We start from the raw sequence: 59,656 nt of genomic DNA, 5'->3' as shown, positions 1-59,656 counted from the left end.
CCAAACATCACCGATGGCTCATCTACATTTTCAGTTGTAGAAGCTTGATTGTCTCTACGACCGCGACGAGAACGCCTGCTACTTGGAATTGCCGTATGATCAAGGTTATCCAAAGCAACGATTGTATCATTGGCAGCCTTTCGAAGCATCTCAACAAATTTGTCAAAGTTGGTATGAATTTCCGACATATAGGATAGAGAACAAAGCTCACCAAGCTTATCGAAAGTATCGATGATGTTATTCAGCCTGTGGTGGGGATCGTTACGAAAAGTCAAGAATGCCCGGTCATCCTTAGCAAGTCTCAGTACAATTGGAATCATCTGGACCATAAGCTTGAAATCTCCTCCAAGGTAGCTTTTGTAACCCTTCAGATGAGTGGACAAGTTAGTGAAAGCCTTTGAACCGTAAGTACGACATAGAGAACTGATAACATCGACTTGGGTTTTGTTAATAAAACAATCGGCAGCCTTGTTGAAGGTGTACTTGATCAAGCCCAGACATAATCCATGCAATATTTCAACTGGCGTATCTTTACTTGGATCCCAAGAGGACAGACCCAACAAGCCCTTACCATTAGAATCTTTGAAACCAAGAGTCATCAGATCATCAACAAAAATAAAGTTACCCTGTCTATCACGAACCCGGATCGAAAAATCAGGAATAGGTAAGTTGCTTGTAATAAATAAACTTTCCCAATGCCGTTTTTCCCTTGGAGCTGACACATATTCTTCAGGAGTGGTCCTTATATTTTGAATCGTAATTATTGGCATGGCGGCACCAGAAGCACTTTCTACAAGGATATGTAGCCGTTGAATGTTTTAAGCAAGTTATCTCGGCATGACGAGGATTGTCAGCCTTGATGAACAAAAGAGGAGCGACAACAAATACGTCTTCTTTAAGGACAGCATCAAACATCGGCATACCAGTTTCCGAGCTGTTTTAGATTACCAACAAGGGAAGGCAACTGCTCCATGGCACTGAGTTTGTTAGACCCACATAAAAGCAATTGGTTCAAGTAATGATTGGCAATACTTAGGGGGACAGCAGCAGGATTCATTGACCAAGTATCGAAGCAATTCCATTTTGAGGTTGAATTACCACTAGTGTCATCAGAAAACAAGTTATAAGGAACAACTCTAACAACCTGAAAGTTCTTGGGAATAGACGGGTTAAGGACGTTGTTGACAAAGTTGGAGTTAACAGGCAATGGGTGCTTGTGGTCGTTGGCAGCTTTAATCATGTTATAATGATCACGAATCAAATTAGTGTTATCAATAGTATAGCTCGGGTTACAGATGATTAAACGTTCAGGAGTCGAATTTTGCATGACACTGGTATAGGCCTGGTAATCTTCCACTTCTAAACGGCAAACATCATCAAGATTGAGCTGTGATACATCACATGAGACAACCTTTTCGGAGAGATAGTACATGGAATCATTCATCTTGGTTATTACCGGGAAAAGGAACGCCTTGACAATGTTGGATTCTTGGAAGAACTTGAATACCTTGAAGTAGGGACGCTGTTGAACAGGAACATTGATATCAGACAGACGAGAGATTCTATCCGACACCCACAATTGCCGAGGGTTGTTATCATTACCAGCAATTATCATGGGAGGCTGAAACAATTTATCCTCAATCCACTTTTTACCTTGACCAAGCTTTATACGTTGGTTACTCGTATAATCAGGAAGATCAGATAAATAGGGGGACATGATTGGATTGGCAATGAGAAGTCGCAGGTGTTCAGAAACATGGTTGATAATCAGATCAGGCTTGTACGGCTTACCAGCAGCGTCACGACTAGAATGATCAATAGGTGTGGTATAAGGAATACCTTCACGACTTTTCACATAATATTCAGCATGGGGAAGAATCGGAACAGTGCTTTTGGTAGATTTGTAAAACCTAGAAATACCTTGGGGAGTAGGGTAGCCTTTGAAATCATAGTCAGTGTCAGTGGGATCCAGAAAGTTGATCTTTGTATTGCCGAATTGCTATTTCAATCAAGTATCTGCCGAATTCAAGGGTCGCTTTAATTTCTTCCTCTGAATACTTCATACTTGAAGACTTGAAAAAGAGAAGAGCATGCATGTAATATTCATTTTTGAAAGGAAAGTAAGGGTTGCCATTAACATCATCAGGTACTTGAGGTTCATCATCATTGGTATTGGGGTTGATAGATTCACTAACACCAGGACCACCATCCAACTGTACTTCATCATTTAAAATGTTTTCAAAGGGGTCAAAGTCACGTCCGATTTCACTGTCATCCTCCTCAAAACCATGGGAGCTTCCGAAAGCTTCCTCAGGAGTTATGTCTGGTTCAGGCTCAGGTTCAACATCAATGTCTGTCATCATTGGACTAATAGTTTTAAAGGTAAGCATATACATTGGTTAAGTTTTCAATAAAAAAATTACCTTCCAGAAGGTGAATCAATATTCATGGAGTTATCTGCCTCATCTTGAACCTCAGGAGATGGATCAGTATTCATTGCTTCATTTTGAACCTCGTTAGGGTTGTTTGCATTTCTAATGTTTGTGAGTAAATTTTCCAATAACCCTCTGATATATTACTTACGAGAGGATTGCATTCGCTACGTTTAACCGGTGTGATTCAGAGTTGAGATGTCTTGTATGATTGCTCCGTCTATCAGTATTGTATTGACAAACATTACAGCTCAAGGCTTGATCTCGAATTTCGGCATTTAGTTCCACAAGGTTATGAAATCTGTTTGTATGGTTTGACATAATTGTATAAAAAAAAGTTGTAGTGGTAGAGAAATATGTTATTGATGCCTTTATATACAAGTTTGGCCATTGAATATGACAGCTGTTTGCATTTGGCGCTAATAAATGATGATAGCTGTTACAGCTTTGGAGCTTAGCCCGAATGACACATGCATGTAATTTGATTGGTGTACAGCCGACTCTGGCGGCAATTTGTCACGCAACTCTCGCATATTTTTTCACGCTATCTTTCTTTTCCTTTTCCCTCTCTTTTTTTTATTTTTTCTTTGACCATGACGCTTTGTTTGATTCTAACGCGTGATTTATTGTAGTTTTCGTTGGAAGGGTTGTTATCTGATAGGAAATAGAAATACAAAATCATATTGATGACCTTGTCTTTTTATTTTAGTTACAATCATTGATGTACTCGCGTGTTTTGACACTAAAAGGTAATCATGATATATTGACAAGAACTCAGTTTACTCACAGATGTTTACTTTAGACTTCCATCAGAGATGTCAAACAGATACAAGGGTACGTTTTCATTCTTGTTTGTAATAATTATTCCATGCTAACACGCGTTTTATTTTATTTTTAGTCCCTTTTTTCATGTTTTGAAAATGTAAGTTCCATCAACCTCTTCTTATTTGCAGATTATTAACATGATTTTCGTATTTTTAATAGATATATTCTCTTTTAACTTTAGTAAAGTAAGAATTGTCGCTGCTTTCTTTAAATTGTTTTACTTACCATCATCATCATTATTTAGTTGTAAAATGTATAAAACTGTTTAAGACCGTTTAAAAAGGTAAGCCCATCATTCAGCTAAAATATTAGGCAAAAAACGGACATGTCTTTAGTATAGTTTGCGCTTGATTATCAAATGCCTTTAAACGCAAATCTGTTTTGTCTTTGCCGGCGTTCGCCGCAATACCTTCATCAAATTTTGCCAGCACAAGCTTTTTATGCCCTCGTCATCATTTTAATAAACTATTTCTTTTTTGGCATTTTTATGCTCTCAACAATATTCTATTTTTACATTTTTAAAATTTTGGAGCAGTGTTTATTTGTTTATTCGTGTGATTGTTGTGGGTCGCACAAAAATTGCTAAAACGAAAAAGGAATATTTCTGCTCGCTCCTTTTTTGGAAGATTTGAGAAAAAAAAAGCTGAGATTTTCAACTGGTTGTGTATATAAACCCATAAAAACATTACACTTAAATAAACAATTCAGCTTTTTATCTACATTTATCTTATAAACTCTTACCATATCTTGCCTGTCAATACTTATATCTAACATATAATTTGGCTTATTATCTGTCTGTCTCCCTAGAAAAACGAAGCCAAGTCTCTTTTCTCTGTATCTTTATTTCAAATCTTTTTGTTGTATCTATCTTTACTGGTTCGTTACCATATATATCTTTCCCTCCGTACAAAAACTATTGTTTTGTACGACACAAAGATATCAAGTTATTATAACAATCCCGTCAACTAAAGCAACAACAGAGACCTCTCAGCCAATCCTGATTCACATTCGACGACCAAAAAGTATCCTTCCGACCTCGAAAGACATCCACCATAACTGCTCATTGAGTACGGATTCTCAGGAATCTTCAGCCTCATCTGAGAACCATAAACGACTTACAGGCCCTCCCGCTAACACTGCTACAGCCATTGAAACATCCTCTCTAATCTGCAAACCAGCAACCAAACGTGCTTTTGCTGCCTCCACCATTGTAAAACTGTTTGACGACAACCTTACACGCCATAAGAAATACATTGGTAAAAACTCCTCTACCATGAGCCATCACTCTCAATCCCATAGCCTCCACAACACGATGAAAACAACACGCTTCCTGCAATCCAGTTAACTTCTGCCACGACCCACGGAGTCAGCTCTCCTGAAGATCTCTCATCTCACTCCCTAGACAAGGATGGTTCATCAATGCGAAACAATTTCCAATTTGGAGATATGTCAAATGATTTTCTATCCCAGAGTAGTCTACCTGAGGTACCTCACAATCCTTCTTTAAGGGATAATGATACACCCAAATGGGCTTTGAAACTACAAGCTCAGATGAATCGACTTGTTGCCCTTTTCGAAGTGTCTACAAAAGAAAATTTAACACTCCGTCAGGAACTAAAACTTTCTAATGCTCGTATAACTGCACTGCAACAAAAACTTTCTGGCACTCGACGTGCTGGAAATTTTGATTATAATGTCCCTGAAACTTTTCTTAATAGTTTTGGCAGCAATGCTTCTAAGTATTCAGACACTAATAACTCGGCAAAACAATCGACCACTGGTCACAATAGCACTAAAGCTAGTAGTGATAATAAAAAGGAACATCCTAAGACCTCCTTCGCAGACATGGCAAAGAAGCCGGTCCCACTGAACAATAATCGTAAGCGGACTACATCTAAACAACGTAAAGCAGCTGCCCGCATTTTTGAAGCTCCAGCTGAGCAAATATCTTCTGATACGTTTCTTTACTTATACTTGCCAAATAAATATCGAATTCGCATCAAGGATTTTCGCCAAAAGCTACCAACAATGGGTTTAGACAATGGATGCATATTTGATATTCATTACCCAGCCCGTGGCGTAGTAGCCCTTTTGATCCACCAAAGCTATAGAGTCGAATTGGATTCTATTTTAACGAAATCCAACATTGCACCGGTCAAAGATTTTAATCCAACTTCAATTGAGCATTTACACGATCCGTCTCTTAATCACCTTACAGTCGATGAACGCTCAACTAAAGCTATTGAATTTCTTCAGAATCGTCTGATAAGAGGATTGAAATTTATTAGAAGTTACCTTCGCCGATCTGTAGCAAGAAATTTCCTCCAGCTTGGATGGATCACTAACGAACAAGCACAACAGGTGATTTCAGAGACTAATAATGAGAATGGACACAGCAACACACCTACCAACACATTCGAAACTACTCGTGCGCCCTCAACTAGCCAATCCCATTCTGGATCCAGTGGATTAGGAGAAGTACAAGAATATGTACAAGCAACCAACATCAACAACGAACAAATGGATATTGAAGATGAAACCTATGATAACTCCTTGCCTGGTGCCGGTCAACCAGCCCCCCGCCAATGAATGAGTACTTTTACTGATATCACTAACCCTATGCCCACCTATGACAACCCTATGCCTCATCCCAACCATATGCCTAGTAACATACATATGCCTCCGAATACTAGTCAAAAAAATCTATCTAACTCTAATCCTAATTTACAGTAAACAATCCCATTCAAGACCACTAAATTTAAAATTGGATCCATTAATTGTCGAAGTCTAGCTTCCACATCAGACCCAATAACTCGACGAAAATTCACCCGGTACCTTCGATCTCTGAAATACGACCTACTCAATTCTCAAGAAGTTCGAACAGAAGACAACAACGTAATAGAATCTTTAAATATGGAATTACAAGCTAAAGATTCAATATGGACTCAACACGTTGGCATCGTTAGTTTTAATCCTAACATTCGCATTTCACCAATATTTATCATGCTTAACAAACATGCAGTTTTTGTAAAAGTACATCACATCAACCACCACTTTGAGCCGATATATCTACTAAACGTCTATGCTCCTAGCTAACCCGGTCCTAAGAAAACATTTTACATCGATATCATTGAATTGCCTTTATTGAAAGATGAAACTGATGTCGCACACTTTACTAAATACTCCAACTTCTTGATAACAGGAGATTTTAATTACCATCACTATACAACATATCGATCCTCAAATTCGCAATGTCCTCACCCGATTAGATCCTGGAAACAGACTCTCAACCAACACCTCTATGACTGCATCAATTCAGATGACATAACAGAGACGTATTCAGTGGCAAATCCACATATCACTTTTAGTCGGGGCAATTCACGTACTACAACTGATTACATTTTTGCATCGCTAGCAATTAAAGCAAGTATGACCAAATCTGGTGTCGATTTTATCAACCCGGACTGGACAGACCACGCCTTAATCTCTATTGATCTAGTATTAGTGAGTAAAAAACATGGGAAAGGAATCTATAGAGCAAATCCGGCATTGGCCAAGAATAAGCGTTTCGTTGAGCAACTGTCCACGTTGCTTCAAGAATTGAAACCAGATACAGCAAATAGCCCCCACAACTCCCCTCAGCTTGAATGGGACTCTATGAAGAGAAAAGTGCGACAGTTCTGTGAGCGCTTTTGTCGTATTTGGGTATGATTTATTTGAGAATAAACAAATAAATCGAATAAATAATAAAAACATGGAATAAAAACATCCTTTAATATTGAGTAACAGCATACACCTGTATACTGCTACACAACGACTCCTACTATGAGTACATATTTCTATATAAAAATATTGCATGATTGGCTTAAAATCGATATACGAATGACAGTTGGATATAGAATTCTATACCACTGAGTTACGATATCACCGATCGGGAAAAGAAGCTTCTCCGATCAAATCAAGAAATATAAGAAAGAGAAACTTAATATTAATAGTTCTCTCAATGGATTAGCTACCCATAGAGAGAATAGAACAGCTATTTATATAAATGGTTCATTTACGTATATATTGATAAACACAACTTATACGACTGTAAGTGTATAAGAGAAGTAGTGCATGGAATATTTGGATGCCTATTTTCTACAACTAAATATACAAACATCGATAAGATGTTCTATATTTAGGATCACATATTTACCCATGTCTTAGATAAAAATAATCAACAGAATGGATAAATGATCAGACATAACTACATGTTCTACCACAGCCAATTAAACACAAAAACCTTATGCATCTTTTAACTAGCCACCGTTACACAATATCTTACTGGAATTCTGTATTTTAAACAGTACAATAAGAGTGTCCCAGATCGGTTGATTCAGGGCGACGTTATTTGAAATCAATTCTAACGAGTAGAATTCATTTAATGTAAGGCGGGAAACTGAGTATAGATTTATTACAAGACCAGAAAGGTTGACTGAACACAACTACCAGGGGAAGTTGTTCAATATAAAAAGGATCAATTATTTCATCGCAGCAGAGTTCTTTTAGTCTATTTTTACCTCCAATAAAGATATACTTTTTTCTCATTACTTTTTCATTGTAATATTTTTGTCAAATACCACAGTCATAATATAAAATTGACTCTTACGGAAAAAGTCATTCAAAAAAAAAGTAACTATGGAGGTTTCGGGGTAGAGGTTGCCCTTCGCTCCAGTGTAGCAGCCAATACAATTAAGCATTATATTATCGAGGTTAGAGAAACAGTCTATGAACACTTTTTCACAAACAATATGTCATTATTCGAGAAGAAATGAAAAATTGTTTGTTTTAGGTCGATGGAGGGGTCACCTTTAAAATTAATATTTTGGACTAGCAAGTCTTTCGCTACGAAGCAAAAACATTGCTCATAGAATATTTAATCAGAAATATAAACAATAATTACTTTTGCGTAGATCACCTTCTAGCCTGGGTCTAGGGATATCGTCTTTTTCCAAATAGTTACACATGTAATGAGAAACATCAAAGTTTTCTCCGGTGTCAAACTGATAATCAGCTGTGTAGCTTAAGCTATTGTGCCAAACCACATAGCTTAGACGTAATAAAAAGTAGATGTAATTGACATAATTGGAAATAGTCTGTATCACAGATCTATCGGTAAATAAAGTAACAAGATCCAGTGGCATTGAAAGGATCTAAGTATATCCATTCCGACATAAGAACAGAAACTTGACTTGTGTATTCGACAGTCAATAAAGAAATTTATTAATGACTAATTACTGTCAAATATGAAATTAGTTTTCAGCTGTCATTTAGTATAAATAGACCCCAAATTATCATCTTAACATCTTGGTCAATAAATGTGTAAAGCAATTCTAAACGTACTTATGTACTTTGTTTTTTTTTTTATTTTTTTTTTTATTTTATTGAATCACACTACCGATTTATTACATTTTTTACGTTTATCCGCCACTATCAAGACGTCTAAGGAAGAAGTTCAGGAAATTATCAACGATGTCCAAGATGCAGATGTCGAAATGAGTGAGGTTGACTCCATGGAGGAAGGTACCCCGGAACCTGAGGCTGTATCAAGAAAGGAGGGTGTGATTCCCGACTTGTAGGAAGAAGAAGAAGTCAAATCTACAGGAACTGTCCATCCCCCTGCCCCAACTGTTACCATGGCTAAAAAAGCAGTCAACATTTTTAGTACTCCCCGTAAGGCTGTAAAAACGCCCGAAACGATGATGTCTTTGACCGATCGCATCCTTAAGTATCGAGTCACTCGTGACGCTTATCGCTCGAGAATGATGGCTTTAATGGATGTTGAGCCGGCTACCAGTATCATTGAAAATGAGATTAATGAGTACCAGCGTAAACTGGATCTCATGATTAAGCGTATTGAATCTCTGGAGGCCAGTATGAGCCCTAAGAGTGAAGATAAGCTTGACTATCGTAATGATCTTGTAAAGGCTCCTGTCATGATCCTGTTACATCTTATGCCCCAAATATGCAATATGAGTAACCAGCTTTCAGACTCAATAATTATCATTGATCTGTCAGCTCTTTAAATCCTTTGTCATGATCCACATAAGCTATGACTAACTTTTGTCATTGCTTATTCTTTCTCTATAAATAAAGCTGATAAATTTCACTTCTCCCAGTTTTCTTTATCAGATATATTTCATAATCATCTTCTCTTTTCTTTTCCTCTATTATTAAATAAATAACCTGCTCTCAAGAAGCTATTCATTCTCTGCCCTGTCCTGCCTGTCTCGTTCCTGACAGCTCCCCTTGTAATTGACTTGCCGAAAGTACCAAAGCTGCATCTTGCTTCTTTCAAAAATTTGCATGCTAAATCCAAAGCATTATTCGAATCCATCTAACATTTCGTTCATGAATTTGAAATGACAATCCATGCATCCAGAAATCAAATCGAAGATGTATGGAGATTGTGAATCCAAGTAGCAATCCCTTTTAAGTTTACCGCTTGGTCTAATGAATATGTTGTATCATGTGCTAACTGGGAGAAGGCTAAAGAGGTATTGACGAAGAAATTTGGTAATTTTCGCTCCAAGGAAGCTAATGTATCAAGCTGTTTGATTTACGTATGACAAACAATCAGACGGTGGTTGAATACACGAATGAGTGCATTAACCTGGTTGATGCTGCTGAGCTGAACAAGGATGACAAGATTCTCGTACTTTTGCACCGTGCACGTTTGTTAGAACCATGCAGACAGCATATTTCTACCGCTGTAGAAGCAAGAAAGCAAGTAGACCCGCAACATCAGTTCTCCATCAACGAATTGTGTGATATGGGTAGAGACATGTTTGGTGATGAACTTGTCTCGAAGAAAGTAAACGGACCTGGTAATCAGGCTACAAGTATCAGTAAACGACGCAGGGAAGGCGCTTCTGTCGAATGGCAGAACTTTACGACCGGTAATACGGCTACTAGTAATATGGGTTGTGCTAAGCACGGTGGTGAGCAGTCGAGCCAGACCGCTGCTAAATGTACGACTGAGGACAATGTATACAAAAGAAGTAAGTTCTTGGGTAATGCCAATTATCCTTACAAGGCAACCCGGAACCCAGTGAAAGGTAAACCATGCAAGTTTTGTAGCCAAGCATGGAAGTATGGCCATGAATGCCAAGGGTATCAAAGGAAAGACCGTCTTGGCGGTACACGCTGAGCAAGAAGAAATGACCCTAGTAAGATTAAGGAGGCTATGGAAGTGGACCCGTATGAATGTAAGTACAAGAGTAAAGAAGAAAGAAGCCCATTGAAATTGACTCTAACTCCTATCATTATTAGAGACATCAAAGTAATTGCTCGTATCGATACAGGATCGGATATATCATGTATCAATAAATATTTTTTAGAAAAACAATTTGACAATAAAGTAAAAATTTCAAAAGTAAATAGCAATCTTAATTTTCTTTCTCTTGATAATAAAAATAAACCAAGTAAAAAAAACGTATTGGTAAAACAGAACCACTTAAAGTAAGATATACAAATGATATAAGTTTTGACTTTGCATTTGAAGTAGTTGAATTTAAGAGTATCATGGAATCTCAATTTGATATATTACTGAGATTGGATATTTTAACCAAATTACGGATTTCGTTATCTGGTGTTGCTTATTGTTATCCTGATGAGGAAACATTATGCGCAATTTCAAAACGTTAATTTTGACACAGAAAATAAATATGATTCCGAGAACTCGGACTATGGTACTGAAATGGAACGAAAGCACTTCTTAAGTAAAATTAGAAATGCCGTAAATGGTAATAAAAATATGAGTAAAAGATCTTTTTGTACTATGCCGGAGGCAATCGTGAGTATCCCATTGAAAGAAAAGACTGATAACATGTACATCAAACAATATTTCTTGGTATATCATCAATTATCAGAAATAGAAAGGCAAATTAAGGAATGGGTTGATGAAGAAATTGTATATGCAAGTGTACCTAACCCTAGATTCAATACCCCCTTGTTAGCTGCAGGTAAAAAAGATGACCAAACAGGTCAAATGACTAAAGTAAAAGTCTGTATGGACTTGCGTAGAGTAAATGCAAACATTGGTGATAGTAAAACTGCCAAACATGTGATACCCGATATGGAACACGTGTTTGCTGAAGTAAGCTCTCCAGGTCGAGTATATACAAAAATAGATCTGAAGAATGCGTATTTTTTTGTTTCCTGTTGATAAGACATCCCAAGAAATCTTCAGTTTTACTTTTAAAAATAAGACTTATAGATGGAAAGGATGCTTCTTCGGATTATCTTTTATTTCACAACAATATTCTCGAGTAATTTCTCACCTATTCAAAGGTATGGATGGCGTGCAAAATTTTATCGATGATCTTTGTTTTTAATTTGCACCGAAAGATCACGCTGAGCTGGTGAATGAAGTTATTGAGAAACTGACATCTGTCAATCTCCGTATTAACTTTGACAAAAGCGCGTTCCTCCAGCACCACGGGAAAATCCTAGTGTTTATAGGTGTGATTCGGGTGATCATTTTAACACTTATTTAAACACCTAAAGAAAGTGTTTTTCGCCAATTTTTAGAGTGATTTTCCCCGCTTATAGAATGGTTAAAATCACTTCAATATCACTTCAATATAACTTAAAGCCACCTATATTACCCACCCTAATATCACTTTAATACAACTCATTGTCACCTATACAGCTCACACCTTAGTATCACCTTAAGTCCACCTTAATATCACTTTAGTTCCACCTTAAAATCACTTTAGATCCACCTTCAAATCACTTTAGATCCACCTTAATATCACTTTATATTTCATTTTAAAACTACCTAAAGATCACTTTAAAATGAACACTTTTATAGTTATAAAAAACTTTATTTGAAGAAAAAAACATTATTTGGAACTTGTGGAAAAGGTACTGTTGTCGATACAGCTATGCAACAGCAAGAATCGTTCACTATCATTGGAGAATATGACATGTTAATAATACTATCAAAATGGTTATATAGTAAGCCTTACATTACATTATTAGTTAGAAGCCGAGTGCCGTCTCTTACGGTTTTTGTTCATTTTTGAGGGAGCCTTGTTTGACCAGCAGCTCTGTAACATGAAGTAAATGGCCCAATTATCTTTACAACAATTGACAATGTCTTTAATTTTCAAAAGATGAGCTTCCCTGGAGGCTCTTGGTATCAACTCCTTCTTGATAACACCAGATAACGTTTTCCAAGGTACAGTCACACTCAAATGATTTTAGCGGAATAGTAAATAAATAAATCAGAAGAATTTGTTGCCAAATCTTCAAATGTTAATTGCACAATGAAATAATTTGGAAAACACTTCTAATTTATTTATATAATACTTAATATATATATTTTCATAAAAATAAAAATAAAAATGAAAAGCAATATTTTGTGGGTCCACCACGGGCTTCAATTACCGCTCGACATCGATCTGGCATACTTGAAACTAATCTATCTGCTAGTTCGAAGCTCATTTTTTCCATTCTTCTGCTATGGCTGCTCTCAAACTACTAACATTGTTAACTGAACCCCTTCGGGTTTTTAGTTTACATTCAAGTGCCCACCAAAGGTGCTCGGTCGGATTCAAATCAGGGCTTTGTGCTGGCCAGTACTCAAAGCCACTGATTTGATGCGTCTCTTTCCACCATCTTGCATACTCACCAGTATGACAGGTAGCCCCATCTTCTTGGAGTATAAAGCTCCTGTCGTTATTCGTACTCAATTCTTGGAACCAAGGATGAAATTTACCTGCTAAAACATTGATATATTCATCCTGGCCAACAGTACCGTCAATGATAGTCAAAGGACCAAAACCTTTAGCCCAGACACAACCCCAAATCATAACACCACCGCCACCCCACTTCACAGTTGGTGTGGTATTTAGCCATATTATACCGTAGTCGAATTAGGTTACACGATCACAATCCACAATAATTTACATTATTGTGACTACTAATAACCTCATATAAAAGCAGAAATTAACTATTCAACTAGACGGATCCTCCTTGTCTTTTTATTATTATAAAAAAACAATAAAGTTATCAAAAGTTTCATTTTATTTCTTGACCCATAATTATCACAGTTGGTACGATATGTTTCTCTTGATACCTTTCCCCAACTTTTCTCAAAACTCTAGCACCTCTATCAGCCCATTTTACCGAAAAACGTGATTCATCGGACCAAACCACACTGTTCCACTGATCTTTGGTCCAATTCACATGAGCGTGTGCCCATTGAAGCCTGTTTTTCTTGTGTCTCTCTGTTATACGTGGCTTATGTGCTGCATAATAAGATCCAAATCCAAGCTCCTTTACTGATGCGATAATAGTTGCTCTACAGACGTTCATTTCAGCCCTTTGTAACTCTAATTTTAAATCATCATATGTGACAAAAGGATCGTCTTTAATGACACGTTCGATATGTCCTTGCGCCCTGTGGTGATCCACCTACTGTTGTTACTAATCACACCATAAAACAATATTAAAATTAAATCTCACTTCATCACCCCATACATTATTACATCACAACACGAACGAATCTCTTATGCATTATATCATATCCAACTACGAGCACTATTTTAGTGCTGTGTAACTTATCCATCAAACTAAATTCATAATCCGATTTCTCTTAACATATATAAATATGCAAACTGATAGTTAGAATAGAACCCTCTCAATCTTGGAATCTAGTTTTACTCTTAATAAAAACTTATAAGCAGTCTCAAAGTACTTTATTGTTTTTCTCTTTTAAAATCTATTCGCAACTATCACACTCCCTCTGGTCAATCTTTTTTGGTGCACCGGGTTGCTTTTTAGGCAAAGGACTACCTGTTTCTTTTATCCTTTTAATAACACTTCGCACAGTGGACGGTAGTACGTCGACTGTACCTGAAATGGCAGTTGGTGTTATGCCGTGCTTATTTAGGTAAAAAATACCCCAAAGTTTATCTTCTTTTGGTGGATTATAGCAACCACGAGTGTGTTAATGGCATACTTGGTTTAATAGTGATATATGAGAGAAAAAACGATTTTATTAAAAGGGGTGGCGTTAAAAAAAAACGCCAAAAATAAGGTTTCGCTAAAATCACTTGTGTGTGACTGTACCCATTCATCCATGCTTGACCTCAGGACAGAATTGCAAATGGAGTTAATATCCTTGCTTAGCAAACGATACATACGTTCTGCTGTTTCGGGCTGGCCAAGAGGATTTAAAAGAAACATTCCGTCATCACTATTCTTTAGTATGTCAATAATATCGGTAACATGAATAGTTTCTGGCTTTTTGATCAAGTCAATCTGTTCATAATCGACTTACATTTGGTCTTGAAAAACGTTTTGGAGACTTGTAGTAGCTATTTTATCTAAAATGGTCTCTAATCGATCCAATCTTTTATTGATATTCTTTATAGCTGAAGTCTGCTTTACGATGATAGTTGCTTTGAACTTCTCCATTCTTTCAAGCAATGCTTTTGCTGATGTAGGTTGTCTAGACATATTGATAGTATCTTTTAACAGGTATTTTTATTCATTTAAAGTAGTCAAAAGAACACATCACCCCCGCTTTCTTTAATAAATTAGATTATTATATTTCTTTTGGAATGCTTATGCTTGGCCTGTTTATGGAGGAATGATACTTTTTAATTAAACCCCATTTTAAACCGCGATAACAGGACATTTGGCTTAACGTTTTAAATCTCATCTTTTTTTATCATTAATCATTTTATATATTCTAAAAAATACGCGTTGCGATACTTGCCGAAACAAACCATACGTTCGTACTCGTGATATAGAATCTCATAAAATAAAGCACAAAAATATGGAATTGGAAATCGAAATGAAGGCTAATATCATTAGACGACGACTAAATATAACAGATGACAGCACTTCTAAGTCATGCGTCAATCGTTTGCCCGTAGAAGAACCTGCCAATATTCCCGATCTTGAATATGGTATGACTGACGATGACAATGTTGATCCCGTTCCCGTTTCTGGTATTGCTTATATGGATATCGACGCTGTAACTGAATTACAAAATCTATATGAAAGTGATAGTGGAAGCGACTCCGACATCATTCTCGAACGTAGTACTGTTTTAGATACATAATACAGTAGACACATGACCGATAGTGAAAGTGATATCGAAAGTGATGCTGATATTCAAGACTCAAATTATGCCAAGAATCAGTAAATAAAGTACTCTGAAATGGCAGTCAAAGGTGATCCTGAGGAGCTATCCGTAATTCGTGTGTGGTGACCTAGCAAGCCTATAGCCATATTAGAACTAACAAAGGTTTATCCATGCTGATACCATTTGTGATATAAGCTTAACAATAAATGTCGTAGTAAGAACTATAAGGATATTACATCACAAGTCTAATTTAGTACGTCTGAGGAATACTTAAAATTTAGTTTAAATCAAAGAGAGTTAAGAAGACTTAACATTTATTAGAACAAGACTAAATTAGTGACTATGTAATAATCGTATACATTTTTGGTTAATCAATGATAAATTCAAGATAGCACTAGAGATATGAACACAGCAGACAGTCTTTTATATAAATACTCGTACATTTCATTTATTTATAAAGGACATTCTTATAAACAGTCTCAAACTACTCCTACGGTCTTTTTATAATTTAAACCTTACCTTGAAACACAACAAAATACACTATGAAACTTACATTGTTGAGCCCAGAGAGCCATTTCTCAAGCATCGGCTGTCATAAGAGCCTTATCACCAGTGTCGTGAGCCTCCATGTCATCAATTGAGCGATCGGCGTTAGAATAACCTTTTACTAAATTAGACAGATCAAAAGATGACCAACACTAAATTAGTATACTTTAGTGTTAACATTAGTCAAAGAACTAATTTAGTACCATATTCAACACATATAAAAACCAACAAAATAATATAATAAAACAGTATCTTTATTCTCATCAAAAAGTCTCGTTAATAAGTTTAGCTACGAAGGAATTTAACTACAAATTCCTATCTCTATAAACTATCAACCAATCATCTAGTATCACTTTAACGACCGACTTCCCTCTTATTTTACCAGAAGGTGACGCATGTTGAATAATTGTTCCAACGGTATTGTTCGCGTTTGCCCAAGCACTTGGGGCCCCAATAGTAGCGGCGTGTTCGGTAGTAGCAGCAGCATCAGCAGCATAGTTGTTACCTTCAACTCTATCTGAACCAAAACTCATGGCACCAAAATTGTACTCTTGCTCCGTGTTAGCTTCTTCCCTACGAGCTGTGTTACAGACATGATTTCTAGTCCAACCAGAAACACCACAAGAATAGCACTTTTTATCTTCAACTGAAGACGACGTTTGCTCGTTACTCTGAGCATTTGCAGCTCGGCAGTCAGCGGTATTATGCGTATTGGCACGATGGAAAGAACAATATTTTTCAACTCTAGCCCTGGGGCGAGGTACATAAAAAGGACGTGGTGGTACAGGAACCGAAGATAAATTTTCACCAGTAGGAGTATTGTTAGAGGCATGTCGGGATAGACGGGACCCGCGATGGACTTCATCATCATTATTGTTAGTAGTTACAGTTCCCTTGGGAGTACGGGCAGCTTCACCAGGATGAATGATATATGAACGGGATAGAGCAGCAACTCTTTCTTGACGGGCTATACGATTAAACAAGCTTCTGGCCAAAGCAGCAATGATATCGACATCATTTTGTTTGTAGAGAGCGAGAGTAGCAGAAGCTGTAGTAACTTGATTGGACAATGCCGCAGGGATAGCAGACAAAAACCGCTCCACCAACAAAGAATCCGGTAACACTTGATCAACAGCACGTCGACGCAAACTATTAAATCTATCAATGAAGGCTTCCATGTTTTCAGTTCTTAACATCATGATAACATTTAACTCGCGAGCACAATTATTTCTTTCTTCTTGAGCGTTTAACCCATATCTCTCTTGGATAGCCACCGAAAATTCTTGCCACGAAGGAACACGCTGGAAGGCAGGTCTAAATTTGTTCAAATAATCTTCAAACCAGATACGAGTAGCACCAAACAGAAGGGGAGGCAGAACGCGGAGATAGTTATCATCGAGTACCAATCCATGGCTGTTCATCACATCCACAAAGTTCATCAGACAAGTTTTGACGTCAACAAATATGTGACCCTCGGGTCCACAAGCAGGTAAACCTTCCCAGCGAAACATAGGTAAATTTCGGGGTACCACCAAAGACTTGGTAATAGGCTTGTCCATAGATATATCCTTAGTATCTTCGAAGCAACCGAAAGCCTTCTTCAATATAATCAAGTCATTTGTTTTTCTCTTTAGACAGATACGCTTGTTTTTCAATCCATGATCATTTTCCGGAGCGGAAGCAACATACAACGATAATTGTTTAATTTCTTCCTTAGCTAAAGAAATAGCCTTCTTCATATCCCCGAGAGAATCATCCTCCAAATTTCCGTTCTTGGGAGCAGGTACTTCCGGGGCCAAGGTAGTAAATTCATTAAAATATACTTCGATATCTTCCATATCCGGAAAAATAGAGACTTCATCATCTTCGACCAAGTTTTCGGTATCACCATGTAATTTAGTTACATTCTCCCCAGCATGAAGTTCATGACCTTCGCCAGATTCAGACGATTCATAGCCAGTACTTAACAGAGTGGACATTTTTAATAAGAACAAAGTACAGCAACAACATGTTGTTAAAAAAAATGAATGTAGCAAAAGTAGGCTTAAAGAGGATAGTTTTGCAGAAAAAAACAATAGGATCAATTAGAATTCTTGTCAGAGTTTATTGATGTTAAAGTTAACTAAAGATTTAAGAAGAGGAAAAATAAAGAGTATTTATAATAAATGGAATGGACGAGGCTGAGGATACTACTCTTAACAATATGAGTATGCTATCAATAACAATATCTATATTGGACAATTAGTGCTACGCATAGTCAATAGAGAAATAATAAGAATAACATGTCTTAAGTTTGGACATTGGTGTTACGATACCGTGACACTTTAAAATAGTGACCGGCTTTAGCAAATTCCTTTTTATGCCTGATCATGATTTAGCTATCATTTATCAGTAATGATGAGATATGAATTTATTATATGTACAATCTATATGTGTGATTTAGCACAATGAAAAATCCAAAGACAAAAAAGAAAATAAGACAGAGTATTAACCAGATTGCAAAAAGGAATGGAACTATATTAAACATAAAAATGTGGATTTCTTTTATACACAACGAACACAACTATTTACAGCAAACGGGAAGATGACTACTTTGGGTAGATTATATTGACATATTGTCTAAACTATCAATATCCCGCAAGGTACATCAAAGATAATAAAATAACAATCCGTAACTAAAATAAATATATTAGTGTTACGTGAATTATGAAATATCATCTGACATATGCCAAAAGGTGAACGATGATAAATTACTTCAATCGTCGGAGTGCAAGTATGTTACCGCAAATGTGGTGCATATACTGCTCGAATACAACAACACCCGGTGCAAAAACTTGCGCACGAGATATAAAATTCGTAATGATAGGACCAAACACCCTCATCGACCTATTTTCTTGATGTAATTTTTTCAGTTCCTTTAAAGCAATCAGAGCAGGATCAACACCTCCACCAAATTTCTTCAGAAATTTTTCTCTAACAACAGATCATGCCAATGGAGTCTTTTGATTGGAAATCGAATGCAGCCAGTTTAATGCCGTACCCGTTAGCGTTACCTCCAACTCATCCACCTTTTCTTCATCAAAACGATCATAGCGACAAAGAAATTCATATCTTTGCATCCAAATTTGAGCTTCTTCTTCATTACCTTGGAAAAACGAATCAAAACGCATACGTTTTCGTCGCTCAGAAATGTTGATCTTCTTAACTACAGGCTTTGTTTCCACCAAAACAGCTGCTCGTGGTATGTCTTCATATGCATCGCCACTTTGTCTTGACTTCGCATTCTCCAAGATAGCAATACAACGGCGCAGTCGGCGTAACTCTTCCAGTTGCGCATCGCCCCCGTCTCAGGCTCAGTTGGTGTTACCGTTGCACGAGTTCGACTATTGTACTCCCCCCTAGCCATCAAAACATAGTCATAACGCAAATTTAAATCATGACAGACAGCTTCAGTAGGCCAGCAAAACCCTTGTACCAAAGGACACAAATCAGCAGCAGGAATAGTATGAAGTGCAAGCATAAGTTCACAAACAATATTATCCTTTGTCTTGTTAATATCATTATCAAAGAAAGCAACACGAGCTTTCATCTCATCAATTTTAGCACAAAAAGTTGATAGAACCATATCCAGAGATGCACGACTAGCAGGTGCAAGGAAATTATATGAATCAGCCACATCATTACCAACTGTTTCATTTTCACTAACTTCATCTATCATCGCAGCACGACCGGTACTGAAGTAAGTCAATAAATTGTTATACGAATCCATAATTGCTACAAATGGGGCACACAATTCCTCCTCAGTTAGTACCAAATGATTACTCATATTATCATCCACGCTGTGAAGATTAGAAGCAAAATTTGTAAGAATTGCAAGCGGCGGTACAGCATCAGAACCTGGACGACGTTGTTCGTATCGTTTGGCACTGCTATAATTTACCACAGAGGGAGTGTCAATAGATTCCAGAGTTATCGTAGGAGCCTCACGCGCCAAAGAACTAGTTAACTCGGGAATGACCTCAGAAGTGACCTTAGGAGGACGTTCAGTAACAGAACTTGAACCAGACGAGGTTAAGTTTTCATCAACGCTGGTAGCAGTAGTTCTCAAGTCTCTCTCAGAGCTTGCACCAGCCTTCAGTAAGTTTTCAGCAGTAATATCAGTACTCATTGCCTTAACAGCTTTACCCCACCAATGTGATAGTGCGACCCGGATAGATGAGGATTATATGTCAGAAGATAAATATGATTGGATAAGAATATGTATCTTATATAATCACAATAGAATATAAAGTAGAAATAGAATAATGTTTTATTGATAGAAATATGAAAGTTTATATAGTAAAGATAATTTAAATTAATAGCTAAGTAATATAAAAATGACAGGGCTAGAATTTTAGCATTATAGTTTATGCATTCAATGACAGGGTTCTTGATTGGATTACTAAAATAAATTTATGAGAAACTAGAACATTCAGTAGCTACTCGACCAATCCAGGAACGATTATGAAATCTGATCTCAGTTTGACATATGAGGAAGCTGGTACTGTGTCGTACCAATAGGAATGTATTCGCAATATAGTACTTATAATACATAGGTTGTATGTATTATTGTGGTATTTGACAAAAATATTACAATGAAAAAGTAATGAGAAAAAAGTATATTTTTATTAGAGGTAAAAATAGACTAAAAGAACTCTGCTGCGATGAAATAATTGATCCTTTTTATATTGAACAACTTCCCCTGGTAGTTGTGTTGAATCAACCTTTCTGGTCTTGTAATAAATCTATACTCAGTTTCCCGCCTTACATTAAATGAATTCTACTCGTTAGAATTGATTGAAATAGTCGATTAATACAAGTATAATTACTAGACAGAAAAAAGATGAACTTTATTAAAAATAGGATAAAACCTGATATATAAACCAGGCTCGGAACTTCAAATAAAGAAGTCCCAAGTATATGTATATTATACTTTAACTACAACATCGATTTCAAATAACGTCGCCCTGAATCAACCGATCTGGGACACTCTTATTGTTCTGTTTAAAATACGGAACTCCAGTAAGATATTGTGTAACTGTGGCTAGTTAAAAGATGCATAAGGTTTTTGTGTTTAATTGGCTGTGGTAGAACATGTAGTTATGTCTGATCATTTATCCATTCTGTTGATTATTTTTATCTAAGACATGGGTAAATATGTGATCCTAAATATAGGACATCTTATCGATGTTTGTATATTTAGTTGTAGAAAATAGGCATCCAAATATTCCATGCACTACTTCTCTTATACATTTACAGTCGTATAAGTTGTGTTTATCAATATATAAGTAAATGAACCATTTATAGAAATAGCTGTTCTATTCTCTCTATGGGTAGCTAATCCATTGATAGAACTATTAATATTAAGTTTCTCTTTCTTATGTTTCTTGATTTGATCGGAGAAGCTTCTCTTCCCGATCGGTGATATCGTAACTCAGTGGTATAGAATTCCATATCCAACTGTCATTCGTATATCGATTTTAAGCCAATCATGCAATCTTTTTATATAGAAATATGTACTCATAGTAGGAGTCGTTGTGTAGCAGTATACAGGTGTATGCTGTTACTCAATAGTAAAGGATGTTTTTATTCCATGTTTTTATTTTATTCGATTTATTTGTTTATTCTCAAATAAATCATACCCAAATACGACAACAAGCTTCAAGGTTCTCGCTTCTTCTCCACTATTGATTTGAAGTCAGGTTACTGGCAAATTCCAGTGCACACCACTGATGCCAAGAAGACTGCGTTTACGGCTAATGGCTCACTTTATCATTTCCTGTGCTTGCCTTTTGGCGTTTCGAACGGTCCAAGCCATTTCATGCGGTATATGCACACATTATTAAAAGGTATTAAAAACGTTATGGTCTACTTAGACGATATTATTTGCTTTAATAAGACGGTTCAGGATCACATGGCCACTCTGCATACTGTTCTTCGACGACTTGACGATTTTAACTTGAAGATATCCTTTAGGGATGCCAATTCTTCAAAGCCGAGGTCCATTTTTTGGTTTTTTATTAAGCAATAATGGTGTTCGCTCTAACCCTGAAAAAGTCGCTGTCATCAAGACTTGGCCTGTTCCTACCACTCCCAAGGCTTTAATGCGCTTTTTAGCTTTTTGTGTCTTTTACCATAAATTTATCAAAAACCTGTCCTCAGTAGCCAAACCATTGTACCAACTCCTCCACAAAGATACAACATTCCACTGGTCCCCTGAAGCCGCCACCGCTTTTACTAATCTGAAAACCATCATGATGAACTTACCTACGCTGGCTTTCCCGGACCCTCGTCGCCCGTTCGACTTACGCTGTGATGCTAGTAACTTTGGATTAGGTGCTGCCTTGGTCCAAGACGGGACTCTTATCGCGTTCGCTAGTCGTACACTATCTCCCGCTCAACTCAACAATAGTACGACGGAGAAGGAATGTCTTGCTATTGTATGGGCCTTAGACCACTTCCACGCTTACATTTATGGCGGTGATTTAACCGTATACACAGATCACGCTGCGTTAAAAGCTATCCTGACCACCAAGACTCCCAAAGGTCGCATTGCGCGCTGGATCATGACTCTACAATCGTACCGCTTCACCATCATCCATAAGAAGGGCAATTTAAACCAAGATGCCGATGCCCTCAGTCGTCTTTCCCAACAGAATAGCCAATATGTTGCAACTATTCCCCCTGCTGCTGCCCTCCATGATCTCCAACTGGTTGATCCCGCTATCAAATTGCTACTAAAAGGGGGAGTGAAATATCCGTTTATTTGGAAAAATAATCTTGTTGGTAAAGTAATTAAAAACTACGATGATACAGAAAATATTTCAGTTGTCATTCCTAGATCCCTCCTCCCGATGATTTTGACCAAATCCCATGACGACTCCTTGGCTGGACACTTCGGTTTCAAGCGTACATTGGAAAAAGCTAAGCAGTTTGGCTGGTGGCCTGGTATGAAAGAAGACGTCGAGAATTGGGTTCGCTATTGTGAAGGCTGCCAAAGGTCGAAGGTCCGAACCGATTCTACCAATGCCCCATTGAAACCTATCTTGCCTTCTCGAATAGGCGAAATCTGGGCTTCCGACATTGCCACCTTGGTACCTAGCAAAAAAGGAAATAAATACCTTTTAGTTTTTATGGAATACCTTTCCAAATGGATCGTTACCGCCGCTATCCCTTCTCTGGACACTGATCATATTGTCCAAGTCTTGCTCTTTGAAATCGTCTTAAAACTCCAGTCACCCGAAAGATTAATCACCGACAACGGCTCCAACTATATCTCCCAAGCCATGTACCAAGTTTGTAACCGATTAGGAATCAAGCGCTCATTAACCTCTGTGGAAGCCCCACAAACTGATGGCCTTGTTGAGCGTATGAACCGCACCATAAAGATTAGTCTTTCCATCTGTGCCGAACAAGATCCTGCTTCGTGGGACGAACACCTCCCATTTGTAACATTTGCCTACAACACATCCCAACAAGAGAGCACCGGTTTTTCCCCATTCGAAGTCCTTTTTGGCATCAAAGCCCGACTACCGTTACTTCCAAGCCTCACTGAGTCCACCGCAATTATTACTGAGGAATGGTTCGCCTACCTAAATAACCATCTCCCCATAATCCATGGAACCGCCATTAACAACATCAAGAAATCTCAAATTAAACAAAAGCGAGCTTACAACAAAGGTGTAGCAAAAGTAGGCTTAAAGAGGATAGTTTTGCAGATAAAAAAGGTAGAAAAAAACAATAGGATCAATTAGAATTCTTGTCAGAGTTTATTGATGTTAAAGCTAACTAAAGATTTAAGAAGAGGAAAAATAAAGAGTATTTATAATAAATGGAATGGACGAGGCTGAGGATACTACTCTTAACAATATGAGTATGCTATCAATAACAATATCTATATTGGACAATTAGTGCTACGCATAGTCAATAGAGAAATAATAAGAATAACATGTCTTAAGTTTGGACCTTGGTGTTACGATACCGTGACACTTTAAAATAGTGACCGGCTTTAGCGAATTCCTTTTTTATGCCTGATTATGATTTAGCTATCATTTCTCAGTGATGATGAGATATGAATTTATTATATGTATAATCTATATGTGTGATTTAGCACAAAAGGAACAGGTGTCAAGTACGACTATCAAGTCGATGATCTAGTCGCCCGAAAAAACCTGGTCAAATCTGGTTTCCCAAAACAACGCTGGCTAGGTCCCTACAAGATACTCGGTCTTAATAACAAAGAAGGCACTTCTTTCAAACTCCTCAAGATAGGTGACCCAACTCATTACGGAACCACTGCTAACGCAAGACATCTACGCCCATGGTTTAAACAAGATAACCGACAAGATATCCTTCAAGTAGAAGGGGGAATGATGTGACGTTGCTAAAAGTCACGTCCTCTGAATATTTCCAAATCCAGCCATCCAATTCTTCTTGTCAACTATGCCCGTTAAATATTAACTGCATGCAACCAAACTCTTTAGTATCTTTCCAACTCCATCACCTTATCCATTGTGATAGTTGAGGATAGAGATAGACAAAGAAAAACAATAAAATACTTTGAGACTGCTTATAAGTTTTATTAAGAGTAAAAGTAGATTCAAAGATTGAGAGGGTTCTATTCTAACTATCAGTTTGCATATTTATATATGTTAAGAGAAATCGGATTATGAATTTAGTTTGATGGATAAGTTACACAGCACTAAAATAGTGCTTGTAGTTGGATATGATATAATGTATAAGAGATTAGTTCGTGTTGTGATGTAATAGTGTATGGGGTGATGAAATGAGATTTAATTTTAATATTGTTTTATGGTGTGATCAGTAACAACATTAGGTAGATCACCACATCTATAATTACCTTTTTATATATGTTATATCCCAAATCATTTAGTATAAATATCCCATACTTTTATATTCAATAAAGATCAGTTCAAGTTTTAAATAAGAAATAAAAGTGTTCTTGTGGAAATCGGTGTAGATTTATAAAATAAAAACAAGAAAATTATCAAACTTGCAAAAATTAACTAAGGCTTTATTAAACAAATAAAAAGAGGTCTTTATATACACATTATTTCAGACATTGATCACAGATGGGCTGATGTCGGTCGTGGGTAGATTCATCCAGATAATACTCGGATGTAATGATCCCATATAGAAAGGCCATAATGAGATGTCAATAACAATAACAATAACATTCATTCTTAAACTGTGTATGTCTTGTAGCACAATATTCAGGGGAAAATGTAGTTCTTAATTCAGATAGCTGTGGCACCTCAATGTGGCTGATGTAACCTTCATATGTGTTCATATCAATGTTATTATTTAAATGTATGTCTTATACTTTTATGAAGGATGATATGAGATCAAGCCTGTATGTTGAGGATGTCATAGATTATAATAAAAGAATCATCACATTTTACATAATAATGGATGATCATGTATAAATATTCATGGCTCACACTTCGCCCCATTTGTTATCATCAGAACTGTTGGTGTATGTGCACAAGGTGATTCGCCTTGTGACGAGTAAAATATTATAATACCATAAAAGTATAGTACAATCCCATAGGCGGAATATTCGGTTACTGAATATTACACGCACTAAACTTTCTCTTTGGCATTTACGTAATGTCACCTGCGGAGATGAATTTAGATCCTCACGTACTTTTGTCTTTACTTTGTAAGGCAGGAATTACTTCATAACATATCTATTTAAACAGACATTACGTATAACATTATATCATATTCCTCTAACGCGTCACATATATTATCCGAAAGCCATCTAATCATTTAGTATAAATACCTGTAGTTTTTGCTAGTAGAATTCCGTAATCTAAATTTTCTCGAAATAAAAGATATACACAGTTCTAACAGTATTTTCTTTTGTTACCTTAATTTACATTTTATCTCCATCCCAAACACTGTACATAAAGTAAATGATCAGTATTTAATATAACAGTATCAATAAGAATTATATTTAGGATTATCAAATGGAAGATTTAAGAAGTGTAGATAGAGTCATATATTAAGTATATAGCCTCGATCACGACAGTTCTTTTATTTTTTGGTTTATTTTTATTATACATTTTTAAGTCCGTTCTATTACAAGTCACAGCCGTTACACCTGTTGCGGGATTAAAATAATTGAGAGTTTTTGTAATTCAATTGACCTGTAATATCACAATAAAAAAATTGAAGAGAAACAGATGTTTATTTAGTAAAAAAAACATATATAAAAAAATGGAATCAGTGGGCAAGATGATGTTTTACCTGTAATATCACAATAAAAAAATTGAAGAGAAACAGATGAGTCTTCCAAATATTATGATATTACAAGTTTATATAGTCGAGCGTGATGATGTCATGTTTTTATGTCAGTCTCTCTCTTTTTTTTTTTTTTTTTTTTTTTTCAATTCCAGTTCACTCTCCCAGCGCTATACATTTTCTTCACTAAGAAAATACTTCTTCAGATGGATTCCATTGACTCGATTCTTCAACAATGCACCAGTTTGAGCATTTACCAACACATAAGTATTATTACTGAAAGAAGTTACGACCCGATAAACTACATCTTCCCAGTTACTACACATCTTGTTAACCTTGTTCATCGCCCTTTTCAACACGAAGGTCCCGGGTAAGAAATCAATAGTAGGAGCAGGAGGATTCACCTGTTTCGAGACTCGGACAGCTTCAGCATGTAAGAAGGGCATCTTGATCAATCTTTCGAAACCCAGAGCTCTTCCAAAATTTAATAACGGATCCTCGTTTGGAGGCAGGGGAGTAACACCGAACATCATTTCATATGGAGATATTTTGATGGTTTCGTGCAGACGGACCCGATAAGCATACAGAACCGTTGGGATATACGTGTCCCAGGTAGTGGGTTTTTGATACGCTAATTTTCTAAGTGAGGTGACCAGAGTCCCATTGAATTTCTCAACCATCCCATTGGTTTGCGGGTAATAAGGGGTAGTGAGCACATGCTTACTATGGACCAACTTGAGCAAATTATTGACCACACTGGCACGGAAATGGGAACCATTATCACTTAAAATTTTAGTGACAGGGCCGAAGGTACAGAAAACGTATTCGTATAAGAAAACGGCTGCAGTTTCAGCGTCAGCACGTTTACAAGCCATGGCCAGTGGGAATCGCGTGAACATCTCCATGCATACCAATATATACTTGTTTCCCGAATCAGAAATGGGGAGAGGGCCCACAAAGTCAATACTCCATTGTTCAAAGATATTCAGAAAATTGGTCGATCTACCCATGTGGCTGCTTGACTTCATAGGAGCTACGGCATGAATTTGACACTCATGACAAGAAGAGATGAAATTTTTGATGTCATTATAAGCTGTAGGCCACCAGTACGAACGATACAGCAAAGCCCGCGTACTATGGATATCAAAATTACCATGTCCTCGATGAACCTCTTGTAGGACTCCTTGTCTTTCAGAAATGAATGGCACCTTTACGAAACGTCCATCATTAGATATTTTACGGTATAAGTGATCACCATGTATTTGGTGTTTTTGAGCCTTAATCATCATGTGGGACTTCACCTCCAAGTGCCGGTCTTGTAAATAGTTATACAATTCGACTAACTCGGGTTCATAATCGATTGGGGAGCTAACAGTCAGGACCATGTTGTATAGTTCCTCGAGCATAACTTCACCTTCAATGTCTTCAGCATTAGCAGGATAACGGTTTAGGAAGTCAGCGACCATATTTTTCTTGCCCTCAACATGCTTGATAGTGAAGTCAAATTCTTGTAGAGCCAGGCACCACCTTTGCAAACGCGTATTTGGCTCCTTTTCGGTAAAGAGGTATTTTACGGCCATATTATCAGTTAAGACCTCGAAATGACGATCCAACAAATATCGACGCAGTTTATACAAAGCATAAGTGACCGATAATAGTTCCTTGTCCACAGTAGACCAATTATATTCAGTGACTGACACCTTTCTTGAGATGAAACAAACCGGGAGTTCTTTACCAGTTTTATCGACTTGAACCAGTGCAGCACCAATACCCGTATCACACGCATCACAGTACACCCGATATGGGAGGTCAGGATTGGGAAAGTTAAGCAGCGGTACCTTCTCCAAGGCTTCCTTTAGCATGACAAATTCTCGTTCATGAGCTTGAGTCCATTGAAAGGGAATATTTTTTTTTCAACAGGTTGGTCATGTGGATGATATATTGACTAAATGCATGGACATGTCTACGATAGAAACCCGCCATGTTCACAAATGCTCGAATATCCGTCTTGTTTTGAGGCCGTCTCATCGAACAGATTTGATCAATCTTCTTCTTCAATGGGAGAATACCAGCAGTTGATACGTCAAAGCCCAGAAATTCGACTCTATCTGTAAACAACGTGCATTTGTCAGGGTTCATCTTCATCTTAACTTCAATCAGGCGATCAAAAATTTTGCCAAGGTGAACTAAGTGTTCCTCGAAAGATTTACTATAGATGGTACAATCATCGATATATACTTGACAAAATTCGGGGATAAACGCGGCCAACGCCAAATGAATCGCACGCGCAAACGTAGCAGGACCATTCTTTATTCCAAAAGGCATGCAGGTATACGAATAATTACCAAAGGGCGTGGTGATTGTGAGCTTAGGTATTGATTCTTCGTCGACTGCGATTTGATGGAATCCCTTAAGAAGATCAGTGGAACTAAGCCAGGTTGCATTGCGGAAGCTTTCAATGAGATGAGTGATGATCGGGAGCGGCCATGGATCATTAGTGGTTATTTTATTGAGGTCTTGAAATAACGTAACTAGTGTTCGGAAGAAAGATCGAAACTCTCGAGCGACTTCGATCGTGTTCCAGTCGAAGCTCGCTCGGATGCGTTTTTTTGCAGCTCGAGCTCGCTCGAAGTTTCTTAAGCTCGGCTCGGTTGCGCATACGATAGCTCGAACTCGCCCGCCCTTTTTATTACAAAAAGTGCACGTCAAAGTGATGTTAATTACAGAAAAGTATGATAATAAAATTGTTATTTATTGAAAAAGAAGTTGGAAAAAGAAAAAGAAAAGTTTTTTTTTTCACCAGCCTTAACACCAAATTCGGATAATTAAATCAAACTATTACTGCATCTATAATTATAATACATTTGGATTTGTGAACATGAAAGTTTAAATTAATTCTTCTACGTCATGTTACTATGGTTGCTGTAAAAAATTGGCTTAGTTGGGTATAGTGTGCAACACTGTTTCATTTTCTATGGTAAATGTGTTTGTTGGTTGTACAATTAAATAAAAGTCCAAAGCATTTTAATTGGAATTATTAGAGCATAAATAAATAAAAATGGTAAAGGGAAGAAAAGATTAAAATCAAGGGGAAATGCCATCTGTAGTCTTTCAAGGACCTTAACTTTAAAGTGACTACTATCGACATTTTAGCCGAGCGAGCATCGATCGAAGCTCGCTCGAACCCAAAAAAAGTGGCGCAAGCTCGAGTACAAAAACTCGGTTCGAGCTTCGTTCGAACTGGCGCAAGATCGGTGCAAGCTCGAAAAGTTCGAACACTAAACGTAACTAATCTCTTTGTACCACCTTTCTTCGGTACATACATGACCTGGAAGGCCCAACCGTTATTATCAGAATCAGCCTTCGAGTGCATAGCGGGTGTCAATATGCCACTTTTAACCATTTCATCAATATCCTTTTTCAATTCATCTAACTCCGAGAAGGACATGGAAGAGAGAGGCTTCTTGAAAATTGGCTTCGCATCCCCAGTGTCGATGTGTAGCTTGACTAAATTGGTTTGAGTGAGGTCTTCATAACTATTTCCAAAGGCTTCTTGCTTCATCTCCAAAAGATCCAGTACTTGTAACTTCTGATCTTCATTCAGCAGCACGTTGGTAGCAATTTGTTCCTTGAGTTTACCCAATTTGTCTGGTAATTCAATTCGTGATTGCTCTACTAACGCAGTGTCCCTTTGAATAGTAACCAAGAAGCATTCTTGAGTAGTTGGGGAATGTGGGTCGTCGTATCGCACATCTAAGTCAAAGAACTGACTTCCATCACGCAAGTACCAATACGAAGAAGCCAAATCGGTTCCGATACCAAGCTGGGCCATACCAACTCTACCAAGAAGGAAATCATAAGATTTTTCTGGAAGATCAAAACATAACGCCGGTGTTTGTAGTACATAGCCTGGGATAATTTCAACGCTTAAGTCTTCAATCACTCCCATGACACCAATCTTTCGACCATCGCCTACCATCATACGTTCAACTGAAATGGGCTTGACTAACTTGGCTTCCAACTCTAATCGACGGACCACATGGATGTTGATTATACATGGAGTACATGCAGTATCCAATATGACATCAGAGTAGGTACCATTCAGCTTTCCCTTGACTCTAGGCGCTTGATTACCTTGGGGGAGTACCACCTTGTTACCACTGGTACCATCAATTAAATTGAGTAGCAAGTCAGTTACACCTCTTTCCTGCGTAATAGTGGGAACAGGTCTCCTAAACTCAGTATGAGCCTTGCTAGACAACGTGATGAGTTCGTCATATGACAAATGAAACACCTTCTCTTTACGTAGGGAGTGCACGATTGCAGCCGTATTTGTTTTCCCTTGCAGCCCACTTTCACCCTCGTTGGTTGGCTTATGGCAATGATCTTGTACCACGTCGAGACCTACGAAGTCTGTTTCATCGGTAGCCTCAAGCACCTCTGCATTAATATTTTGCTTATCAACTGCTTGCATGTTTGCACCGTCGTGTTGAATAGACTCATCTATTCTTACTCTCTTATCACTAGTGTTTTCGTTGGCACCTTCCAATTCTCGCTTCATGACTAAGACCGCACTGACAGGTTTTGCGCATAAGGAGTCGGGTACCTCAATGCAAAGAATGGCTTGAGTATTGGCAGCATTAACACCGGAAGAAGTGTTCTGCGGACCAGCGATTCGAGGTGGTTTGTTGGGGCAAAAATAGCGCTTGTGTTCTAGACTGTTGCAATATTTACACGGCTTGTTACAATCACGATCAAGATGCTGGTCATCACCACAATTATAGCAAAGGCGTTGTCGTCTTGGAGCAAAAGAAGCATTGCCTTGTTGAAACTGGCCTTGTTGAAACTGTTGCTGTTGTTGTTGTAAGAGTAACAACTGCTGATTATTTGATTCAAGCACATTGATCAAAGCAGTTTAAAACGCATCGATCGGTCTAGATTTGAGATTCTTAGACTTTGATTTTCTTGACGTCTTGGGTGCTCTAATATCTTCTTCATCGTCCGAGCTATCATTGCAATCAGACTCGTCGTCCGTGGAGGCAGTAGACTCATCTGAAGAGTCATTATTCTCATATTCCTTGGCTAGTCTGTACGCTTGTGATAGAGTTACAGGGTTCTTGTCCTTCAGGTGTCTTCTCATTCCTGCAGGTGATCTGTGTTTGATAAACAATGACACATAAAACGCCTCATTTCTGGTTTCGCCATCGGTTATGTTTGTGTTTTTGCTATTATTATCTCGGCAGTTCTTCAAATCATCAAACTTGTTAATAAATTTTGAAACAGTTCTGAAGTTTTTGCGCTTGGTGGTGAGTAATTTATTCAGGTAATACAAATCATCTCTGATGGGGATATCCAACTTCTCCTTTATTTGTTGTTTAAATTGTTCCCATTCTTCGAACTTCTTGTTTACCACCCACTCCAAGAGTCTACCTTTGAAACAGTTATGCAATTGTTGAATCTTTTGTTTGTCGGTGCGCCATCCATTTGATTCTGCAGTTGTTTCAAAAATAGTGATGAAAACGTCGATATTATCGCCTCTTTTGAACTTTGGAAGCTTCGATGGATAGGACATTTTGCTGAATTCTTGTCCGTTGTTTAAATTTGTATTGGCTGATTCTTGTGGCCGATCAAGTAATGGTGTAGAGGAGCTTTCAGAGTCTACGGTTGAGATATGTAGTTCTTCGAGTTGCTCTACTAATTCTTTTTTTTTGTCACTTTACTAGTTGATACTGGCAGTCAAGAGGGTGTTCGATCTCTTTTCTGCTTAATAATTGTTGAAGGTTTTCCACTTTTGTCGCAACCAAATGTTGCGGGATTAAAATAATTGAGAGTTTTTGTAATTCAATTGACCTGTAATATCACAATAAAAAAATTGAAGAGAAACAGATGTTTATTTAGTAAAAAAAATATGTATAAAAAAATGGAATCAGTGGGCAAGATGATGTTTTACCTGTAATATCACAATAAAAAAATTGAAGAGAAACAGATGAGTCTTCCAAATATTATGATATTACAAGTTTATATAGTCGAGCGTGATGATGTCATGTTTTTATGTCAGTCTCTCTCTTTTTTTTTTTTTTTTTTTTTTTTTTTCAATTCCAGTTCACACCGTCACCGTCACGGATACAGCCAATTTTCCCATTTTTCACCGTGGCCGTGACGGATACGGCCAATTTTTTTTAATTTTTCACCATATCCGTGACGGATACTGCCATTATTTTATTATTTTCACCATATCCGTGACGGATACTGCCATTATTTCATTATTTTCACCGTATCCTTGACTGAAAGGGTCAATTTATTTCCGTTATTGGCCGTGCATTTGACGGATTTTACGGAATTGTTCAGGGTTATATCCTATATTTTCCGGAATCTTTAAACACTCATTGCTATTGCAAAAATTAATACACCGTTGCACTGTTGGACAGTTATATTTAATAGTCATGTTTATAAAAAAAAGTAATTTATTTATTTGTGTGAAGACAATTTGTATTGATAATAAAAGATATTACGATGTATTTTATTAAAAGAATATATTATGAGAGCTATTAGAAAAAAATAAAGACCAAATTCTAATACGGTGTAGCCCATTGTTTGGTAGTGGAGTATCATAAATAGAACAGTGATAATCCTATAATCAAAATTATTAATAGGCGATTAACATATTTCATATGTATCATTTTATATACCTTATTCTATAGCCAACTTCATTGCCATTTTATCTATAACAATATTATCAGAATATATTGTTTGGGATGGAGATAAAATGTAAATTAAGGTAACAAAAGAAAATACTGTTAGAACTTTGTATTAGTGTTCGGAATAAAGATGGAAACTCTCGAGCGAGCTTCGATCGTGTTCCAGTCGAAGCTCGCTCGGATGCGTTTTTTTGCAGCTCGAGCTCGCTCGAAGTTTCTTAAGCTCGGCTCGGTTGCGCATACGATAGCTCGAACTCGCCCGCCCTTTTTATTACACAAAGTGCACGTCAAAGTGATGTTAATTACAGAAAAGTATGATAATAAAATTGTTATTTATTGAAATAGAAGTTGGAAAAAGAAAAAGAAAACTTTTTTTTCACCAGCCTTAACACCAAATTCGGATAATTAAATCAAACACCTAGGCTAAAAAAACTTACTTAAACAGAGTAAATGCGGACGAATGGACGAATAGTCGTCTGGGGGTAAGCATCCGTTCAAATCTGAGCGGATAGTCGTCCGTGAGCGAGTATCCGTTCATTTTGGGTAAATAAACAATGGTACACAAAAAATAAAATTACTTCATTTACTCAAAAAGGGCAAATATTCGTCCAGGGGTAACTGTTCGTTCATTTTGAGTAAAATATAAACGTTGCACAAAAATTTAAGCTTTTTTATTCGTTCCATTTACCTGCAGCAGACGAGTATTCGTCTATGGGCGAGTACTTACTCACGTTGGGTAAATAAAAATTACTTTATTCGTTCCATTTACCTGCAGCAGACGAGCATTCGTCTATGGGCGAATACTTACTCACATTGAGTAAATAAAAATCACTTCATCCGTTCCACTTTCCTGCAGCAGACGAGCATTCGTCTATGGGCGGATACTTACCCAGATTGGGTGAATAAAAATTGAGATCCAAACCTTAAAATTGCTCATTCATTCCATTTACCTGAAGCAGACGAGTATCTGTCCTAATGTCCTGTTGTCAAGAAGCCGCGTATACAAAAAAAATTATCTGCCTCCAGTCATCTCTCCGTCGTAACACCAACCTCTAAAAAGTACATATAAACGGAGTCTTTTTTTTTTCCTTTTCTTTTTCTTTTTCCTTTTTTCTTTTTTAATATCTATTTTTTATCTTTTTACCTCAATAAATCAGTTTTTTTTTTAAAAAAAATTTACTTTTATTCGTTCTTGTTTCTCGTAACCATGTAACTGAATAAACGTCTGGGCTTACTTCTTTTGCAATTACACTCTGGTAAACTCACCATTCCATCTCTGAAGTCCCTCCCCTTACTTATCTCTCTTTAAAATCAGCATAGACAGGTGTATAAAGGCCGTGCTTGCAGTGTACTACGCCAGTGCTATAAGTAAGTGTTTTTTGTTTATGGCTTTTCTTTCTCTAATTATCTCTTCAGACTTACGCTTCCTGCTTTTACCGTTGTGGCGGCTACTCTGTTTAGAAAAGGAATTAGTACGTATCAATTTTGAGTCTTCTTATCATAAACTAACCTAATATTCATTTAGAAAACTTTGGTTATCTCCCTTGTTTTTAGATTATACGTTGCTTCCTACACAGAATAATCAATGACTTCATGTTATGCCATGTACCGTTTACTTTTTAGCTCATTTAAGTAGTAATCCTTCTACATAGCAATTTGTCCCTCAAGTATCAAAATATAAATAAATCTTACTTTCATTCTTTTAAATAAAATATATAATCAACTTTTAAAACTGCAAACCAATTTTTTCAAACGAATGAATGTATTAAATGATTCAATATGTATAAACGAAAGTTTTTTATTTCGCTGAAGGCTGAAAGGGAGAGCTGATTTTAAAATATACACCCCCTTAATTATGCATTTAATCCGGTTTTTTTTTTTTTTTTTTTTTTTTTTGGGTAAATGGGTTAACGCTTACTATAAATTCGTCTAAACGAGTAAATGGGTAAATTTACCCAATTCACTTTTTTTGGGTAAATGGGTAAACACTTACTAAAAAATTCGTCCAAACGAGTAAATGGGTAAATTTACCCAATTCGTTTTTTTTGAGTAAATGGGTAAACACTTACTAAAAATTCGTCCAAATGGACGAATCGGGCGAAACATTATAGCCTTGGTGAAACTATTACTGCATCTATAATTATAATACATTTGGATTTGTGAACATGAAAGTTTAAATTAATTCTACTACGTCATGTTACTATGGTTGCTGTAAGAATTTGGCTTAGTTGGGTATAGTGTGCATCACTGTATCATTTTCTATGGTAAATGTGTTTGTTAGTTGTTCAATTAAATAAAAGTCCAAAGTATTTTAATTGGAATTATAAGAGCATAAATAAAAAAAAATGGTAAAGGGAAGAAAAGATTAAAATCAAGGGGAAATGCCATCTGTAGTCTTTCAAGGACTGTAATAGTGCGACCCGGATAGATGAGGATTATATGTCAGAAGATAAATATGATTGGATAAGAATATTTATCTTATATAATCACAATGAAATATAAAGTAGAAATAGAATAATGTTTTATTGATAGAATTTATGATAGTTTATATAGTTAAGATAATTTAAGTTAATGGCTAAGTAATATAAGAATGATAGGTTTAGAATTGTTGAGGAGGCACCTTTGAAGAGGCACCTTCAAAGTGGCACCTTTTTGCATCTTGTCTTTCGGTCCTTAAACCTTAAGTATTACAAGGACCTTAACTTTAAAGTGACTACTATCGACATTTTAGCCGAGCGAGTTTCGAGCGAGCATCGATCGAAGCTCGCTCGAACCCAAAAAAAGTGGCGCAAGCTCGAGTACAAAAACTCGGTTCGAGCTTCGTTCGAACTGGCGCAAGATCGGTGCAAGCTCAAAAAGTTCGAACACTAGTCCCTGTTCGATATAAGTGCGTCCCATAACGGATCCTTTCTGGGGTTGTCCTTCATCTTCTACTTCGACTGTATTCAACTCTTCGAACAAAACGTCTTCCATCATAGCATTCAGTAATTCGTCTTCTAAATATTCTGAGCAGTTGTACATTTTAAATAATAAGTTTGTATTAAATAAGATAAATGTAAAAAAAATCAGACAAGTTACAGAAAATAATAAAATACAATCATTTTTCGGTTAATTAAACGTTTATGTCGGATTTACTAAAAATAATCCTTTTTTTTTAATCCACGGTTGGGTGTAAAAAAATTATGCACATCTAAACCTTGAAAATTGAGCCAGATTTAATTAAAAAAATAATCCACGGTTGGGAATGCTCTTACCTGGATACAAATGACGTGCACTAGACTTTCTAATTCAGTGTTAAGATAATACATCTCTTTTCCTCCATTATCGTTTAAATACCAAGATTCGATGTTCTGGATTTCTTTTCCGAATTTTTTTTTTACATTCATAGCTTTCAAGGTCTAATAACGTATATTTAATGAGCACATGAGATATTCTGTGCTATTAAAAAAATGGTTAGTTGCTGTAGTACAAGTTTCCAAAAATTATAAATAAAGACTGATCACCTTTCTTGTGTTATGTATTTCAATACTTCATAAATTCGTATTTACATAATAGTATATATTTTATTGGTTGTATGCTTTATTATTCAATTGTATATGTTTGTTATTGGCTGTAGCCATTATTATATGTAGTTTTTGCAGTTATATTAAAGGTGTTTTACCACGATATTAATTTCTAGTGACTTCTTTTATCAATGTTTCATCAAACCCATTTTTTTTCCTTTTCTTTTTTTGCATATCTTTACTAAAGTTCTTTACCTTTTCCTTTTTTTCCTTTTTTTTCCGATTTGAGATGTATAAATTCATACAGTATGTCTCTAAAAAGATTTTACAGTGCATCTATTATATAATGAAGATTTTTGTTCGCACCTGTAAGTAAATCACATGTCAAATAAAAAGAGAACAGACTTATTATATCATTAAAACGCGATTATAAAATACGTTCAATGCAATGGGCGCTTATATTCTTGTGCACTCGTTTAAAATTCCTATTTGATGCCGATTTGGTAGACTGAGAGACCCTATACAGACGAATTGTATTTACATTAATACTAATCCCTTTTATATTTCTGTCTCACTATCCGAAGATTAAGACAACAAAAGTCTTCCACAAAATAAAAAATTATTCTAACACAAAATTACAATACATATGTTTTATCTGTCGATTATGTACTGTACGTTTTGAAGGCAAACGCATGCGTAACTAAAAAAAAAACAACGGGAAATGTTAACCAAATGATAAGAGTGCTGTAAGTCTTCCGGTTCCAAAATGTTCCTTAAAGAAATTTTGATTCTAATGGAACGCTCCTTTAATTTTTTTGGTCTCTTGCGGAATCGCTCATACTTGGCTTTGGACTCTTAATATTGCCTTGTGCGTATCTAAACAGGCCATGCTGGTTTTATTTTCTTACTTGGAAGGAGTAGCCTATTTTGAAGCAGAACTGAAATTAGCTACATTACAGTTAAACGTGTGCCTACGTACAGCAATTAAAGACTTAAAAAAAGTTGTACTTTTATTATTAAATATAATAATAATCCAGAGTAATTTTGTTTTCTATCGAAATTTTGTCAGATACCTTAATTCCCATTGGATTTGATATTTTTACTGTTTCTTTAAAGATTCTTTTATCAGCGCTCCATTAAAAGTGTTATGTCAAGATATAATGGGAATGAGCGTAGTATTCTCAAAATGTCAAGATAGTTACTAGCAAGAACACAACCTGATAGTGTACATATCATCCACCCCGACTTGGAAACTTTTGTAAGTTTTTTTTTCACCAGAGGAATTAAAATCAATTGCTTACTTTATTAAACAATTTGGGTTATTGGTTCATTTTAGTTTTGTTACAAATTAGTTAATATCTATACAATGAAGAGTGAAATAACGCCGATATAATTGATAGCATCAAATGTATATCATCCTGCCTGATATTTTGGGCTTTGACCCGAAAAGCAGAAAATATTTATGCATATTGTCTGCAATTATATTGATGAACAAATGATTAAAAAGCCAGGTAACTTATTCTGCTCCCTGTTCTACAAGAAAAAAAAGAATGTAAGATGATTTCAAGTTCTATTTTGAAAAATATTAATACATTAGTGGTACAAGCATATCCCGATCATCAAATCTCAAGTTAAATTTAATCTACCGTCAAAATAGTGCGTTTGGAAAAAAAAAAGGAGCCCGGTTGCATCTTATGACATAATTTTAGTGTTAAAAAAGGGAACCCGTGTTGAAGATTATATATATAAAAAAGAATTACAAGATATAATAGTATCATCCGACAGATCATATCGGCAATTAGCTACAACTTTAGATTGATCAGATTAAAAAATAAGATTTTAAAGAAACCAAAGTTTTTCTTAATAAGAGAACGGATATCAGTCTAGAAGATCTCATGATTTAAAATGTTATAAAATGTAAAACCATTGCAACGATGTACAAAAAAAAAAAAAAAAAAAAAAAAAAAAAACTGCATTTGAACACTTGGATTGTGTAACGGATTTATTTATTTTTTAGATTTTCTTTGCAATTAAGACCGAGTTGACAACATCGTTATATGGATGCAAAACCAATACAGTTTCAAAACCACATGTATTAACTTGATAAGGTTCTAAAGAAGGGTATAATAACTTACGCAAAGAATGAGCGCTACGAGCCATTAAAAACGAACCGGACTTCATTTTACTGCCGATGGATTTTAAAAATTTCATTTTTTCGGTTGCATCCTCACCTACAAGAGCGCCCAAGATGACCACATCTGATGTGGCGAAACCAGAGTAATCAACCGCATCCATTACATGTTGACGGAAGCCATGAGAGATATTTAATTTTTCCAGGAGCTTATTAGAGATGGTAATGGAGTCCTGATCTCTATCGATATTATGCACAATGGTGGAAGAGGGTAAACTCTGATACATCAAGATGGGAGAGAGAGGTAAAGGGCCGCTTCCAATAAAGACAATGTTGTTTAAACAAGCACCTACACCATGAAGTGCATGTAATTCCAGTTGGACCAAATCAACGTAGTTTTGATAGTAAACAAATCGTGATAGATCAGGCTTGGCTTCTTGATTGTAGTCTTTTGCTTGATAGACGAGATCATTTGCCCAGGTCAATTCAAGGAAATATTCACCTTGCGATGCCATTGTACGAAGAGTAGGAATGAGAGCACGTATATTGGCATTGTTTAAGACATCAGATACAGTAGTATCATCGTACTGAAATGTACTAATAGTGACCAGTTTTGTAAATAAGGCATTGACATGTTCACTAGGTTTGAGATAATCAATTTGTCCTAGTTGGTAATGAACATGTGTAATTTCATCAATCAGAGTAGAGGCTACAGAAGTATTTACAGATTTTTGAAGAGTGTGGTGATGACATAAGGTGTCAGTTGTAGCAGGAATAGTATTGAGATTATGGACCATTTTTTAATAAGAGAAAGAAAGATAAAAAAAAAATGCTGAGGAGAGAGAGAGAGAGGGGGGTTTATGTCAGTAGAGACAAAAAGTAATGTGATTAAAACAAGATGGATTTAATCCAAAAGGGTTTTTGATGTTTGAAAGAGAAGCACAAGAGAGATGCGGGTTTGGACCCATGGCTTTAACTTGGTTGCAAAAAAAAAAAAAAAAAAAAAAAAAAATCTGAGTACATAATAAATGCGACGGATGTTTAATTAAAGGTACAAGAAAAAACAATAAAAATTTTTGATCAGACGATGGTTCGTGTCACTTTTAATTATACACGGTGTAAATAAACATTGAAAAATTTCAATTGTTTGTGAATCTTGTAACATATTTTGGTAATTGTACCGACAGCCAAATAAAATAATAATAATAATAATGAAAAAAAAGGTTAAAATAAAAAAAAAAAAGCAAAAAAAAAAAAAAAAAAAAAAGTGCAGATGCTGGGATACAAGCCATGTTGTACACCATGTTACATTTTTTTTTCTGTTGTTTTTTTGCCAGGTTGGTTTCTAGGGAAACAGTAAATTGTGTTCATGGATGTTGAATGACTTGAATACTTTTTCTATCTCTTTCCCTTCTCTCACGAAAACTTTTGGTACTCTGCTTTTTACGGATGCCCTGTAATGATAATGCATATTCCTCGCTAAGACTTGTTGAAGATTCATTATGAGCTAAAGCAGTGGGGCTGGAAGTTAAATTACTACTACTTCCATTATTATTATTATTATTATTGAATTTTCGTATTGCGCCCATACTGCTTCTTTTCCAGCTTTGATCTTGATCGTATTTGCCCAGAGCTAAAGCAGGACTTGCAGTAATGTTGCTAGTGGAAGCGGATTTATTAGGTCCTCGCCAGTTACTATCACCTACATTGTCTTCAAAGTCATGATTGCCTGTCATTATTCTTTTGATAGGTAGTATATCTCCTTGCTCCGCGCCCTCAAAAGCAGGTTTAACCCAATCCGGTGGATCCCCAACAGTCATTGTAACATGGTCTTTAAATCCTTCATATTTTTCAAAGATTGTAAAATCAAAGTATTTGAATTTCTCATCAATCATATTTAGATCACGTTCACGTTTACTCGTAATCGCATCATTTAAACTCTTTCGATTGGATTTATGCACTCGTTTGGTAGTATGTGCTGTCAGTGGTGATTCTTCCAAAAAGAGCTCTTCTAGATCGTATGTTAGGTCAAAGTTGTTTTGGGTTGCAGGCACAAATATAGGTGGTATTGATTTAGACTCGAGTTTATTCCAGTTGATCGGTCGAAAAAATGGGTGTCGTACTAATGCTGCCCATCCCGCATCGCCATATCCTAATCTTTTGTTGGGGTTGACTTCCAGAAACTTTATTTTGCATATGTTAGTATCATGGACCCTGACTTTTTTATTATATGTAAATTATCCCCTTACTCCTTGTATCACTGCTAAACATTCGCCTGACACTTGACGGTCCTTGGTAGGATATTTCACATATCCTCTTCGTATCGCTGCCTGTAAATCCTCTGAAGTTTCATATTCAAACGGTCTCTAAAGAAAAAAATAAATTGTTGCTCTTTAGTTATGCCTTGTAAATAATTAAAAGTTGGGGGAAACTCACTTTTTGGTATATACATTCATACAGCGTGACACCTAAACTCCACCAATCCACAGCTTCATTATATCCTCCACCTTTATAAACCTCGGGTGCTGTTATATGCAATTTTTAGTTGTACACTTTCTTTTTGTCATTTCAGTTTTTTTTTTTTTTTTTTTTTTTTTTTCATCCTCCCCTTACCTATATAATATCCTGTCCCTGAATTAGAAGTCAAAGGTCTATGTGCATGAAGATGAGTGGCAATGTTGAAATCGGCCAAGTGAACATGTCCTTTATCGTCCATTAAAATATTATGTGGTTTGATATCTCTATTTCAAAAAAAAAAAAAAATCACATGTAAGTGGGGGAGGTTGATGAGGGCAACCTATAAACTTATACCTGTGTACCACTCGTTTCAGATGAAGATATTTAATAGCCGACGCCAATTCAGCAAACCAAAAACGAATGATATCTTCAGAAAAATAGGTTTGACGTGATATGTGAAAGTGCAGATCCCCACCTAACCTGTAAAATTAAAATGTAGTGTTTGTAAAAACAAACAAGTGTGTATGCGTGTGTATGTGTACTTACATCAAGTCAGTCACCATGTACATGTAATCGTTGTCTTGGAAAGCAAACCTCAACCGGCATAAGAAGGGATGGTCCAGCTGCTCCAGAATCACTCGTTCTCGAATTATATTACGCACAGCGTCCATTCGAATACATTCCTCCTTGTCAATGTATTTCAATGCATATAATCTACGAGATTCTCGATGTTCAACGATGCGGACCTGTAAATTACTTGTTAAACACACATATTCTTTTAACACCATTCTTTTTCTCTTTCACCTTTCCAAAAGCACCACGACCCACAATGCGCATGAGTTTGAACTGAGATAAGGTCACTGCTTTCGATCTGTCATTATTAATACAATTCGTGGTGGGGGTGAATAGCAATAGAGCCTTTTTATACCTCTTTCATCTCCGTCATCAGACCGAATACTACTGCCACCAAGGGCAGTTGCTATTAATTCCGAAAAGAAACGAATGTTGAATTATTTTTTATACAGTACAGCAAAAAAGTTTGCTATACACAATCTATTGGGGGGCGTGGATGATCCAAACAAGATGAGAAAAGAGTCAATTTAAAGAAAAGGAAAAAACAAAATTATGAGAAACTTTCATATACAATTTTTATTTGGTCGGGACCTGGATTCTATTACTGAAAAGCATAACACATCAATGTCTAACCATTGCGAAAAGAAGAGAAAAATAAACGAAAGCACCTTGTGTTCGTATTTAAGATCTTTTTTTCCTCTACACTTTGAATCCTCAGATACATCTTTTATTTGAGTACAGGTACGTCGTTTTGATATAGTAAATGAGATGAAAACACAAAGTAACGACCAAATTGATAACTAGACATTCTGGCGCTGACAAAAAGTTAGACATACATAAGCGTTATATAAGTTAACCTATGGTTAATAGTGAATACTCTTTTAGACAAGACATCCTCGTATCCTCTGTTTAGTCTTTCATAACAAGTGCAGAAGCTGTCTAAAATCGTATTGGCCAATAACGGGCATAAATAAACTTTTTTTTTTTTTTTTTTAACAGAGATTAAACACCAGTCACCCCTCCTCCCCCCACCCTTCTTTTTATAATAAACAAAAATGTTGAGAACAAGTAGAATTTTATCACAACGTTTGGTTCAGCAACAACATGCATGGAAGGCCGTGGGAGTACAACATGTTCGAAACGTGACCAACTCCACTACAGACGAAAAGACAGGACCACCACCACAATATGGTACCTTTCGCTCTCCCGCTGCCGCATTGGGTGTATTGGATCCTCCTGTCGTTGATCATAATAATTGGATCAAGAGAAAGCAACAAAAGCTTCGGGATTTTGTTGACTATGAAAAGGCATTTGCTGCCCATGCTGCTGAACGTCGTCATTTGTAAGTCCTTCATGCCGTCTTATTTCTTTTTTTTGACATTGCCTACTAAAACGTCATAATTAGAGTTGAAGAGGCAACCAAATCCTATTTTGCTGATGTCCATGGTAAGAAGAAGGAAACTAGGGTTTTTTTTTAAAAAAAAGAAAAAGAGTATGACTAAATCATGGATTTGATAGAAATGCGTAAACATGGTGGAAAAATGTATTATGCAAGCTCACAAATGATCAAGCCAGAAAAGGCAGGATATATGCCAAATTTCGAAGCGCAAGATTTATCACGAAAGAAGATCAATACGACGGAAAAGCTTGTTGGCAAAGTGACGTTGATGAGTTTTGTGTATGCAAAGTTTGGAGAACCTCATGTGGAAACGTTTATCCAACCTTTTTTGAACAAATATAAAGGATCGAGCGATATTCAAGTGGTGGAAGTGAATGTACAAGAGAATTTATTAAAGCAATTGTTGTTGAAGGCATTTGTACCACTTATCCGTAAGAACTTGGCAGAGGAACGTAGAGATAATTATTGCTTGATTATGAAGGATATCAGCAAGACCCGAAAATCATTGGATATGACAAATCAATACATTGGGTATGTGTTTTTAGTTGATGAGAATTGTAAAGTGAGATGGACAGCTCATGGACCTGCAACGCCTGAAGAAGTCGGTAATATGTTGGCCATGACGGATTACCTTGTCGAAAAGAAGAATACAAGTGGTGGCAACGAAAAGAAATAAAAAAAAAAAAGTTTATTATTGGTTATTTTTTACTTAATTGATCTATTTTTTGGACAAGATCCAGAATTTGTGTTTTATACATTTCCTTGACATCAATCAGATCAGCTTTCAGTTCTTCCACTTCTTCTGTACGTTCACCTAGTAACTCGAGTAATGTGTGGTACCTTTGATTTAATTGTTCAAGTTGCTTTTCGACCTCATGTGTCCTTTTAGTTTCTTTACGTAAAGTTTCAATTTCTTGGGACATACTTAAGACCTCTTCGGATAACTCATCCCTGGACTGTGCTGAGCTTTGTAGTTGTGTTTGATAGAAATTTAATTGGTTTTCTAATTGTCGAGTATTTGCTTGAAGTCGTTCGACGAGAATAGAAGAAACAACAGGTGTAGTTGAACTACTATCAAAACTGGATCTAGAACTCACACTGGGTGGACTATGATGACTCGTGTTGATAACCATAGTGTCTTGTTGTTGTTGTTCCTGATTGGAGGAGATATGGTTTGCTCTTTCCGCCTTTAGTCGAAGTTCAAACTGTTTCTTTTCTTCGTTCACTCTTTCTCTCATTAAACGTTGATATTGAGTTTTTAATCCTTCTTGGTCCTTGATTTCTTTTTCGTTTAGCTCCTTTATTTCCTGTACTAGCGTTGCTACACGGTCCTCGAGTTGCTTTTTTTTAATCGCATCCGCTTCTACCTGTGCTTCCAATGTCTTTATTTTAGATAAAAGTCGCTCGATTTCAGCCTCTGATTGCTCTAGACGTCCATTTAAAGATTTGATATCAGCCTGCAATTTCTCATCCTTTTCGACGGTCTTTTTATGTTCAGCCTCAGCTGTTTGCATACGAATGATGATGCTAAAAAAAAAATATGAGTATGAGTTGTGAGGAAAATAATACAATTTTTTTTTTTTGTTACCTCTGCTCTGCTTGATCTCTGTTTCTGATTGCCAAAGCATGTTGAGTTTGTAATTCCTCAATCTGTCTCAGTAAAGGAGCGGTTGCTTCATCTACGGTAGCGCTGATATCTTCCATTTTATTATCAGATTGCTGTAATTTGGTTTGTAGGTCCGCCACTTCCTTTCTGAGAGCATCTTCACGTAAACCACCTTGTTCTTCGACGGTTTGTAAAGCGATTTGCAAGTCTCTGATTTCCTTTCTTAATTTTGATTCGAGGGATTGAGCGTCTTGGGAAGTTTTGGTGAGTTCTTTATGTAGCCTATCATTGGCCTTAATTTCTTTTTCAAGGGCAGCAGCATTGACCTGTTCGGCCTCCAATTTTGCCTTTGTGCGTTCATCGTCCATACTTTCGAGTGCCTTTTTCAGGGCCAATTCGGTCTCTGATGATTTTTTGGTGGTGGCTATTTTCTCAGATTCGAGTTTGTTGATGTGTTTTGTTTGTTGTTCGGAGAGATCTGATAATAATTTGACCGAATCCTGTAGTCTTTTCTCTGTCTCGGATTGTTTCGAACCCTTTTCTGAAGCCTGGGAAAGATCTGTCATGGCCTTTTCCAGTTTCTTTGTCTGATCCAGTAAAGTTTTATCGACATCGGCTTTCTCTAGCCGTAACTTTTTGATGAGTGTCGAGTGACGTAATTCGACTTTGGATAGTTTCTCTCCCTCCAGCATCAAACCCTGAATCTTTTCTTCTTTGGACGCCATTTGCTTTTTAAGGTCATCGAGAGAAGCTTCTAAGCGTTTGACGGTTTTGGCAAGGTTGGCGGGTGAGGATGTATTGGATTCGGCGGCTTCTAATTGTTGTAGAGCGGTTCTTACCTTGGTATCCGCCTCTTCTTGGATTTGGTGAATTTGGTCGTGTAAGTTGGCAATGTTTTCCATAGCTTGTAAGAGTTGTGTTTCACGTTGTTCTAGAATTCGGTCCTTATCATCTTTGGTATCTGTATCTTTTTTAGGGTTGCTAGGTGTGGTATCCACAAGTTCTACTTGTGTTTCGACCTCTTTTTCTTCATTCTCTTTTGGTGTGATATCTACTTGTTGTGTAGGTTCCACTATTTCCTCTTTTACAGGTGTATTCTCGACTATATCCTCTGGTACCTTTTGCACAATTTCTTTTACAGGTGCTTCTTCAGTCACTTTCTCCACTGCTACCTCTGTTGTTGAAGGCGTCACTTCTTTTATCTCTTTCGTTGACTCTATTGCCCCTTCTTTTGTGGGAGCTTCTGTTGTAGGTATAATAGGTGTTGTTGATACAGATTCCTTGTTCTTTTTTTTCTTTTCTGCCATGACGGCAGCTAATCGAGTAGACAAATCTAAACTTGAGCGCGATTCCTGTAGTACTTTTGTTTGTTCATCTTTTTTAGCTGCTGGTGGTGGTAATGGTGCAGTGCGAGGTCTTTCGATAGTAGTGACCATACCGCTGATAGGGTCCATATAGGTCTCCGTGTCCGTGTCTATATAATAAGTATGTATATAGAGAGAGAGAGGTCATGTTTAGGAGGAGAAAATTGGGAGGGGAAGGACAAAAAACGACATTTACCTTTGGTTTGCTGAGATTGTTGTTGTTGTTGAGGAGGTTGTTCAAGCAATGAATCAAAAGTGGTTTCGACATTGGAGATGGCTTGCTTCAGGAGACCACCCCACCTTGACGTAGAATCGTTTGAGCCAAAAAAACCGCTCATGGTGTTTTTATTTTTATGAAATAAAGTGTATCCAAAAAGGAGAGAGTGATTAAAAAAAGAAAAAAATAAAGTGTTTAATTATGAGAGGAGAAAAAGGGTTTTTTGAAAGACAGCAATGAAAATCAGTGCATTTTTTTTTTTGTTTTTGTTTATATGCCACGATTAAAAGAGGCTCGTCGTACGACCTTGGCAATGTTAACATAGTGTCTCTGTTATATTTAAAAAAACAACGTCAGTGAAATGAAAAATAAGGAAGAAAAAGATAAGGTGGATTACCTTTAAATTACACAACATTTCAAGAATATGGTCATTGTACAGAAAAGATTGAAATTCGGCCAATGTTTGTGGAATGAAGAGAGTGTTTTCACACACTTGGGATGCGACGTAAACACCCTTGTAGGGTTTCACAGAGTACAGGTAGCCGACATAACCTACGATATTTGCGTGTTATTTTAAAAAAGAGAGGATAAAAATAAAGTATTACTGAATTACCAATTAACTGAATACCGATAGGAAACACATCTTCTGTTGAATCATTGATTCGATAAGAGGAAATAGTGAGCTCTTCTAAAATAGATTTATTAACAAGAACTGAATGACTTTGAAAGATGGCCTCTCTATCATCGTTTTCAAGCTGTGTGGCGTTAAGCATATTCATTGTCATACCGCAAGTCGCTAACTCAATGTTGTTCTGGCGTCCATAATCGGTAGTCGTTTGCTGAGCATGACATTGGAATAAAATGGTATCGTTTGATATATCACTGTCATCTGTTATTGAGAACTTGGATTTATGACTAAAATATAAAATATTTATCAGTGTATTAATAGATAAGGAAAAAGCCCTTTCATAAAATGTCTCTCTACTTTTTCTTTTTTTTTTTTTACTTTGTAAGTTTAATGTTTGTTCCACGAAATAATATGTCAAATATATGAGTCCAGTGAATAAAAGGTTTTGAATGAAGGTTATGATGTCGAACACAAAAATTCGATCTATGTCAAAAAAAAAACCTGTTATGTTATATATTGATTGTTTTTACATTCATAATAAAATAAAAATAAGATCCACGTACATGTATTCAATGATATCTAACAATTGATAGTCAATTGTAGTAAACGGATTTCCCTTGTAAATCTGTATATTCTTCATGTTTTCGATGGTAGTAGCAACTTGATCCATACTACCCACTTGAAAAGCTCGTTTTAGAGGTTCAATCAAGTGATTTACTTCGTTGTGTTTATCTGCATTAAAATGAGGTAGTTTATGGATAGATCTCAAGATACTCAGGTCTGTGGACGTGAAGGCATTGTATTTCTTGTAAGATTCACATTGTTTCTTTCCCATAATGTTAATAATAGATGCACGTACTACTCTAAAAGAAGGCTTTGTTATTAGTACCCAATGTGAGCTTATAGGATATATACTTTACGGAATAAATGATGTTTCCACAGCGCTCAAGTCGCTCTCGTGTTTAGAGAGACTCTGATAGTAATTCATCAACTGATTTTCGAGCACCTTGTATGTGGGTGTAAATAAAAAAAGTAGCTAGATCAATCAAGATAGACTTTACCTTTTCTGTTTCGTATTGATCATATTCTTCCAGAAGCTGTGTGGGTACTTCATCTTTCTGTGATGTATCTGCAGTACTCACTTATGGAAGGGTTTGCGGGCGCTTAATACTAAATCATCAAAAAGTGATAAAACTACTTACTAAAAGCCCCCATTTCTTGTTTTGCACAATAAAAGATAAAGAGAAAGAGAGAGAGAGAAAATAAATAACCAAAAATAAAAATAAAAAAGTTTGATTATCATCGACAAAGAGTACAGATCATTTATTGACAATCGCATAGCGGGTATTTAAAATAGAGTTGTACGCAGCATTCTGATAAAGTGGGGGGTGGGTGCGAAAAAAAAATAAAATTATATTCCCTTTTTATTATAAAGAAAAACTATAATGTTAAGATCCAAGTTTTTGTTGGCAAGATGTTTGACATTTTCAGTGGTAACACCCAATATGAAACGTTTACCGGCGGCCATGAATTTACCAAGGCATGCAGTAAAGAGATTGTATGCAACAACGACAACAAAGTCTAATGTGGGGCCGCCCATGGGGGCGGCTAGACGTGTGGTTTCCCTGCCAACCAAAGTGACTGAAATGAAACTACGATGTAAAGTATGACATTTATTTTGCAAGTCGTGAGCTGTCGAAAAACTAACAAAAAAAATAAAATAAAAAAATATCAATATAGGCACCGAATTTGATCAGAATGGTGCTGTCAAAACAACCGCAGGTGACTTTTTCAAAAGTGACTTTTGTCAACATCATTCGTTATTACCTCGTGATTTAAGAACGATTGATACCTACTCCGTATACCAGAAACCCACGATACTTGTTCGACCGGAAGCTATCCTGGTGAGCATTGCGCATTTAAAGGCGTTGTTGAAGAGTGATATGGTTGTGCTTTTTGATACCTATGGATCGACCGATAGTTATAATCAAAGCATATTTATTTATGATTTGCAAGAACGATTACGGTCGCAAAAAGATGGATTGCCATTTGAATTTAGGTAACATCTACTCATCAAAGGCATAAAAAACTGGGTTACTAACAAAAAAAAAACAGAGCGCTGGAAGCCATTTTAATATCAGTCACATCGTCACTACAGTCAGAATTAGATATATTAGAAGGGCCCGTGAATAAACTCTTGGGAGATTTAGAGGATTTAGCAGATATAGAAGAGTCAATGAATGGTGACAAATTGCGAGATTTATTACAATTTTCCAAGAAGCTTGCAAAATTCGAACAAGATGCGTTATCGATTCGAGATGCATTAGAAGAAGTGCTAGACAACGGTAGGTTTTTCTTGTATCAGAAAGAGAGAGAGAGAGAGAAAGGGAGAGACTAATAATGGTATAGATGAGGATTTGGCGGCCATGTATCTTTCTGATAAAAGAGCGGGCAAGTACCGTGCGCCTCAGGACCATGAAGAAGTGGAATTATTATTGGAAGCGTATTATAAGCAGACAGAAGAAATTGCGGCTAAAGCGTCGACATTGAGACAACACATGCGTTCAACGGAAGAGATTGTGCAACTGATTTTAGATGTGTCACGAAATTCGTTAATGTGGTATGATATTCGACTGACGATTATTACCTTATCAGCTACTGTTGTTAGTGGATATGGAGCTTTATTGGGCATGAATTTAAAGAATTACTTTGAAGATGACCCATATGCCTTTGGTGTGATTTCGGGGCTTGCACTCATGTCAGGTCTAGGTGCGTTTGCCATTGCCTTGAGAAAATTAAGAGGACTCGCAAAGATCAAACCTTAAAAATAAATCATAATAAATAAACCGTGTGAAATTACAAAAAGAAGAAGGGGATTTTTTATTTTATGTATTATATGTATATTGTATATATTATATTTTGATTAGGGAGACTTAGATGGTAGCATTACGTACAACGAGAACGGGACAAGGACAATTTTTAAGACAGGCGTCTGACACGGAGCCCAAAAAGACACTCTTGACAGTACTTAAGCCACGCGAACCAACGATTAATAAATCTACCTTATGAGCCTCTGTATAACGGGGTAAGAGAGTCTTTGCGTCTCCCCACAAGATATGTTCCTCACTAGAGACATTGATTTGACGGAGTTTAGCAGACATGTCTTCCAGACGTTGACGAGCAGTTTGACCTTGAGGATGATGTTCAATGTCCTTGATGGCTTCATCCACCTTGGTAACAGTAGTAGAGAGCATGGGCAATTCAGCTTCCTTGGGCTTTTCATCCTTCTTGTTGAAAAGGGAAGGACTTGACTTTTCGTGTCTTTGGACAGCAGATAGGAGGATGATATGATCACTTTCAGGGCGAACAATGTTCTTGACGGACCAATCGAATAATCTGTCAGCATCTTCACTACCATCATAAGCAAGAGCAACACGACGTTTTTCAGTAATAGAGAGAGGCATTTGTTTTAGTTTTTTTTTTTAAAATAATAAAAGTATAGAAGAAGAAACTTGGGCTTCGGTGAAATTTTTATTTAAATAGTCGAAACAACTTTTATGCAGCTTTTAGGTTTCACTTTGGCACATGATGAAACTTTTGGGAAATGAGGTGATGTAAAATTAAACTCCCGCATAGAACAATAGACCATACACAACAAGAGGCTTTTCCTTTCAGTTTGATTTGAAACTATGACAGCAAATATGTTGTAAGTAAAATATTCCGTATCCTTCACTTTCTCCCTCTCTCTTTCTCTTTCTTTTTCTGATCTGGGAAAAGATGGTACAGTTTAAATTCCAGTTGTTTAAATTTGATGGTATTTGTCAAACTGTAGCGTTAACACTATGCCCTTTAATGGGAAAATTTGATGGTATTGAACCCATGTGTTACTCCAGAAATGTGGAATTTGCCGGATTACTGGTATTTCAACCTGGTAAAATAACGAAAAAAAGATGAACAGAGTGAGATCGGTATTTTAAAAAAGAAACGATTCTGTAGCGACTTTGATGATGGATTTAGGAGCGCTTTGTATGACGAGTGTCATGATTTATCACGTCAAGACGAAATATACCGCGGTTGGTAGAAAAGAAATCGCCATGTTTTTTCAATTATATTTGGTGACTATATTTCTGGAAATGTTATTGGTCACCAACATCATTCCGACCGCCTCCATCTTATATCCCGTAAATTTTTTAATTTTAGATATTGCTATTTGTACAGTGTAACTAAGATGCTTTTCACACTAGTTTTTCACGGCAGCACATCTGGGACTACTTAGCGCATGTTTTTGGTGCTTAATGCTGAATGGGTTTGTCGGATTTCAATTTGCAGAAGATGGCACGCCGATCAGTTTATGGGTTAGTCTCTAAATTTTATTTTGTTCACATTACACAAAAAAAGATTTTTGTGGTGTGAGAATATTGAGGGCAATAGTCACCAGATTATGTACTTACTGTATTCAGTCTATTCGGATCACATCGTTTTTGGTATTCTTCATTGTTGGGTTTATTGCCATGGCGACATTTAGTAATTTAGGGCCATTTAGTTATACATCGCCGGGCGCTTTATGGATTATCTTCTTTTTGGTGAATGGCTCTATGTTTTTGGTCTATACGGTGTCTCAAATCATTTTAGTCGCTTATACGCTGGACGACCGATGGCCATTGGGTGATATTGCATTTGGAACCATCTTTTTCGTGTCAGGCCTTGTCGTCATGTTTATTTTCTCCGTCGCACTTTGCGAGCAAGTCAAGCATTATTTCGACGGCCTATTTTTTGGAAGCATGTTTAATCTATTAGCCGTCATGATGATTTACAAGTATTGGGACTCCATCACCAAGGAGGATCTTGAGTTCTCCATTGATTCCAAACACCAGGCTTGGGAAATACAGGCCTTGTTAAAGGAAGACGAGGAAGTGGTGTGTCATTAGATCGTGCGTGTGTGTGTGTGGGTTCCGTGTAACTTTATCTGTCCAATCACATCATTGCATTATTTGACACACACATATATAAACAGGCAAGAAAAAACCCAAATCATTCCCTTTTTTTTCTTTAGTTTTTTATAAATAAATAAAATGACATTAATCATTCGTCAAATCCGAGCTCTTATTGCAGAGACACCTTTACGAAAGAAACAACATGATAATAAAAACAGCGAACAACACAACCGAAGAAAATCATTGTCTGTGAAAATCAGTAAAGAACCACCAGCTGTAGTGTATTTTACAAGGGATAAGCTTGAAGATTCGTTTGAATGCATATTTGATCCACAGGTGCATCATGATTCCGAAACAGATCATCCTGATTTGCTGTTTGCAAAGGCCAAGAAAACTGACTGCAAGCCATGGCAGAAGGCACCCTATTGTACTGCCAGCAATAAAAGCCCCACCTTCTTGACTCGATTCAAATCTTCATTCAAAACAACGCCTATGGCTGAACCCGTCGCCTGATAAAATATATACATATATATATATTTATTATCTCTTTTCTCTTCTTGATATATTATACCACTTGTAAATAGCTTTCTATGTATACCTTTGTTAATAAAAAAAAAACTTTTTAACCACAAAAAGCTGATCTAGAGTTTAAAGTAGTGGGAATGAGGGAGTACAAAAACTACTTTTGTACTGCTAAACGAATCTGGACCTATAAATAACATGCATTTAAAACACTTTAAGTGTTCACGTTACAACAAAGCAAAAAGATAAATTAGGATAAAATAAAAAGCTCCTGCCAATTATCATTATCTAATGGAAGTATCTCATACGTTTTTTTTTATATAAACCGACAGGTAGAACACGTTGCTTTCACATTCTATTGCTGATAATTAGACAAGAAAATCTACCCCAATGGATACGTTTCATCTATAGACAAGTTTAAAGAAGCTAACCTGCCCAAAAAAAAAAAAAAAAAAAAAGGTATACATCACCTGAAGCAAAATCAGACAAGTATGTCTGCAACAATTTTTTTTTAAAAATATCTACCAATGTCTAGGGTTTCATTCAGCCGTAAGAGGATCATATATACCACACAAGCTATAATCACGCGTTTATACACATGCAGTTAAACGGATGGCCTCTTGGGGGAGAGGGGAGGTACTACCTCTAAATTGCCTGTTTTTGACAACATGAGTGACTCCTATTTTTTGTTTGGTTACGCTTATACCACCGACGGATTCAGTATAATAGTGGGATAGATTCTGTTTCGCCGAGTGATCTATTCATACAGTTTTAGTTCTGCGACTAAAAGATTATTCATAGGGTAAAAAGAAGCATAATTTTTCCTAGGTTACATGCTCGATATTTTTGTATGCGGACCACGCTATGGTGAGAGTATTTTATGAAGAGATCAGAAAAAGACTGCATCCAGGTAAGATCTTCCCAGGGGAAAAAAAGCGCGTGACGAATATCTGCAACACGACGCGTGATTGACGTACAGTGTATTTTACCAGAGTCAATATTATCTAAGCAACGCTTACAAGAATGGGGACTGCTTGTTTTCGAAAAAAAAAAAAAAGATCAATTCAGATGTTCCCCTTCTTTTTTTTTCCCGTTATCTTTTTTTTTTACTTTTTTTTTTGTCAACATAAAAAGAGAGGGACTACCAAGTGTATTGTTTGTTCAGTAGAGAAGAGAAATACCCTTTAACAGTCAAAGACGCAACCTCCATCCTTTTTGTTAAAAGTCTGAGCAAAAAAAGAAGGAAAAGAAAAACTCTCATTGTGAATTCGAAACAGGACTAGAGCCAAAAAGAAGAAATAGATACCCCAATAACAAGAAAGAAAGAAAAGAGATGGAAAGTATTTTACGACTGGATAAGGATACAATTTCGACCGAGACGCTTACACCGGAAAGTGAAGAGATATCGGTTGAAAATGCAAATATACCTAGAACGAAACGTGAGGAAGACGCGTTTATATTGAAAGACACGAGTAACCTTTTACCATCACCTCCTCCTCATGATAACATTTATAATCCACCTACCAAGAGAAAGGCACTTACCTCCATCAAGCTGGAAGTGGAAGAAGACAAATTAGAATTGGTGGCGAAAGGCTGTAAGTGGTGTCAAAGATGTGGTACATTTGAAACGCCTCGATGGAGATATGGACCGGGTGGGCCACTAAGGTAATAACAAACTTTGCATGGGGGTTCTTCTATTTTTTAAATTATTATACGTATAGTTTGTGTAATGCATGTCATCTTCGATGGAAAACCGTAGGTAGACCTGATACTGGATATAGTGCTACTTCATTTCCCCCACCTTTCTATGATGCATCTCCTCGTCAGACCAAAAGAAAATACAGCAAAACAAATATAAAAAGGCAAAAGAAGGAGGCTAACAAGGAAAATAGACTTACAATAATACCAAAATTAAAAGAAAATATGCCTTTATCAACATTACCTATTACATCGGAATCTCCACTATCATCATCATTATCATCATCATCATTAGCACCGCCGCCCCCTCCCCCTCCACCACCTCCACCAACGGCGATTCCTCTAATTATACCTGGTGCATGTACACAATGTCAAACTACGAACACTCCTTTATGGCGTAGAGGTCCATTTGGCTTTAGAACGTAAGCTGGCTTAATATATATATATATGTATGTGTATGTATTATTGACGAATGATTTTAGACTTTGTAATGCATGTGGATTGAAATGGTCCAAAGAAACGGACAATGGACAGAGCAGCGCAAATAAAGCGACTACAAGTGTAGAATATAAAGCGTCTGGCAGTGTACAATATAAACCACCAGTACAATACAAAAAACCAGTGTTACTCCGTCAAAAAAAGGAGTTTATAAAGCATGGACTTTATTCTGAAGAAACGCGAGTTGAAGTAGTTGAAAAGACACGATTTCAGTTTAAATTACCTATCCATCAAGGGGAGTTTATCATGTCCAAAGTTCAGGATTTTGAATTGCCTGTCGATATACTGGAGGAACGTGATTTGGGGTTGATTAAAGGATTGATGGCGGACCGAGAACCGTTTTTCACAAGAATCCGGTCTAATATCTTTGTGGAAAGAAAACCTCAGCATAAAGCAAATGAGCAAGCGGTTTGTCACTGCGTACCACCAACAGAAGAAGGACAGATGGGATGTGGAGAGGATTGTATTAATAGGTAGGAAACAGGCATGATGAGAATAGATCTGGAGAACTAAACATTATTGATTGTAGAATGTTGTTTTATGAGTGTGAACCAAAATATTGCCCTTGTGCTAGTCAATGTTCGAATCAACGATTTCAACGTAAAGAAAGAAAGAAGGGACTTCAAGTATTTCAGACAGAAGGTCGTGGATGGGGGCTTCGAACGACTGGTGATATCAAGAAGGGAGATTTAGTGATTGAATATCGTGGGGAAATCATCTCTCATGAGCTATGTGAAGAAAGAATGTGTACAGTTTATGTGAATGAAAAGAATTTTTATTTCTTAGACTATTGCAACGGAGAAGTGATTGATGCCTGTACAAAGGGAACCGAAGCTAGATTTATCAATCACAGTTGTGACCCTAATTGCCATATAGAAAAATGGTCACTGAAAGGGGAATCTCATTATGGTGTATTCGCTTCCGTTGATATTGGAGCGAACTCTGAACTATTTTATGACTATAACTTTTCGACTTTTAATGGTTCCGTTGAAAGTCAACAAAGATGTTATTGCGGCAGTAAATTATGTCGAGGTACCATTGGCAAGAAGACTTCGGGCATAACTCGCATAAAATAAAATAAAAAAACATTTTTTTTTTTTTGGTTTTGACACGACAATAGAGTCATTTAATTGGACAAAAAAATGATGACGTTTTGGGGAGGTCTATCGGCCAACACCTAATAATAAAAAAAAATAGAGAGCCATTTTTTTTTTTTTTTTTTTTTTTTTTACATTCTTCTAAACCTTTTTTTTTTAAAAAAAACATGTCTTACGAAAACGATAACGAAAGCGCTTCTGATCACGATTTCGGAGATCTCTTTGGCTCAGAAGACGAAGCCTCTGATATCGACGATGGACGATCACAGTCTTCTGCTGAAGGTCATAACTCACCTGTTGCAGCCGTAACAACTCCACCACCAACAAAATCAAATGACCTCGACAATTTATTCGGGAGTGACGATGAATCCGAATCTGAGGATGAATCGAGACAAACCATGAAACACAGAAGGTTCATAAAAATACATGGAAACAGCACACCTTTTTGACACGTATGAAATTAATACACTTTTTAAAATTAGTTCACGTATAGAATCATCAGAGGACGAAGATAGAAGAAGCCCAGCTCGATATGAAGAGGACGAGAATAAAGAAGATTATGATGATTATGATAATCAGTCTAGCAGAAAACAACGCGTGGAGGTCTCACTTGAAATGCCTCAACTTCCTGTACCTTACAGTGATAACGACAAGGTAAAAATAAATAATAATAAGCTATTTTATAGTGGTGTTTAATCACTATTTAATATAGTATTACTTGGCAAAATTACCGCGTTTCTTGGACATCGAAGTCAACCCTTTTGTACCTCGTGAATTCGAAGTACAAATTGAGGAAGGATTGACTGCCAAGCAAGAGCAAGAAGCTATTCGTGAACAAATCGAGAGTACTATTCGTTGGAGAAGAGTGAGACAACATGGGCACGAAGTGAGTTTATAGACAATTATATATATCAGGAAAACTGATTAGTTTTTTTGGGGGGATAAATAGACAATGGAATCAAATGCACATATTGTAGAATGGGAGGATGGCAGAAAGTCGTTAATGTTGGGGGACGAATGTTTCGATTTAGGTATAAAACCAGTTGGAGTAGACGATCATTCCTTCCTGTTAGCACATCAAACGGGTTCTGGCGCACTTGAAAGTCAAACTGAATTCACGGATTTGATGTCATTTATGCCTAGTGGACTTAAGAGTGATACCCATCGTAACTTGACAGCTCAAATTGCCGACAAGCAGGTCAAGAAGAACAGGACAAAGATGTATTTCACAGATAAGGATCCTGAGCTTATGAAGCAAGAGCTTGAATCTCAAGAGAACGAACGACTAAAGGCACAAAAGAAATTGGAGCTGCAGCGCCGAAAGGTGGATATGCGTTATGGAGATAGCACCAGTAGTCGTAGAAACAATGATTTTGGTGATTATGATACCGCAGATTACCCATCTCGTAATGGAGCCAGTAGTCAAGCTCAGGATAGATATGAGGATGATTTCGTTGTGGACGACGATGAATATGATGAAGAGGAGGAGCGATCGAGAGAGAATAGATTATCACAGGCAAAACGCACTGGTATGGATAAATATGCTAAGCGTTCGCGTTATAGTGATGATGAAGATGAAGAGGAAGATGCCGATTATGGTAACGATGACGACGACGAGGAGGAAATTGTTGTTAGAAGACATAAACGTACACGTATTGTCAGTGATGATGACGAGTAAACATTGTATTATAAATCTGCCCTAAAATTAAAAACATAAAAAAAGAGTAAATTCATCATACCATTTATACACTGCCATATAAGTTATAATTCTTATTGTATTTGCTTATGAATCCACCGTGGCATAGATATAGGGGAACACGTTGAACAAATGATAAAACATTAAACTAGCGACTTTATTTTATTTTTATAAATAAAAGCGCCAAACATTACCAGTTTTATCTCACGCTTTTTCTTATTGTTAAAACTTGATATACAATGACTAAAATCACGCACTGCATTTTTGACATGGTAAAGAATATTGAACGACTAGGAAAATGAATATAGCTTTATGTTAAATATTGTTAATCTAAAAGGACGGTCTCCTTTTAGACACGGAACGTGTCTATACCGAAGTGACTCAGCAAATCTTGGACAAGCATGCCAACGGTGTCAAATTTACCTGGGATGTCAAGAGTAAATTAATGGGAAGAACTGGCGATGAGGTATATAGAAACAATCTTTTTCCGCTGTCTTTATCTAACTCCCATGCATAAATCTAGTCTGCCACTATGGTTGTAGAAACCTACAAGTTACCCATGACAGTGCCAGAGTACTTGGAAATCATGTCGACTATTCAAGAAGATCTTTTCCCTCATGTCATGATTCTTCCAGGTGTTGAAAAATTCGTGCGTCATTTGAAAGCTCATGGCATTCCCATGGCCGTGGCCACTTCTTCCACGCGCAATAAGTTTGACCTGAAGACGTCATTGAACAAAGAGTTTTTCGAGCTTTTCGATGTGATTATTTGTGGAGATGATGCCGAGATTAAACGCGGCAAGCCTGCACCTGATCTTTTCTTGGCAGCTCAAAAGCATCTTGGCAACCCACCCTCCGAAAACTGTTTGGTGTTTGAAGATGCGGTGAATGGTGTGGAAGCCGGTTTAAATGCAAATATGCATGTGGTTTGGATTCCCGATGAAAATATCAAATGTTTGACAGGTGATGAGAATCATGGTGCTACTGTTGTTTTGAAATCGATGGAGGATTTGGTACCTGAAGATTTTGGACTTCCTCCTTATGATAAATAATAATAAAAAGAACTATTTTTATTGTTATTACATGAATATATTATCAAAGTCGGACGCCTTCGTAGCAGTGGTTTGAGAAGAGATGATAGGTGAGCCAAACAGGGATGCTAAATCTTCGTTAACAGAGGACTTTTGAAAAGTGTTGTTATCTCCAACGGAGAGCGCGTCAAAGGCAGAGAGATCAAACCCGTATTTAGAGACGGATTTGGAGTTTGGTATACTTGCATTAGCCGTAGCTGCAGCTGTCGCACCAGCAGCAGCAGCAGGTTGCCCATTTGATTTTTTGAATCCAGCAAAAGGATCAAACACTTGAGGTGATCCAATATCACTACGAGGCGACATCATGGCCGAGCTACCGGAGAACGACGAAGGTGCTCTTGTCAACTCTGGTAAAGATGAAAGGAACACAGTGTTGGGTGTATTTGATTGTGTGGTAGAAGAAGAATGCCCCCAAAGTTCATCTCTCTTTTGTTGCTCGCATTCTAATAGCTTTTCTTGCTCTTGTGCATTTCTTTGTGCAGCTTCCATCTCGTGCTTTGCATGACTCACTTCCAATTCCAATTGATGAATACTTTGTTTCTCAGCTTGGTGATGAGATTGCGTTGTTTCCAACGCTTTTTGTTGAAATATGACTTGTTGTTTTAGTTCGACCAATGTATTTTCAAGCTCGTAACGATGGTCTAATTCAGCTTGCTGTTGTTGCAAAGCTAATTGTCTGTTCGGAACAGTAGGTGATGGAGTAAACTGTATAGGGGTATGATCTAATTTCAATTAGAGCAAATAAAAAAGGGTAAGTGATATGATTTTCTTGGCTTGTTTGTAATACGAACATATGTCGATCCTTTCGCCATTTTTACGCAGGTTTATCAAATGCATGGCCACACAGAAATCGTGAAAGTCCAACTTTCCCAAGCATCTGCTATCAGCAATTTCCCAAATCAAGCCTAACTCTGCATCAGAAAGACGAGAGTGGCTAAAGAAATACACAGCTTCATCGGCATCTATAAATCCTGAATTATCAGTATCCAGTTCATTAAAATAAGGCCTGTATTGATTCATCTCTTGTGGCGATAAGGAGACAGAAGAGTGAGTTGTATTTGTCCTTGAGTTGAAGGAAGATGCGGTAGTATGGCTTGTGACAGGGGACATGATGGGCTGGATGGTACCTCTAGTGGCGATGACGGGAGATTTGACAGTGTTATGTCTGTGGATGGGGGTATTGAAACGACCAGCAGCCTCTGAATAAGTTTGAGAAGGTAATGTTTGTGGCAAAATAAAGGATGGATCCGACATACATCGTGATATATAATGCATGGCAATGATGAACTCTG

At 36.8% G+C, this 59,656-nt stretch overlaps 18 protein-coding genes across 18 annotated transcripts in view; 8 read left to right on the top strand and 10 right to left on the bottom strand.

Annotated features, from left to right (window-relative positions):
• Positions 1-2,753, bottom strand: part of EV154DRAFT_565787 (uncharacterized protein) — a gene marked incomplete at both ends in the record, with an annotated part of 3,661 nt that extends 908 nt beyond the window's left edge. Inside the window, 5 exons of the mRNA XM_051605919.1 lie at positions 1-790; positions 949-1,999; positions 2,139-2,367; positions 2,424-2,534; positions 2,584-2,753. The exon at positions 1-790 is cut by the window's left edge and continues 424 nt beyond it. Coding sequence (XP_051455430.1) covers positions 1-790; positions 949-1,999; positions 2,139-2,367; positions 2,424-2,534; positions 2,584-2,753 — 2,351 coding nt within the window. The remainder of the gene's footprint in view (positions 791-948; positions 2,000-2,138; positions 2,368-2,423; positions 2,535-2,583) is intronic.
• A 494-nt stretch (positions 2,754-3,247) lies between these two features.
• Positions 3,248-5,846, top strand: EV154DRAFT_604364 (uncharacterized protein; the record flags this gene model as incomplete). Its single annotated transcript, XM_051607396.1, has 3 exons — positions 3,248-3,266; positions 4,229-4,467; positions 4,557-5,846. 3 exons carry the CDS (start codon positions 3,248-3,250, stop codon positions 5,844-5,846), a joined length of 1,548 nt encoding a protein of 515 aa, XP_051455429.1.
• Positions 5,847-5,876: 30 nt separating this feature from the next.
• EV154DRAFT_565785 (uncharacterized protein) lies at positions 5,877-9,325 on the top strand (the record flags this gene model as incomplete). Its single annotated transcript, XM_051605918.1, has 5 exons — positions 5,877-5,922; positions 6,049-6,284; positions 6,366-6,962; positions 8,738-8,842; positions 8,879-9,325. 5 exons carry the CDS (start codon positions 5,877-5,879, stop codon positions 9,323-9,325), a joined length of 1,431 nt encoding a protein of 476 aa, XP_051455428.1.
• Positions 9,326-16,253: 6,928 nt separating this feature from the next.
• EV154DRAFT_483549 (uncharacterized protein) lies at positions 16,254-17,927 on the bottom strand (the record flags this gene model as incomplete). Its single annotated transcript, XM_051598580.1, has 1 exon — positions 16,254-17,927. The coding sequence occupies one exon, from the start codon at positions 17,925-17,927 to the stop codon at positions 16,254-16,256; it is 1,674 nt and encodes a 557-aa protein (XP_051455427.1).
• Positions 17,928-18,397: 470 nt separating this feature from the next.
• EV154DRAFT_604363 (uncharacterized protein) lies at positions 18,398-20,116 on the bottom strand (the record flags this gene model as incomplete). Its single annotated transcript, XM_051607395.1, has 3 exons — positions 18,398-18,905; positions 19,002-19,232; positions 19,316-20,116. 3 exons carry the CDS (start codon positions 20,114-20,116, stop codon positions 18,699-18,701), a joined length of 1,239 nt encoding a protein of 412 aa, XP_051455426.1. The 3' UTR covers positions 18,398-18,698.
• Positions 20,117-26,423: 6,307 nt separating this feature from the next.
• On the bottom strand, positions 26,424-26,783 carry EV154DRAFT_424671 (uncharacterized protein; the record flags this gene model as incomplete). The annotated part of the gene is made up of 1 exon (XM_051596206.1): positions 26,424-26,783. One exon carries the CDS (start codon positions 26,781-26,783, stop codon positions 26,424-26,426), a length of 360 nt encoding a protein of 119 aa, XP_051455425.1.
• Positions 26,784-38,426: 11,643 nt separating this feature from the next.
• Positions 38,427-39,557, bottom strand: EV154DRAFT_515861 (Nicotianamine synthase). Its single transcript, XM_051602314.1, has one exon. The coding sequence runs from the start codon at positions 39,380-39,382 to the stop codon at positions 38,468-38,470; it is 915 nt and encodes a 304-aa protein (XP_051455424.1). The 5' UTR covers positions 39,383-39,557; the 3' UTR covers positions 38,427-38,467.
• Positions 39,558-39,952: 395 nt separating this feature from the next.
• Positions 39,953-41,879, bottom strand: EV154DRAFT_483544 (kinase-like domain-containing protein; the record flags this gene model as incomplete). Its single annotated transcript, XM_051598579.1, has 7 exons — positions 39,953-40,768; positions 40,835-40,951; positions 41,022-41,110; positions 41,199-41,326; positions 41,397-41,522; positions 41,589-41,788; positions 41,847-41,879. The coding sequence occupies 7 exons, from the start codon at positions 41,877-41,879 to the stop codon at positions 39,953-39,955; spliced, it is 1,509 nt and encodes a 502-aa protein (XP_051455423.1).
• A 768-nt stretch (positions 41,880-42,647) lies between these two features.
• Positions 42,648-43,722, top strand: EV154DRAFT_446916 (ATP10 protein-domain-containing protein). Its single transcript, XM_051597120.1, has 3 exons — positions 42,648-42,957; positions 43,021-43,061; positions 43,134-43,722. Exons 1-3 carry the CDS (start codon positions 42,671-42,673, stop codon positions 43,688-43,690), a joined length of 885 nt encoding a protein of 294 aa, XP_051455422.1. The 5' UTR covers positions 42,648-42,670; the 3' UTR covers positions 43,691-43,722.
• On the bottom strand, positions 43,713-44,642 carry EV154DRAFT_424637 (TATA element modulatory factor 1 TATA binding-domain-containing protein; the record flags this gene model as incomplete). Its single annotated transcript, XM_051596204.1, has 2 exons — positions 43,713-44,035; positions 44,132-44,642. 2 exons carry the CDS (start codon positions 44,640-44,642, stop codon positions 43,713-43,715), a joined length of 834 nt encoding a protein of 277 aa, XP_051455421.1.
• A 1,750-nt stretch (positions 44,643-46,392) lies between these two features.
• EV154DRAFT_515856 (uncharacterized protein) lies at positions 46,393-48,066 on the bottom strand. The gene is made up of 8 exons (XM_051602313.1): positions 48,032-48,066; positions 47,891-47,970; positions 47,750-47,835; positions 47,393-47,692; positions 47,208-47,312; positions 46,815-47,116; positions 46,599-46,753; positions 46,393-46,531 (listed from the first exon to the last, which is right to left on the bottom strand). Exons 1-8 carry the CDS (start codon positions 48,042-48,044, stop codon positions 46,472-46,474), a joined length of 1,101 nt encoding a protein of 366 aa, XP_051455420.1. The 5' UTR covers positions 48,045-48,066; the 3' UTR covers positions 46,393-46,471.
• Positions 48,067-48,226: 160 nt separating this feature from the next.
• Positions 48,227-49,736, top strand: EV154DRAFT_515853 (uncharacterized protein). The gene is made up of 4 exons (XM_051602312.1): positions 48,227-48,488; positions 48,570-48,888; positions 48,945-49,174; positions 49,239-49,736. The coding sequence occupies exons 1-4, from the start codon at positions 48,275-48,277 to the stop codon at positions 49,652-49,654; spliced, it is 1,179 nt and encodes a 392-aa protein (XP_051455419.1). The 5' UTR covers positions 48,227-48,274; the 3' UTR covers positions 49,655-49,736.
• Positions 49,709-50,427, bottom strand: EV154DRAFT_291755 (uncharacterized protein). The gene has a single exon (XM_051594813.1). It carries the CDS (start codon positions 50,291-50,293, stop codon positions 49,763-49,765), a length of 531 nt encoding a protein of 176 aa, XP_051455418.1. The 5' UTR covers positions 50,294-50,427; the 3' UTR covers positions 49,709-49,762.
• A 96-nt stretch (positions 50,428-50,523) lies between these two features.
• Positions 50,524-51,880, top strand: EV154DRAFT_515849 (chitin synthase III catalytic subunit). The gene is made up of 4 exons (XM_051602311.1): positions 50,524-50,760; positions 50,826-51,010; positions 51,074-51,184; positions 51,290-51,880. Exons 1-4 carry the CDS (start codon positions 50,607-50,609, stop codon positions 51,755-51,757), a joined length of 918 nt encoding a protein of 305 aa, XP_051455417.1. The 5' UTR covers positions 50,524-50,606; the 3' UTR covers positions 51,758-51,880.
• Positions 51,881-53,618: 1,738 nt separating this feature from the next.
• Positions 53,619-55,557, top strand: EV154DRAFT_565768 (uncharacterized protein; the record flags this gene model as incomplete). The annotated part of the gene is made up of 4 exons (XM_051605917.1): positions 53,619-53,950; positions 54,007-54,405; positions 54,466-54,954; positions 55,011-55,557. 4 exons carry the CDS (start codon positions 53,619-53,621, stop codon positions 55,555-55,557), a joined length of 1,767 nt encoding a protein of 588 aa, XP_051455416.1.
• A 157-nt stretch (positions 55,558-55,714) lies between these two features.
• EV154DRAFT_291701 (Leo1-like protein-domain-containing protein) lies at positions 55,715-57,488 on the top strand. Its single transcript, XM_051594812.1, has 4 exons — positions 55,715-55,990; positions 56,061-56,232; positions 56,291-56,464; positions 56,528-57,488. Exons 1-4 carry the CDS (start codon positions 55,746-55,748, stop codon positions 57,254-57,256), a joined length of 1,320 nt encoding a protein of 439 aa, XP_051455415.1. The 5' UTR covers positions 55,715-55,745; the 3' UTR covers positions 57,257-57,488.
• Positions 57,476-58,356, top strand: EV154DRAFT_553389 (HAD-like domain-containing protein). Its single transcript, XM_051605129.1, has 3 exons — positions 57,476-57,546; positions 57,612-57,740; positions 57,798-58,356. Exons 1-3 carry the CDS (start codon positions 57,514-57,516, stop codon positions 58,323-58,325), a joined length of 690 nt encoding a protein of 229 aa, XP_051455414.1. The 5' UTR covers positions 57,476-57,513; the 3' UTR covers positions 58,326-58,356.
• A 740-nt stretch (positions 58,357-59,096) lies between these two features.
• On the bottom strand, positions 59,097-59,639 carry EV154DRAFT_515836 (uncharacterized protein; the record flags this gene model as incomplete). The annotated part of the gene is made up of 1 exon (XM_051602310.1): positions 59,097-59,639. The coding sequence occupies one exon, from the start codon at positions 59,637-59,639 to the stop codon at positions 59,097-59,099; it is 543 nt and encodes a 180-aa protein (XP_051455413.1).
• Between the last annotated feature and the right edge of the window lie 17 nt (positions 59,640-59,656).

This window comes from Mucor mucedo, assembly GCF_025094135.1.
Source record: "Mucor mucedo strain NRRL 3635 chromosome Unknown EV154scaffold_76, whole genome shotgun sequence".
In the NCBI taxonomy this organism is placed as follows: domain Eukaryota; kingdom Fungi; phylum Mucoromycota; class Mucoromycetes; order Mucorales; family Mucoraceae; genus Mucor; species Mucor mucedo.
This window is presented reverse-complemented; position numbering and strand designations above follow the sequence as displayed.

Excerpts from the sequence above, each read along its gene's own strand:
- EV154DRAFT_515861 (XM_051602314.1), bottom strand. The coding sequence starts at position 39,382 with ATGGTCCATAATCTCAATACTATTCCTGCTACAACTGACACCTTATGT.
- EV154DRAFT_446916 (XM_051597120.1), top strand. The coding sequence starts at position 42,671 with ATGTTGAGAACAAGTAGAATTTTATCACAACGTTTGGTTCAGCAACAA. Across the intron at positions 42,958-43,020 it reads GCTGCTGAACGTCGTCATTT|AGTTGAAGAGGCAACCAAAT; the intron begins GTAAGTCCTTCA and ends CGTCATAATTAG. Across the intron at positions 43,062-43,133 it reads CTATTTTGCTGATGTCCATG|AAATGCGTAAACATGGTGGA; the intron begins GTAAGAAGAAGG and ends TGGATTTGATAG.
- EV154DRAFT_515856 (XM_051602313.1), bottom strand. Across the intron at positions 47,836-47,890 it reads ATCAATACGAAACAGAAAAG|GTGCTCGAAAATCAGTTGAT; the intron begins GTAAAGTCTATC and ends CCCACATACAAG. Across the intron at positions 46,532-46,598 it reads AAATGTTGTGTAATTTAAAG|AGACACTATGTTAACATTGC; the intron begins GTAATCCACCTT and ends TAAATATAACAG.
- EV154DRAFT_515853 (XM_051602312.1), top strand. The coding sequence starts at position 48,275 with ATGTTAAGATCCAAGTTTTTGTTGGCAAGATGTTTGACATTTTCAGTG. Across the intron at positions 48,489-48,569 it reads GACTGAAATGAAACTACGAT|GCACCGAATTTGATCAGAAT; the intron begins GTAAAGTATGAC and ends ATATCAATATAG. Across the intron at positions 48,889-48,944 it reads GGATTGCCATTTGAATTTAG|AGCGCTGGAAGCCATTTTAA; the intron begins GTAACATCTACT and ends AAAAAAAAACAG.
- EV154DRAFT_291755 (XM_051594813.1), bottom strand. The coding sequence starts at position 50,293 with ATGCCTCTCTCTATTACTGAAAAACGTCGTGTTGCTCTTGCTTATGAT.
- EV154DRAFT_515849 (XM_051602311.1), top strand. The coding sequence starts at position 50,607 with ATGGTACAGTTTAAATTCCAGTTGTTTAAATTTGATGGTATTTGTCAA. Across the intron at positions 51,011-51,073 it reads CCGCCTCCATCTTATATCCC|TTTTTCACGGCAGCACATCT; the intron begins GTAAATTTTTTA and ends TTTTCACACTAG. Across the intron at positions 51,185-51,289 it reads GCACGCCGATCAGTTTATGG|TCTATTCGGATCACATCGTT; the intron begins GTTAGTCTCTAA and ends TACTGTATTCAG.
- EV154DRAFT_291701 (XM_051594812.1), top strand. The coding sequence starts at position 55,746 with ATGTCTTACGAAAACGATAACGAAAGCGCTTCTGATCACGATTTCGGA. Across the intron at positions 55,991-56,060 it reads CAAACCATGAAACACAGAAG|TTCACGTATAGAATCATCAG; the intron begins GTTCATAAAAAT and ends TTTTAAAATTAG. Across the intron at positions 56,465-56,527 it reads TGAGACAACATGGGCACGAA|ACAATGGAATCAAATGCACA; the intron begins GTGAGTTTATAG and ends GGGGATAAATAG.
- EV154DRAFT_553389 (XM_051605129.1), top strand. The coding sequence starts at position 57,514 with ATGACTAAAATCACGCACTGCATTTTTGACATG. Across the intron at positions 57,547-57,611 it reads CGCACTGCATTTTTGACATG|GACGGTCTCCTTTTAGACAC; the intron begins GTAAAGAATATT and ends TTAATCTAAAAG. Across the intron at positions 57,741-57,797 it reads TGGGAAGAACTGGCGATGAG|TCTGCCACTATGGTTGTAGA; the intron begins GTATATAGAAAC and ends GCATAAATCTAG.